Source organism: Oreochromis niloticus, linkage group LG2, assembly GCF_001858045.2.
Source record: "Oreochromis niloticus isolate F11D_XX linkage group LG2, O_niloticus_UMD_NMBU, whole genome shotgun sequence".
In the NCBI taxonomy this organism is placed as follows: domain Eukaryota; kingdom Metazoa; phylum Chordata; class Actinopteri; order Cichliformes; family Cichlidae; genus Oreochromis; species Oreochromis niloticus.
Genome location: NC_031966.2, coordinates 27538203 through 27608144, shown reverse-complemented (window position 1 = coordinate 27608144; position 69942 = coordinate 27538203). Strand labels below are relative to the sequence as shown.

The 69942-nt window shown below is 42.2% G+C and overlaps 7 protein-coding genes and 1 long non-coding RNA gene across 11 annotated transcripts; 1 reads left to right on the top strand and 7 right to left on the bottom strand.

Moving 5' to 3' along the window:
• Positions 1-6849: 6849 nt before the first annotated feature.
• Positions 6850-14564, bottom strand: LOC100690288 (proline-rich receptor-like protein kinase PERK13). The gene is made up of 2 exons (XM_013271715.3): positions 14471-14564; positions 6850-7934 (listed from the first exon to the last, which is right to left on the bottom strand). Exon 2 carries the CDS (start codon positions 7906-7908, stop codon positions 7363-7365), a length of 546 nt encoding a protein of 181 aa, XP_013127169.1. The 5' UTR covers positions 7909-7934; positions 14471-14564; the 3' UTR covers positions 6850-7362.
• Positions 14565-20411: 5847 nt separating this feature from the next.
• Positions 20412-24123, bottom strand: kctd12b (potassium channel tetramerisation domain containing 12b). Its single transcript, XM_013271714.3, has one exon. The coding sequence runs from the start codon at positions 23146-23148 to the stop codon at positions 22297-22299; it is 852 nt and encodes a 283-aa protein (XP_013127168.1). The 5' UTR covers positions 23149-24123; the 3' UTR covers positions 20412-22296.
• A 5293-nt stretch (positions 24124-29416) lies between these two features.
• znf711 (zinc finger protein 711) lies at positions 29417-35983 on the bottom strand. Its single transcript, XM_005467879.4, has 8 exons — positions 35798-35983; positions 34678-34751; positions 34483-34583; positions 33404-34240; positions 33165-33311; positions 32904-33083; positions 32455-32589; positions 29417-32268 (listed from the first exon to the last, which is right to left on the bottom strand). Exons 3-8 carry the CDS (start codon positions 34559-34561, stop codon positions 31088-31090), a joined length of 2559 nt encoding a protein of 852 aa, XP_005467936.1. The 5' UTR covers positions 34562-34583; positions 34678-34751; positions 35798-35983; the 3' UTR covers positions 29417-31087.
• A 410-nt stretch (positions 35984-36393) lies between these two features.
• zgc:66447 (SLAIN motif-containing protein-like) lies at positions 36394-46674 on the bottom strand. 2 transcript variants are annotated; one of them, XM_005467878.4, is made up of 9 exons: positions 46310-46674; positions 45306-45973; positions 42424-42560; positions 40685-40813; positions 39322-39462; positions 38862-39188; positions 38590-38733; positions 37702-37999; positions 36394-37431 (listed from the first exon to the last, which is right to left on the bottom strand). In XM_005467878.4, exons 2-9 carry the CDS (start codon positions 45962-45964, stop codon positions 37377-37379), a joined length of 1890 nt encoding a protein of 629 aa, XP_005467935.1. In that variant the 5' UTR covers positions 45965-45973; positions 46310-46674; the 3' UTR covers positions 36394-37376. The 2 variants fall into 2 exon arrangements, with proteins under 2 accessions (XP_005467935.1, XP_003445991.1); XM_003445943.5 differs by having other exon boundaries at positions 45306-45968.
• Positions 46675-51340: 4666 nt separating this feature from the next.
• LOC100699201 (uncharacterized) lies at positions 51341-54656 on the bottom strand. Its single transcript, XM_013271713.3, has 3 exons — positions 54503-54656; positions 53456-53570; positions 51341-51800 (listed from the first exon to the last, which is right to left on the bottom strand). The coding sequence occupies exons 1-3, from the start codon at positions 54641-54643 to the stop codon at positions 51760-51762; spliced, it is 297 nt and encodes a 98-aa protein (XP_013127167.2). The 5' UTR covers positions 54644-54656; the 3' UTR covers positions 51341-51759.
• Positions 54657-55071: 415 nt separating this feature from the next.
• LOC100690830 (solute carrier family 25 member 53) lies at positions 55072-58388 on the bottom strand. Of its 2 annotated transcripts, none has more exons than XM_025897297.1 (2): positions 58210-58388; positions 55072-58115 (listed from the first exon to the last, which is right to left on the bottom strand). In XM_025897297.1, exon 2 carries the CDS (start codon positions 58074-58076, stop codon positions 57198-57200), a length of 879 nt encoding a protein of 292 aa, XP_025753082.1. In that variant the 5' UTR covers positions 58077-58115; positions 58210-58388; the 3' UTR covers positions 55072-57197. The 2 variants fall into 2 exon arrangements, with proteins under 2 accessions (XP_025753082.1, XP_005467932.1); XM_005467875.4 differs by having other exon boundaries at positions 55074-58083.
• A 2781-nt stretch (positions 58389-61169) lies between these two features.
• On the bottom strand, positions 61170-65034 carry prps1b (phosphoribosyl pyrophosphate synthetase 1B). 2 transcript variants are annotated; one of them, XM_005467873.4, is made up of 7 exons: positions 64720-65034; positions 64112-64301; positions 63446-63544; positions 63101-63225; positions 62746-62919; positions 62395-62554; positions 61170-62246 (listed from the first exon to the last, which is right to left on the bottom strand). In XM_005467873.4, exons 1-7 carry the CDS (start codon positions 64839-64841, stop codon positions 62154-62156), a joined length of 963 nt encoding a protein of 320 aa, XP_005467930.1. In that variant the 5' UTR covers positions 64842-65034; the 3' UTR covers positions 61170-62153. The 2 variants fall into 2 exon arrangements, with proteins under 2 accessions (XP_005467930.1, XP_003445943.1); XM_003445895.5 differs by having other exon boundaries at positions 64118-64301; positions 64720-65033.
• A 1250-nt stretch (positions 65035-66284) lies between these two features.
• On the top strand, positions 66285-69668 carry LOC112841927 (uncharacterized). The gene is made up of 4 exons (XR_003213421.1): positions 66285-66533; positions 66668-66866; positions 69336-69415; positions 69534-69668. It is a non-coding gene; the product is annotated as an uncharacterized LOC112841927 (long non-coding RNA).
• The last annotated feature ends 274 nt before the right edge of the window (positions 69669-69942 follow it).

The following is a 69942-nucleotide window of genomic DNA, read 5'->3' as shown; positions in this document are numbered from 1 at the left end:
TTTTGCATAAGTATTCGGGTTTTTTTCTCTGATTGTATTATACAGGAAGGATAAACCATGTGATGGAGAATGTATTCATTATGCGCTCACGAAGCTGAATTATTTGTGTTGTGCTGAATAACAGATAAGACCGCAGCTCACAAGTTACATGCAGGTGAGGTTTAACGCTCTTAAAAATATCATTTCAGGTGAACTCGTGTCAAATAAGATTAAGGGCTAATTGGTGTTTAAAAGCCAGTGTTCTCTCTGAATGTCAAGAGCTTTTTATTCTCCCGCCGATACCACGGGCTATAGGAGGGTTATAAGAACAGTTAAGTGTCAATTCTATTTTTATAGCAAATTTTTATATAGACAGACAGGGACCGATATCTCAATACTGTATCAAGCGTATTGTTTTTGCAGGCATATTTCTTTCTGCATCATGAGCATCAGCAGAATGCTTGCTGTTCACAGCAACATCAATGAGACGTGCTTCCGTCTCCTACTGTCAGATGTACTGTATATTTTTAATGCTGTTTCAGAGTTATCTAAAAAAACACACACAAAAAACCCATCAAAACAAGCTGCAGCAGCAGGATGCCTCCCCAGATTTGTGCAGATACACGCAGTTCTCGTGTGCCTGCATTTCAGATTTGCGCTGAATTCCCACCATGGAGTTCACAAAGTAGAGAAATGGGACCAGTCACAGGACAGGACAAAGCAGACGGCACCGCTGCTGTAGATTAAACTCATGTCAGGCTGCATTTTCCGGCCTGCTCCTCTACACGACGACAGCAGATGGCCTGCAGGGTAACATGTCAGCAGGGCACTTATTGTTATGCGGACAAACAACTGTCAACCGTATGAAAAAGGGAGGGAATGATATGGAACGCGGTGCAGTGGTTTGTGCCAAGGAAAGCATTAATGAGCAGCAGAGCATCTTGGGACGACTGTCGGAGTGACGTTGCTGAAGCTTAATCAATTCAAATGATGTGATGTAGATGCAGACTTACATTGCTAATGCCGGCTTTTGCCATTATTAGAAGTTCTTGTAAATATATAACACTCCTGCAGGAGGCTTAGCCTGTTTGATATTCGCTGCTATATTTGGTGAGCTATAATTCACATGCAGAGCAAGGGAGGCCTTTCCAATCGTGCCTCAGTCTCTGCAAAATAGCAACAAGGCAGTGTGCCTCGCATTCAGAAGGGCCATGTCATATTTTCCACTGAGAAAAGTAGCGGGCCAAGCACTTGGCCCACACATAGGACTATCAGGCCATCTGCCACGCCATCCCACATATTCACTATTTCATGTGATGCTTGATATTCAAGTCATCTAGTGTCCCCATTTACTTCATGCCACTGCCCATATGATGTTGGGTTATCCAGAGGTTGACGGCAATCACTGAGACGGCATAAACGGGCATCAAAACCCCTCCATGTGCGCTCAACGTGTGGAGGCATGTTCACGTAAAGGATTTGAAAGCAAGCAAAGTGACCCTACTTAAAGACTACAAGTATTTCTCTGTATGTGTGTGTGTGTGTGTGTGGTGGAGGAGGGAAAAGCTTTCACACTGAATCTATGGAAATATTTTAAATCAGCGAGGAAGAGACAGAGAATTGAATAGGAGTGCACTGTATGCAGAGGCGAAAAAAAAGGGTACAGAATTAAGAGATTAAAGTAGCTGCAGGATTAGGCTCCAGGTTTTAATGATGGAAATGGAAAATCTGTGAACAGCGTCTGACACATTCTCTCTGGCCCTCTTCTCCTCTCCACTGCCTCTCTCCAGAGCATGTGTCTCCTGCTGATTGTGTAGTCCGCCTCTAGGGATGGCCAGCTTTCTCTCCATTAAAGAACATACATTTGTTTAAAGGACACTTATGTGTAAGCACATGTTTTCCCAAAGCAATGCAGCCACGCTGGTTAACAATTACTATATAGACTGGACTGCACTTCCATTTTTGTCCACACAAACACACACATTCACGTTTGCACTCACATGCATAACTCATGGACTGTAAATAACAAGATTAAGGTAATAGTCTGGTTGAAACACTTTACAATGCATGATTCACAGTAATCAGACTTCCAAAATAACCTGAACCTGTATAATCAGGTCTGCATCTGGGACGTTGCATAATCACTTAATGCCACAAAATAAAGGGAAGAAAATTGAGGTCATTGTTTATATTTATCTGGTCTTGTAGGGCACATTCATGTGATTAATGTGATCTTTGCAGCTTTCCTTGGTGTAAAGTAAAAGCTCCTATAGCCACTTGTAACCATAAAATAACCCCGCCCCCCCAAAACCAAGCATCCCCAAGCACACATGCATCAACAGACGGACTAAAAAGTCCGATCTGTTATTCAAGGGTGTGAGTCAGCTACTCTGATTCAACTCTGATTAAGTGCCTTACTAAGCTGCAGTACATGGAGTTTTGCACTCGGAGTACCGTATAATGATAAGACTTTTTTTTAATCATTCAGGATCTTTGCACTCAATGATTTCAACTCATGCCAAAGTAGCGATTGCCTCTTAGAATAACTGCATCAAAGCAGTCTGAATCGGGTCACTCCAAAACCCCGATAAAGAAAAAAAAAACTGCAGAATGTTTCAGAAATTATCCTTCAAGTGTGTTAGACAGCTTGACTGCCAGCTTCCGTTTTAGGCATAATAATTAGGCCTCACTTCTCTTATCTCCTCTAAAGCCTAATTTTATTAGCACATACTACTTGCACAAAATATTTCTATCTTAAAGTGTGAAACTCCTCTTGACTGCTGAGATGCTGAAGTATCCCCGCTCTCACTGCAACATTGTATTTCACGAGGATCACTTTCAGCTGTGCTTTAATTGTCAGGAGAGCTGACTGTACTGAAGATAACTCATGCCCAGAAGAAATGAGATGCTAATGTATTGCTGGCCATTTGAAATAAATCTGCAAGGTGCTCTTTTTATGCAAATGCAAGGCGCCCCGTGTGTCAGCAAAAAAAGGCGAGAAACAGATAAGTTAGTGGCAGCTTTCCCCACTCTGACACTCACTGTTGTTGCTCAAGGCTGCTGTGGTCTACGGGACATTACCTGAAAACAGATGATTGGTTCCTTTGAGATCGCCTCATGGATCTCTCATTTTTTCTGATTACTCATTATGGTGTATCACTAAGAGAAATCCTGAGAAATCCTGAATCCAGTGCTGTTTCATCCCATGCGCACTAGTTGTTATCCAGTGAAAACTTTAGGAAATGACTTTAAAGAAAGACTTCATGGTATTCCCCGGTCCGCTAATCATCACCGTATAGCTACAATTGCTGAGATTGATCTCACATGGTTAAATATTCTGTCTAAGAATGTTTTCTGTCAGTCCCGGTCCCACTAGACTGCTTTACCTCTTCATTTCAAAGGATAAGTATTCCCTTTGTTGGAGGGCTAAGCCTCTCGACTTCAGAGATCAAATCCTCTTGGTGCATCTGTAATAAGTCAAGGGGCCAGCTTCAGGGGGTTATACTAAAAAAAAGAAAAAGACAAAGGGTGAAAGAGAATTGGGAAGTGATCGGTTTCTTAGGAAGAGGCCCAAATGCAAATCAAGAGCTTTGTTTTTGGATGCGAGATGCCTATTTTGTCTAACATGACTCAAACACAGCAGCCTGTGCAACTTCTGCGACAGTAAATATGGAATTTCAAATCAGAGAGGCTCATCTTTTTAGTCCTCTGCATGTGATCTGACTCACGAAGCTCATGGTGACACTCCCCTGAGCCTGGGAGACTGGCCAGCACACTGTCGCCATCCAAGCCAATGTTGAAAGATTAGAAAAGTGGAGAAAAGGAGCTGATGAGGCAATACTCTCTAATGAGCTTCAATGCGGAATCTTTACTATGGATTTCTCAGCAATCAGCAGCCAGTCGGAGCTGTCCTGAGTGTTGATGTCGGTGTGAAATATGGTAGGACTGACTGGATGGCATAAATTGTTGTCATTATGTAGCTGTTAAAAGGAGCCATCTCTTTAGTGACTCTTTTGGACTGTGAAAACCTTAATCTGTTGCTAATCCTCTGCTAAGAGCCAGAGGATATCTCTAGTGCTGCTTAGCGGGTACCAGTGCCCGATAAAACTATTCTGTTTGTTTAACCATTTTTTACTTCACTCTCAACCAACATTCGAGGATGAAAGCCTTAACCGCAATATTAACCCAAGCTAAAATGCATCAGGCTGGAGACAAAGTGCTGATGGAAAGTGCTAGGATAAGGCAACATCATTAGGACTTCTAACCAGAGACAGCCACCGGGCTCATTATGGGCCTAATGGAAAAGCAACAGGTTACATCAGGTCAAATGAGGCAGGCAGAGAAATAAAATGATCAAAAAGGAAAGAATTACTCATAAAAACATCCTCAAAGGTGCATTCATTAAGTCAAAACTCTACTGTGTGTATATATACATATATACTCGAGGCTCTGTGTAATATTTATTGCTCAGTAGAAGCTTAAAATGAAAGCAAATGAAACATGGGTGTTTTTGTCAAAACAAAACAGAGGTTTGATGTTCTCTTGCATCAGTGGAAACAGGATGCTGGCGTAGACATGGAGGAAAGTTTATCAAAAAGGTTTTAAAAATTCAAAAGCACTTTGTGTGTTAAGTTGAAATGGGAGAAAAGTAATTAGGCAAGAGTCATTATGGTGAGTAACTTTTAAGAAGAAGGAGGAAGGAGGGTTTTTTTCTTTTTTGTGGCTCAACACCCCACAGCTGTAAAACTGTGCTGGGCACGAGACACATTACTTATTAACTTATTAGTGTGCATTTCAGTAACAAATAGTGTAAGTGTCGCCAATTTAAAACTCAAGCATTATATAACAATTATGAGTCCCAGTAAGCCTCTTTCACGCCAGCAGTTTTAAGGGTCGGTGTATTTAATGTTCTTAATTTAATTTAACATCAAATCTATTCCGTTGGGGGTCAAGAGACACACTGCTGCTGATGGGCTGGTATGGGAAGGAGATGTGGGAATGTGATTTGGTTTGGATTCCTCCTGGGTGTCTCACTTTTGGAGGTTTTTAAAGTATGCCCAACTGGGAGCAGTTCCTGGGGTAGTTGGCTGGGGAGAAGGTGATCAGGAATACCCTACCTATCCTGCTGCCACTGTGACACAACTTCAGATCAGCAGAAGCGATGGATTTCAGAGTGCGAAATGTTTTATTGCAGTTTCTCTGAGTGTTGCACAGTCTGATCTACTCACACTGCAGTAGAAGCACTAATGGTGTTTTCATGCTCGCCGTGCTCCCCCCAGTAATGTGTGACGCATGCATAGTTTGACATCACATCCTGTGGCACACACCAATGTATTTCTAACTCTTTGGCCAGTTGTTCACTTCTCAATTTTTGTAACCCTGCTGCTGCAACAGCTAAACTGAAGACACAAGTGTACCATCAAGCCAGTTTTTGCCACCATCTTAATGATATTCCAGTACAGAAGCTCAGAAATGTACAGATATTTTTTAGACTTCATGTCCTCTGATACCAGCACCTATGATTCAGCTGCAGCGGCTTCCTGCGCCTTAACCTCCTAGGACCTGGCGTCCACATATGTGGACATCACATTTTGGGTTATTTAGACCAAAATACTGAATTTTGCTTTACAAGGGCCTGATACCCACTTACGGGGACATTATACTGCTACTGTTCTATCAAAATTTTAAATGAATATCCTCATATGTGGTTCTTATTTTTCTTAAAAACAAAAATAAGGTAAAAAAGAAAAATCTGGTAATTCTTTGTTTTTACATTCATCAGGCCCCAGTGTGACCAAATATCAAAGAGAAATTAAAATTGCATGCTGTGGAAGAGTTCGGGTCTTAGGAGATTAATGCATAAATAGAAGCAGCTGTGTGATAATGCAGTGGCGTGCAAAAGCAACCGATACGAGGGTATACTGGTGCTTTAAGGGTGTACTCATTTTTTTATACACTGCTTCTGTTTTATTGTTAATCTGAGCTGCATGTAAATCACTTTAAGACCTCCTAAAGACCAGATTATATTTTATCATATCCTTATACATTAAACCCTAGAACTGTAGTGTGTACTTGTTTTTTTCAGCGTCTGTGATAATCAGGAGCTAGAAACTGACAAAGTAGCATACTCTAGCATGCAAAGTAGAAGCAGGCACTTTTTAGAGTCAGAATGTACACTTTAAAGTCCAGTTTAAGATTTAAGTTGCTTTTTTGTATAAATGTTAAATGCAGCATGTTACAAATGAGCTGCAGAGGTGGTGGCAGGCTGGTTTTCAAAGCAAGCCATTTACCAGTTGCCAGTTTTATTGCTAGGCTAAGCTAAGCTGAGCTAACCACCAAGCTCCATACTGCGGGAGAGTCTCCTTCTCGAGTCAGAGTGAAAGCAAGTACGCACATTTTCCAGAATGATATTACTGCTTGTTAAACGGTTGAATACTACGATGTTCAGAATTAATTCACAAAGTAAATGAAAAATAAACTCTTTCACCTCATTTTTTCTGGACTTAAATCATTTAGCACATAATGGGACTACACAAACACACACACACACACACACACACACCTGGTAATTCATTAGTGCAGCTGGATGAGCATTTTATGTGGAGCAGATAGAGGAACAGATGGTACTGTGCATTGCTTCATGTAGTCATTATTGTCATTATTATTCCACATTCTAGCTGCCTGTAATTACCCACCTTCCTTCCTGGTACACCGCTTTCTCTTTCTGATCCCCCCCACCTCCAACAGTGCAGACTGGAAGATAATGTAATCACAAAAAGAACGAAATTGCAAAGCTTCTGAATCAGAGGCAGAAAGGAGTACTGTAGAAGGGCTTTGAAGTCATACAGTTAATATTGATGAGGTGAGACGTTTTAGATGATTAGCACCAGAGATTTCACTTCTGTCTTTTATTTTTGCATCATTAAGGTCAAACGCCAAAAATTTCAAACTTTGCTTACATTTTCCAGTTGCTTGATCAGTGGACATGGTACAGGGAGAAGGGCAGAAAGCTCCAATTAATATTGTTTGACTGAGTGAAAAGAAAATGAGTCCAAATATTTTTTATATTCCCCCCCCCAAAAAAATACTTGTGTGGGAAAAACATAAGTATGACTCACAATCTGGATGTGAATGTTTTCTATGCTGGGTAAAGACATCAAATGTAGTGCATGTTTGCTAGACAAGCTCAGCTGGAGAACTATACTTTAGCAGTTCACTTCTGTTGACATGCAAAAGCTACATTAGAGGTTTTTTGCTGACACTCTTCACAAAGTCAGAATCAAAGCGATGTAAATATAAAGCCCGAGTATGGCGCTAGCAGCATGTCCTCGCCATTGTTTTAAAGTCCTTGTCAGGTTTGCTCCTTATGATGCCACAGCAAAGCTATGCGTTGTACTTCTTTAGCAAGTCCCTTTGCCAGTGCCTCTTGCGATCTGGAAAAACTTTGGGCATGCGGATCTTTTTAAAGTCCTCGATGCATTTCTTCAGATCCTCCTCCAGCATTTTCCTCTCATCCTCATCCTCATCCAGCCCAGGCGGGGGGCAGCCGTTCTCCCTGACGCTGGGACGTGGAAGCGTCTTTAGGTTGAGCGTGGTAGGACGCTGGGGGCTGTCAGCGGGAGGCGGCGATGGAGGAGAAGGAGGACTGGATGACGAAGAAGGTTTGGATGAAGGCAGAGGAAGGGGGAAGACCGGGGGTGATGGCAGTGGAAGGTCGGGTATGTCTGGCGCAGGAGGAGGAGGTGGGGGAGGTGTTAGGGGAGGAGGAAGCGGGTTTCGAAGGTCCAGTGTTGGGATGGTGCTGGTTTCAGGAAGGCTTTGGGTTCGGCCACTGCTGCTGGTTTCTGCTGTGGCTGACAGTGTAGGTGCGGCAGCGGGTTTAGAGGTCACTGCTTCAGTGGTAGTCACTGCTGGGGGGTCAGAGGTCATTGCCTTGGAAATATCTGATGAACTCCCTGCAGAAAAAAGAAAAAATATATATTTATGAGCTAAATTTATGCTGATTTCAAATCTTTTCGTGCTTATAGTGAAATAAAAATATTGCTACTGTGTCTTTACAATAGGCTACATATGTTCAGTAAATACACAGACAGATCCAGCTGATTAGCTTAGCTTAAAATCAATAGGGAGGGTATTCCAGAATACTAGTTCTTGCCTGAAAGACAGGGGGGCACTGCGACCGCCCACAGTCCTGTACTCATGGTGAGATTGCCAGTAATGTACACTATATATAAGTACTGGATTTGACTTGAGCACAGGTTAACTAGGGAGCTTTAAAAGTGCCTGTAGGTGTAATTACAATCTTTGGACTCAGTCAGGCTTTGCTGTTTTCCTCTTTCTAGTCTGTATGCTAAAATAAGCTAAGCTAATCACTCTCTGGATCCAGCATTGCATTCGATTTACAGGCTTCAGAGTTGTACTGCTTTTCTCATTTACCATTCACCGACAAGTGTTCCCATAAAAATGAAACGTATGCGAATAACAAGCACATTTACATTCAGACGTCTGCTCTGTTTGAATACATTTAGGCCACCCGGGGAGCTTTCCACAAAAATTTGATTACATTTCACCTGCTTTTCTTTCTTTCTTTTTTTTTACGCCCTCTTCTTTATCAGAGTGTGTCAGTAGTGTGCGGCTGGCACAGAAACAAATACCTGAGTCTTCAGCGTTACAGTTTTTTGTCTCCAAGAGTACAAAAGTAAACACACGCTGGCACAAGAGCATGTAGGAGCATTATGGAGGCAGTAATTAGCACAGAATGGAGCTCAGCGTGAGACATGAGGAGAGTGGAGGGCAGTTTCACTGCATTTTTCAATTTTAAATTACCTTTGGTTGCATGACTGTTTATCTGTCAAGATAAATACTGGCGCTGAACGGATGGCGTGAAACCTCCTGACCAAAAGCTTAAGAAGCTTTTTTTTTTTCACAGTATGTTGATTTTTCATCTCATCTCTGTGTGAGAACTGAGGATGCTGCTGCTGCTGTGGCACTTCTTGGAAAAACTACAGTGTGTGTACATTGTGTACCTCACGGTCTTTGAAAACCAATGTACCATTTTCAAATGCAGCTTCTATCTCTCTCCCTCTCTTTATTTATTTATTTTTAATGAAACCACTGAGCAAGCAATCAGCCTCTCCCTGCCCTTTTATTTGTGCTGCGTACATGATGGCACACACTCTCTGATTTGCTTGTGAAATCACAGAAAACACCTGCGTCTACCTTAAAGTGAATGCGCTTAAAAATGTGTCTTCACTTTTATACTAATCCCACATTTTGACCACAGATATTGCTAAATCTCACTATATTGTATGTTTGTTATGTATTCTCAAACTGTTTTGTCATGTGATCCACTTTGTTGAATCTTATGTTCTTTCTTAGGCTGGACGTTAAACAGTATGAAGCATTTGAATGAGCAAAACATTTATCCCGTCATTCACATTACATGGGAGCAAGCTAAACACTGTGCTACAATACTACTCAGCAGAAAACACAAATGTCGATATAGGGTTCTGACATGCAGTAATGCACACATAACTCAAGGGTTTTCAACCAGATTGGGTTTGATACAACCACCAGTCACGAAGAGGAAAAATGTCTTTTCCATGAAGGGTAGCTGGAGGTTGCTGGCTCTCACAGGGTGAAAATGGTCCCAAGGAGCATTTTGCACCAAAACCTTCCTTATGGTTGCTTGGAAATGGAGACCATTCATTTGCAAGTCTCAAATTGGTTGCCTCAGCTCTGCAACCTTTTTATTTTGAAGGAAAAAAGGCAAACGTGTCCTTTTCTGGTTTCTGCCACATTTTGCACAGTTTATTTACCACTCGCAAAGTAGCTGGTGCGTGTTTGTTTGCATGGACACTAAGGTCAACCATAGCAATCATTAGTGATCAAAGCATCCACAAAGTAGTTTTTACCAACTGCTTAGAAATGCGCATTTTTCTCTTGATGGTGGTTGCCAGGAGGTGAACTACCAGCCCCACATGTCTGTTTGACTGGGGTTTTAGTGACTGCCATCAACCTCCAGCAACCACTTGCCAACCTGTCGAGGAATACACATTTTCTTCTCATGAACAGTGCCGGGTGGTCATGGACAGATGTTCTTTGTGATTGGGACCTCCGTCACTTGACCCACTTGTCACCATGACTGCCTTCTTCATCTATTTGATGTTCTCTTTAGATGGATGAGATATGTGCCTCCATCTGACCCTATGTTTATCATCCTCCTGTGTCATACCAACCCTCTGCATGTCCACCTTCACTACATCCATGAACTTCCACTGAGGTCTTTTTCTTTTCCTCCTCCCTGGAAGCTCCATCTTCAGCACTTAACACCTTTGTCCAATATATTCTCTATCACTTCTTTGCACATGTCCGAACCATCTTGCCTCCGCCGCCTTGCCTCTCCAACTTTGTCTCCAAACTGCTTCAAACAGTCCCTCTGATGTACTCATTGCTAATTTAGTTCATCCCGATCACTCCCAATGAATATCTTAGCATCTTCAATTCTGCCACTTCCTGCTCCACCTCATGTTTTTTTTGTCTGTCCCACCATCTCCAAATCATACATCACAGCATGTCTCACTACCCCCTTGTAAACCTTCCCTTTCACTCTTGCTGCTATCCTTGTGTCACAAATCGCCCCAACACTAGTCTCCACCATGCCCTTCTTCTTCTTCTCCTTCACCTCTCTAGTACACTGTCTGTGGCTTTGGGTCATTGACCCAAGGTATTTAAACTCTTCCACCTTCACTAGCTCTGCTCCTTGCATACTCATATTTCCATGTGTCTCCCTCTCATTCACACACGTGTATTTTCTCTTGCTTGCATCGACTTTCATTCCTCTTCTCTCTTGTGTATACCTCGCTCCAGTGCATACCATAATTGTCACATGTCTAAAATGACAGACAAGTTAACGCCGCATGGTTAGCCATCACATGACTGCAAGATCCCAGTGTGTGTGTTGATGCAACATGGATCATATTAAATAAGAAAAAAAAGCATACTTAGACTGTTACCTTGGGAATCTGACTTTTGCTATTTCCCAGTAAAAAAAAGTCTACCAGTAATTGATGCAGAGAAAATGCAAAGGGGTGCAAAAATCCATCAGAATGCAAGAAACGAAGTGTGTGGAGCTCAAAATTTCCTGGGGGAAGACCCTGAGATCCCAATGTGTCTCCTTCCATTTACCAATGAAACCTACTCCTGTGATCACTCACATTTCCACTGGCTGTGAAGCATGCAGGTACAGTGCATGAAAATGCAAATGAACAGTTAAGCACTCTCAAACATGTTCAGTGCAACAAGCACACACGTGCTCACACACACACACATATACACACACACAGACATGCTCACAGACATACCATGACACACAAGGGCCTGCACTGTTTCCTTCAGCAGAGCTCATCATTACGCTAACCAGCCTTACATAACGGCAAAAGCTGCTTGTGTCAAACGGAGGCGGCACGGCATATTCTCCCAGCTCCTTGGCTTTCTGAATACCTGAATGTGAGTGTGTGACAGAAAGTGCTCAAGCTAGTGTGCGAGAGCAAGTCAGTGTCAGCTGTGTGTGCCTGGGCATGCATATATAAGCGTATGTGTGTGTGCATGTGTAGGTGTGCTTGCGCATGGGCAGATGCGTTTGTTTGTGTGTGTCGTTATTCTGGGCATGAAAAGGAGGACGGCTAAAGACGGAGGGAAAGAAAGGATGTAGGGGGAGGAGGGAGCGGGGTAGAAAGATGTTCTCCGCTGTGTGTGCTTGTGCATTTGGTGCATTCAGTGTCTTCATGATGAATACATGTGTTTGTGGGCTTCCTGGACGTGGGAGTATGGGGGCTTAGTAGTGTCAGAGGAGTAATCCACTGGGGGAAGGGCTCCGTGCTTTCCTCCTCCACCACTAAGCCTTATGGAGGAGAACAGCAAGAGAGTGCACTCAACCCTTTCCCTGGGCCACTTCTCCAGGGATATATGCAAAAGCTAGAGCTTTTTCGCACACATCACCCACCCCACCTCCTTTTTTGCCTTTCCCATCTGTTCAGTGTGTCACATCCCTGCGTTGCCATCATTACTGCTATTAGCAACTCTAATGTGTCACTGTTGCCAGGGTTTATCACCTCTCTCTTACAAAACGTCTCCTCCGCAGTTTGTAATGCTGTCACCTGGATCTTTCATTTTGGTCAATTCAAAGCGCACCATTTATTCCCACACGGAGACTAAATAAAGCCATGAAACAGCTTGAAGGGCCTTAAATAAAGCTGTGTTGATATTAACAGTCAATTGAAATAAAAATAAAGGATTTTCTTTGACTTGTGTACTTATAAAGAGGTTAAAAAAGGCAATGATAAAATGTCAAATGGTCACTTGAACAAATCATTCCCTATCCTCATGATAAAATGCCCAGCTTTTGAGCAGAAATAAATATGTTTACATTGTGGTGCAAAAAATTGCTTTTAGTCTGTATGGCTAATTTACCCACTTTATAACAACAGGAGAGGACGTGATCCTTTTTAATTAGTAGTAATTTTTAGTATTAGTGGCCACTTTGAGCGACAGGTAGCTGATGATACAGGTGGCTGTGTTGCTAGCTAGCTTCACTGCCACTGTTTGTTATGTTAATGCCTTTTGGACTATTTTAATTCAATAATATCAGACAAATAGCATGGCTTGCTGTGTGGTTAACAGTTCTAAGAAGTCCTTGTTCCATCTTTGGTGAGGTAAATTGTGGGATTTTTATCAGTATGTTAGTAAGAACTGATTAGCTGGTATCTGTGCCATATAGGCTCTGTTGACATTTTGCTAACCAAACATGCTAATGTTAGCTGATAATGCTCTCCGATAGCTGATTATTGCTAATTCTTTCCTTGTTGAAATGTTCACTTTTTGCTCCAAACACACCAAGGTCACCATCAAACTAAAGTCAAGGCTTTAGTATGTTCACAGACTGCTGTGTGACTTCATGTTTGCCGCTGAAATCTGGGATCTGGGGAGGCCAATAGTTCTTGTGTGCATAGCTCAGCCTTTTCTCCTAGCTTCCCTTCTTTAAGAATGGCTTCTTGACAGGCACCCTGCCACTGAGACCATTTCTGATGAAGCTTTGATCAGTTGATGGATCAACTGATGATCTCTCAGGCCCTGTGTCAGGTCTTTGCTAGAATTGTGCCCTGAAGCTGAAGCGCACAGATGTTGCCATAACAAAGCTGGGAAGTAATGGCTAGAGGGAATCATTAGCAAGCTAAACCTCAAATTTCCATGCTACTAAAAGTTCACTTACTTGAATAATTTTATAAGTTAAATATTCGAGGGACAAACGTCTGAAACTGCTAATGCTGTACATAGACAGCATGATAGATGGACTAAACTAAGCCAATGCTGGTGTGCCTCAAACGTGTTTTCTTTTCAATGGCCAGCAAGGGACTACTACTTTTTTTTATAGAAAAAAAAGTTTGAAATCATGCTGAATAAAGCGTTATGTCTGTTTTACAAATTATATAAGATAAGATCTATATACACTCTCATCTGAAGCTCTGATATCCCTGTGCTGGTGTTGTTCCTGCATCATCATAATGTTTGTCCATGTCAACATTGTTGTGATGTCATAGCGTTGCGATGTTTATATGAAACTATCCTCTAGAAGAAATAGTAAGCATTTCAAGTGTTTTCTTGATTAATTTATACAATATAATGAATATTTTATCAAGTCAGGCCAAATTTAGGTTACTTGTGTTTTTTTGCTAGTGACAATTTATAAAAGCATTAGCTAGCTTCTTGGCTAACGCTAACTGAATGCTCAGACGTCATTTGCAAGTTGCAATATTGAACCTGGAACATGTGCACTTTTCTTGGTTTCACAGTGAGAAGTGCTCTACCCTCATCAAGTTTAGTTTCATAACAACAAAATGGTGATGGAGACAATGTTCAATATGAGGCTTTTAAACAGCAGGTGATGTCTTAGTGGCTGCAGCCATCTTTTACAGTGTCTGTTAGTAGCCTACAAATGTTTACGATATGTTAGTTTGTTGAAAAAATTTTCATATTGCACTGGCTTTAAAGTCCCTAAATGCTTTGTTGTGCTTGGATGTTTCGTCAAAATATATCTGCTACTCACACAAGGTCAATTAATAAAAATTTAATTGAAATCTCCAAAACAGTAGATGAGTGTAGAACAAAGATGCGTATCAGCAGCCACTGAATTGGCTTAAACACGACCGGGTCAATCAGCCTGCGGGTACTTTTTAAAATTCACTGCGACCGCTGACAGGTGTCGTGGCCTGAGGATGGAGAGACTGGCAAACAAGAGGACATCATCATCTCCATGGAAACGCCACAATGATGTGCAGGAGCCAGAGCTGCACAAATGCATAGTAATGTCTCTCAGACTGAGAGGAGCATTTTATCCTTTGTGGAGATGTACATATGGCTGTATCCTGCTGTTTCAAAGGAAACTGCACGCTACATAGTTTTGCCAATTGCAGCATGTTCCATATCTAATTACCTCGTATTCAGCTCAGATTTCCATCTCTGCTTTGTCAAACGATCTGCATGGTGCCTAATGACAGTGCGAGCGTCGCCTCCTACAGTCGCCTCTTTCATTGTCCTTTTTATCTCTGATTGACGACAAGCAAATACATACGGGGGTGTAATCAGACATAGTAATATTCTATTCTTCACATCAACTTTACTTGCTGGGGCATAAACAGAGCTGCCTATGTCAAAATCACTGGAGTGCACTCACAAGTCTCTGAGCAATTATAAATCTGTCAATCTGCATAATGTGGAGGAAATGCCTGATGTAAACAGCTGGAGACCAGAGAGTTGCTGCTATGTAAGAAAACTTAAAAAGAGGAGTAAAGGTCAGAGGAAAGAGAGGGTGAAATAGTGGGAAAAGTTTGGAACAAATGTACAAGCACTAAATGACTAACAGATATGGTGTTTCACTGCATTTAGAAAAGACCAGAACATTTTTCTTATTTCTGCAGGCTCGCACTTATTCAGTCCGAGCGTCTGCTGATTCACCTGCCTCACGTGCCTCCTCTTTCTCTTCGCTTTCCTTTCAAAACCCTGAGCTGCTACCTGGCTCCCACAGGGCATAACCAGCCTGCTTAAGCACCCTAAAGTCCATCCTGGCACCCCTCAGCTCCTGCAGCTACTGTGCCACCTGCTTCCTCTTTCCTCCTGCCTGCTTTCAGCAAAGTCCAACCCTATCCTGGGCTGCAGCACTAAGACCAATCCTGACTGTTCAGATTACTGATAATTAGAGGGACAGATTAGAGCCCAAGTCTCCAGATGGCCAAGGTGAATCCCATTCTAACGACAGCACTCACAGACACATTTACAGCTCACTGCTGAGCTCCTTTAGACCAGCAGAGACACAGAAACCGCTCAGTCGCATGTTTTTTCCAGTTCTGTCATTAATCGATGGCATGAAAATCAAATTCAACAAATTTGAATAATTCGCTGTTGAGAGATATTTGTTTGCATAGGAACACTGGAATAGATCATTATAGATTCCTCAAAATGGATAAACTAAGCCTGATTACCAACATGCAATATAAAACTTTAAAAACACTGTAGTATAACCTTTATAATAAATCTATTTATAAAGGGTGGGGTTAATAGACTTGAATTTATTACAGAATAAGAACAAACAGGGATTCTAGCGATATCAGCAGCTCTATATTGCTTTTTACTCTCTGTTGACTTTTAAAGAGATATATCCAGCGAGCAGCACTTCACTGGGGGAAAATGCCCGAGGAGATTGGCCAGACTGCTTTGAGCTTAAGCACAGCAACAGCATAACCACTCGTCATAACTAAGGTATGCAGAAGAGCATGTCTGAATGCACAACACAGCCTTAAAGCATAGGCTCAACAAAATTGGACCACAGAAGACTGGAAAAACATTGGCTGGTTTGATGAGTCCCAGAATTTGGTGTAATCGGCATGAAAGCATGGATCCGTCCTGCCTTGTATATCAATGGTTCAGGCTGGTTCCCAAAGCTCACATCAGCTTAAAGTGGTTTCTAGTAAGGTGTGACTGTACAGGAGTACCTGCAGTGGCTACTATAGTTAAAATGGCCCATTAATACTTATTTATTAGAGTTAATATCAGCATTTAGTTAGTACCTGATTAAAAAAACACGGGACACGATAATGGCAGTTGTTACCCAACTAGGCTCTTGGTGACACATCGAAGAAACACCTGACGCCGTGGCCTCTGCAGTGAAAGGATTTGGTGGCTCTATTGTGCTGAACTAGACATTTTACTGGCGTGGTTTGCCCCCCGAGAGGAACGTGTCATTACAAATCTGTACAAAGTTTTTCTGAGCGATCATTATTGTCCTATCATTAAAAGTTTCTATCACGATGGCAGTCCTCTTTGCCAGAATGACAACTCCCCCATCTATAGGGCACATGGGTTCATTGGTTTGATGAGAATGAAAATGATATGAATTATATGCAGTCAGCAGAGCTCAAAATAATTAAACACCTAGGGGAGATTTTGTACCAAGTGTTAGCACTGTCCACCAGCGCCATCCAAACACAAAATGAGGGAATATCTTTTGATTTAGCTGCGTTGATTTTTTCCAGGGAAGTTAGAGGCCCTTGGAGAATGAATGCCAAGAAGCACTGAAGTTGACGTCAATAAGCTACTAAAACACTTTGTACACTAGTCTTTGTACACTAATTTGTCAAGTTTTACGTAAAAGAAAATCATTGCATTCTTTTAACATGCCGGTTGAGGCTAAGTGTTGCAGGGGAAGTCAAACAGACACTTAACTGTTTTCTCTGCTGGTTATTGCCACAGCTTCTGCCCTGCCTCTCCCAATCCAATCTATTACGTCTCAGTTTTGGCCTAATCGTGCCTCTTTTCTTTTAAAATTGCTCCTGCCTCGTCACATATTTATAGTCTCTGTGGGACTGTATATGCCAAGCTTTGCCACTTCAGTTCTTCCTTCTTGTTGCTTACACTTATCCTACAATTTGCTCCTGACACTTTCACTTACTATACAACTTATATCGTGCTCCTTCATTCCACTCATGCTCTTGCTCAGTGTCTGCACAGAGCCATCATTTCCGTGTTGGAGAATTGCACCGACAAAGGGAAAAACAAACTGGCAATGCAGGGAGAGAGATGAGATAACAGTACTGTAAATCAGTAGTGATCCCAGGTTGTCACTCCCCCCTCTGGTTTCCCCCCTGACGTGACCATCTCCTGTCCTAGCACAATGAAATCCCTCCTGTCCCCCACCCCCCACCCCTCCCCTGTCATTCGGGGTGAAAATGTTTTGTGACAGCTGCTCTCTGTAGGAGCTGAGAATGAGGGGAAGCCAGGCATGTGGAGGAGCTGGAGGACAGAGCGATACAAGTGAATAAGGTACACATCTGGCTCGGTGCCTGACTCACTATAAATAATCCAACACACACAACGAGACCAAGAAGCCCCAAGCCAGTGTTACTGTACTCCCTAAATGTTGGCTTGCATGGCAGCAATAGCAAACAAGGGGCGAACACACACACACACAGACATTTCGATGGAGATCACAGCGGTGCACCTCAGGCCGCTGCTCCCTGCTACACCCCCCGCCTCGGTTGGTCAGTGCTACTCCAAGGTAATTATCAGCAATGATGTTGTTCTATATGAGCATGTTCTTCTCTTTGTTTTTATTGCCATCAAGAGAGGAGGAGGGAGGTAAATGCCTTATTTGCCTGCTAATGCATTTTTAACTGTTCTCAAAGAAGGGTGAAAACAAGGCAGCCGATTAGATCTAAAACCTCACGGCCCTGAGTCAAAATCCCACCACAGGAGTTGTGTTGCACATCTTCTCGTAGCAACTTCCCTCTCCCCGCGAGCGCGCGCGTCCGTGTGAGCGTGCGCTTAGAGATGCCAACTGCACACTCAGCATGTTTGTGTGAGAGGGAGTGGACCTCAGTCGCACTGACGCACCCGAAACTGAGGCCTGTCCAACCTGTCATCCAAAAAAAAAAAAAACTCCACACAAGCATAAAGGCAACAAAACAAAACAACAAGAGCCAAATTATCCTGGCAGACAGATCCAAAAGCAGACGAGGCAGTGAGACATAAACAAGTACAGCCACATGGCTGCAGCTGAAGGCTCAGAATGAACAGGAACAGCAGCTTTCAGACATCTGATGGCGCACTGAAGTCTAAGGTGCTGATAAAATGACTCACTCTTGTCTTGTCACTCTCACACATGCAATATGTCTCTCCCTGAAAAAGAAAAAAAAGATGTAGTCTAGGAATCTTGGCTAAGTTTAGTCAGCTTAAAGGTGAAGTTCATGAATCACAAACAGATGATAAAAAATTGTGTTTCTTCCTTATGGTAAAGATCAACAACCTCCCATTTGTGCTGATTTTATGCTACAGATTGATAGTGATGGCAACTATACTGAGTGCGCTCTTGATTCTGCAGTGTATCCCTTGGGTGCAGTGTGACTGAATCTCTTTGGGGGTGCTGATGGAGCTGACAGGCCGCAGAGGAGCATCTTACAGCACAGTCCTCCCCTTCTCCAAATAACAGGAAGAGAGATCAGATGGGAACACCGAATCCTTGTCAAATAAATACCCCCACAGTCTACCAAATATCTATCTCTCCGTGCCCCATTTTCCAATCCCCATTTCCTTTGACGTGCATCTGTTCCTGTTCTCTTCTGCCTTCTTCCCCTCTTTTTCCAAATACAGGATGCAATGACCCAGCTGGCTCCGAGACAAGGATCATCCTCAGAGAGGGAAAGAGATGGGGCCAAAGCATGTTGTCATGTAGAGCAGCCTCCAGTAACAAAAGCATGGGTCAAATCACTGCCTGAAGGCACACAGAGAAGCCAGTCTTGCTCTCATTCTTGAATCCTTCAACTTTAATGACAAGTGAGTCCTCATAAATGTGAAAATCTGCACTTAAAACAACAAATGATTGATTTCAGTTGATAATTTGTTGTGGGACAAGCTGAAATTTTGCAATCTGCTGTGTTTTTTCCCCCAAAACATGAAGAAGCAAAAGGTCATGGTAAAATATCTTTATTGTGACACTCTGAATATGAATAGGCATCCCGCGGCGACACAGTGAGAACCTGCTGCCTTTGCAAGCACACGAGCAGACAATGCTACACTTTTCAACCACATGTTTCACAAGACACATTAAAAAAAAGAAAGAAAAAAAAACACCACTGAATTGCACCACGCACATTTCGTCTGGCCTGTGGACTTTGCTGCTCTGAATGTCAGCGTCTGAATGTCAACACTTCCACGCATCTCGCTGCTGCTGAATGTTGAATCTCAAGGAATTTGCGGTGGTAAAGGCGAGAGGAGGAAAGGTTAAGGAGGCCAGTGCCTGAAATTTCACACGAAGGCATGTTTCTCCATGCTTGCGCTAATGACTGACCTTGGCACTCCCGTGTTGCTGTAGTCCGCCGGAGGACAGTGACAGAGGAATGCTGCCTGTGACTGTGTTTATTTGCGCTGGAGAGACACTGCAGGCACAGTATTGTCCTGGTCTCTGAGGATTTGTCATGCATTCCAGAGCAGGGGGGGAAAAAAAATTTTTCTCTCCCTGAATTAGAGAGCAACATAAATTTTTCACAAAGTTTTGTGAAGCTCATTAGCTATGCTTTTATCTAGGCCAGAGTGAGATCAGGTTTAGAGGTCTTATACTAAGATAATTAGCATGTGATAATCGCTCGATAGAGAACTTCTGAGTCAGAGTTTATAAAATGACACGTGACTGTCTCGCCTACATAACCCTTACGTTTGGTTGTTCGAGTCTAAATTATGACACCTTTGCCCTCAATGAAAATACTTTGTAGTTATATTGTATTTTGCTGTTGTTTTTTATTGGCGACACACAAAAATGATTTCCGGTCTCTCAGAAACGGATAAACTGTTGCTGTGTCGGGTGGTTAAAAATACTACGGAGTCCTGAATTTTAGATTTGATCTTTAATATTTTGACTGCACACAGAAATTAGGTCAATTATTGGCAACAAAATAAGGGTTTTCTAATCTTCTTGGACAAGGCCTGTTATCTGTGCATGTCCTCGTTTCTATCCTGGCTCAGATTTTTTGGTCAAATGCTCCACGCAAGTCCAGGCTGAAGGGAAAAAGAGAGGGTAAAAAAAAAGAAGTGGAAAAGCAGATGGAAGGATGGAGGACATGGTGCCTGAGGGCTGAAAATTTCATACGGAGGAGAGTTTGTGTCCAAGGACATTTCCTCTGATGGGAAACGCTGAGATGAAAATTTGAACGCCATTACTTGTGATTGACTTGCATTGTCACTGAAAATTAAAATGTGAAACTGCGGTAATGGGAAGCCATGTGCTATTTTCATCATACTTTGTGCTCCCTGGTATTCAAAAAAAAAAAGGAAAAGGAAACAAGAAATAACCCCCCTCTTTGGGGTTAGGAATGGAAATACAAGCAGGATAGAAAGAAAGCATATTTTATTTGACAAATCAATTTGCGTTTGGTGGAACACTTTTAATATCAGTGTTGTCTACGCCTGCAGCGACACACTGCAGCAGGGTCTAACAGACTGACTCGAATGTCAACAACACTTCATCACACTGAAACACAATATTGCAATTTCTAGACATTTCAGAATACATTTATTATAACTGTCAGACACACTAAAAAGTCGACACCTTGTCGCACGGGTGAACTCTGCATTGCGCTGCCTGTTCCCCAAACAGTTTTAAACGAAACCTCTTATTTGTCCTTGTTTTGAGCCATTTCTGCATTTTCCTGTAATCTGATGAATCCTTTGTTGGATTTAAGTGTCCCAAGTTTATGTTAGTCTGAGGTATATGATGTGCAGACCCGTCCTGAGGCTGTATCTGGATCTTGTGCTCCTTTTTGAGCCGACTGTGAGTAACTGAAAGTTAAACGCGCTCACTATAAGCTGCCATTGCTACAGTGGTGAGAAAACACTGGGCTTTGGCTGGCTACAGCAAATCCTACCCTTTCTCGCGGGTATTCACTTACAGAAGGAGTGAGCTATAGTCAAATATGCAGCCGCTTCAGCTAATACTGAGTATTAAGAATAACATTGTTGATTACAGGACATCCAAAGATCTGCTGTGATGACTGCTGATTTCTTCTTACGCAAATAACAGGAAGTAATGTGTAAGCCCATTCTGACATGTGACCGGCTGTGGAAAATAATCATCTTTAAGATGTAATTGAACAAATAAATTTCAAAGAAGCACAATAAATGAAAAAAGAGCAGTGGACCATGAGTGATGTAACACCTTCCATCTTCTCTGCCCTATCAGTGTGGGTGATTAAAATACTGAAAGCTCCACTGCACAGTCAATACACACACCTTTTTCCCCCTCTCTCGTTCTCTGTCTATAAGATCTCTTAATATTTGAGCTTTAATAGTTTTTCAACATTTGCCACACAACCTGTTTTCTTTCTTTCTTTCTTTTTCTTTCTTTTTTTTGGAAAAGGAGACCTCTGCACAACTTCAATCTGCTTTTTCTGAAAAAATAACTTCACTGCAGTCTTTTCTTTTCCATTCACTCCAAAGCAGCAGAACAGATTAACTATGGCACGTTCCCAAACCACACGGACATGGTACTGGACACATTTAATAAAAACTAAAGGAAATTAGATTACACTTCCTTTGTGTGTGTGTGTGTGCATGTGCTGGGGTTTCTCACGTCCCTCAAGGCTGATAAGATGTCCAATTATTTGGTAATTTAGTTCAAAGGAGCAGGAGACAGTCCGATCTGCTTGAGTAAGCAGGCAAAATATAGCACTGTACATCACGGCAACTCTTTGAAGCCCTTTCCCTTATGCCCTTATGACTGGTTCACTAGTCATATAGACACACTGGTGTTTTTTTATTCAACAAAATTAGCTCTTGGATACAGTATTGTGCTTTAACCAAGGCATATGCACTATATAGAGAGTACAAAAAGGGAATAGAAGGTATCAGTCTCTGCAGGAATGGCTGTGGGGTTGCTGTGGTTCAGGGCTGGGGACTACAACTAGATGAAGCGGCGGCGGCTTAAGCAAGGGCAAAAGCTTGGCCTGAGGATGAGGGGGGGGAGGGTGAATTTGGGGTTGAAGGGGAAGGCTGCAGGTTCGATCTGCAGAGAAGGTATGAAGAGTCAGAGCAGCGGCCAGGTACTGTTCACAGGATAAAAGCTGGAGGCTGTAAAGAGAGATGGAAGGGCACAACATCTACAGTACATCTACTGGTTCAGAAGCCATCAGAGAGAGAGAAAGACAGGATGGCTGGAGACTGGAGGGGGGGGTTTCTTGGATACAGGGTGAGGGGACCGGGGAAACAAAGCCGATAGTCTCACTCACGGTAGAACACATATTCAGTGTAGCTGGTCCAGATCTTGTCGTCCGTCTGCTCGTGGGCAAAGGCGCAGGTTCCTGTGGAATTGCAGGCCACCATGTGAAAGCCTGCATCTGCCAGCTTGTCAAAAGCCTGCTCCAGGAAGGTGAACTTGAGATAGTAGCGGGATGTATAGCGCTCAGGGGGGCGGTCCGGGTCCCGGCTCTCGTTCAGCGTTTCCCCAAACACCTCTTTAGCCAGGGAGGTCTTCCCGCACACCATGATCCGTGCCACTCGGCGAAATTTGGCATCCGTGTGGCTGTCACGCCCCAAGGTGTAGGAGCCTCGGTAGCCAATAGTGATGAACCCAGAACGTTTGCCATCCATGGCACCGGGCACCAGGCTGGCACAGGCAGCAGCAGCAGCACCTAGAGAGCCGAGGTTACGGGAGGTGTCAGTCCCAGGTGAGGAGTCCTCTGTGTCACTAGGACATCCCTCATCACCAAGGGAGTTCTGTTTGCTGATTTTGGGTGCCAGAAGCTTGACGAGCTCTGGCAGGTTGAAGAACTCAGCCTCTCTCTGCAAACGGCCACGCTCTGGGAAGTGGTCTGGAAGGACCAGCTGCTGGTCGCGCATGTAGTCCAGGATGTAACGAAACAGGAAACCATCACGATCTACAAAGAAGCGCCCCTTTGTGTCCCTGGCCAGTCCTTTGGCTGACTTTTGAGTAAACATCTCCCACAGCAGAGAGTCTGGCACGCTTGTGAGTGTAGAGTAGCGGGTTATGTACACCTGCCCACCGACATTGAGCTCTATGATCTCTGGGAAGGGTATCTCCTCTGCAGATATGCCACTATCTGGCAAAGCCATGTTCCACTCCTGCCACGCTCGTCCACTTAGATGCAACTTTGAAAAACTTGTTTTAGTTAAAGTTCAAATCGGGGAGCACTGGAACTGTTTCCAAGCCTTTCACGGTCAATGGTGTGTGCTGCTTGGCTGCCAGATTTCAGGTCCTGTGCTATTGGAGCGCTGCACTATTTGTCAGCGCATAAAAATAAGAAAAAAGCTCGTATAAAAGCTTTAAGCTGCTACACTGCTTCTAATCTAACTACAGCTTTTTCATTTACTTACTAAAACATAGCGCAGTGATTCAGGAAGCGGCGACCGGAGCCGTAATGTCCATGTCCTTTACGCGCAGGTAGACGTGTAGCTTGAGCATGAAATTCTGCTTTCCGTACCAGCTCTCTGGTTAGGAAATGCACCATTTGCACAACTACTCATTACGACTTCTCTTGCTCTAATCTCGGTCGGGTGTCCTGGCGCATACAGGATCAGGTGACCCAACTTCAATAATGCGTTTTATAGTAGTCCGGGTCTAAAGGTTCTATTGTTGTTAAAATCCACGCGACGAAGACGAAGTTCCAAATGTAGTGAGAGGCTAATACAGTAAATAAAAAGATCTCATTCGTCTCCATCCCTTTACGCGCGCTGGTTAGCTGCTCAGACTCTCCGCTCCGGTGTCGTCTCGTGCCAAACTGTAACTTAACTGCATCGTAACGGTGGACACGGCGTTTATCTCTTACGGTTAACCACGCCCCACGGTGACGCGCCTCTGCCGTGATTCAGCTCAAAAACACCCAGTCTTCCAAGAACAAGCCGACAGCACCTTTCCGTGATTCTCCCAGTGGAGTCGCGGTTATGATTGTGCGATTTGACTCCAAGTTGTCCTGTAATGGTCTATTAATGGGTCGGTTTTTATCAGTGAGCTAGACCTGACTAAACAGCCATCTAAACGCCAAACTGCACCACTGTCCGAACCTAATATTTGCCAGGGTCACATTCAAACCCTCCCGCTTTCTTAGAAAATTCTTATATTGTTTGATGCCATAATTTTTGGCACCGCTCGCAGTGATCAGTGTGGTCACTTTGCGCGAGAAGGATGGGATAACAGCGACATCTAGTGAGCACTCTAAAGGAAACAGTTTCCCTAAACACCAATAACAACTTTTAAATTCTGGTTATAAAGATATAAAGAGTTGTTATTGGAGACAGTGCGCTGTAGTCTAAATACCTTTTCACTCAGAAATCTGCACATTTGAACCTCGCTGTGCACAATGATTTACAAGCACAGTTTGGCTCACTGCTGCTCTTCTGCAAGGTGGAAAGCTTCTCTGTGCTCAGCTGAGATCTGAGTTATTGTGATGCGACCATGCAGCTTGCACGGCTATGAAACTGAAACTAGAACCCACCAGCAGCCCATATCACACAGGGTTTTACTAAAGTAAGACACAGAGTGCATGGTCACAAATAGATGTGGTATTTACTGAATCATCTATTTTATTGTGTAAAGGCATGCATCTATACAATATCACAAGTGCATTTTGCACGTTTTAAAACTCCCAGGAGGATATCTTAAATATATATGTATATATATATACATATTTACTAATTGGCCAATTCATTAGGTACATATGTTTAACTTCTGAGTATTTCAGATCTACTGGGATTGTCCCACACATCCGACTCTAGTGTTTACAGATGATGGTCCAAAAATGAGATAGTATCCAGCTGTTCCCTGTGTGAGAATGCCTTGTTGAGGCCAGATGTCAGAGGGAATATCTAGACTGTTTTGAGCTGATAGAAAACCAAAAGTAGCTCCTCTGCATACAGTGCTGCAACCAACCTATGCGGAAGAGCATCTCTGAACACATACCATGTGCACCACACTGAGTGCCACCTCTGTCAGTTAAGAACAGGACATTTGAGGCTAGAGTTTGTTCATCAGAATTGGACAACGGAAGACTTGCTTGCTCTGATGAATCTCGAATTTTGCAAACTCAGATGGAAGGGTCAGAATTTGGTGTAAACAACATGAAAATATGAATCCATACTGACTTGCATCAATGTTTAAGGCTGCTGCTGGTGGTGGTGGGGTAATGGTGTGAGGGATGTTTCCCTGCACACTGCTGATGTCTATCCCTTTGTGGCCAGAGTGTACCGCTCTTCTGATGGCTGCTTCTAGCAGAATAACACACCATATTAAAAAGCCCAGATCAACCTTTCCTTTTATTGAACCAGTGAGAAAATGCTGCATTCAAATAATTGACCCTTAACTTTCTGGCATGTTGAAATTATCCCACTGCACTGACTAGACTGTTATGGGGCTTCATCATCATTAAAGTCACGTAGAAAAAAAATGTCATCTGAAATTATAATTGCACTTCCCAGCTTTTAAAAATATTTCTTTCTGAGTAATCACCAAAGTCTAAAGACGCCAGTAGGTAGCACAGACTCGTGTAGTCAACAGGCTACCTAATCTCTCGCCCTGTCTTTTCAATTTCAGCTGTGTCCACCACACAGACCCTTCACTGACAAATAAGCAGGCCAATTTTGCCTCTTTCCAAGCAATCTGGCAGTAATTTCCCCGAGGGCCTTTGGTCTCCAGCTGGCTTTCTGCGCAGCAGCCTCACGCGACAGTCTGGATTGGACGACTCCGGTTATGTGGGCCACCACAGGATCTGGAGGTAATGTGGCAGTGCTGTCTGCCAATGAAATGAGTTGATGAAGCGGTCCCGGCTCCATTTGCTGTTCATCTTCACTGAAATATGCAACAGCAATATGCTGCCTAACACCAGAGTCCTGTGGAGTCCAGACTAAATTATATCCAACATAAAACGCTCCAGTGCAGAACCACATCTAAATATTTGGAGTTATTAACTCCTACTGAACCATGCCAGTGACTGAAAATGACTCTGTTAATATAAATACAGTATTTGTGCATGAATCAAAACCTTTTCCCCTCCTTCCTTTTACTGCCCATTTCATCATTCCAATCACATCTATGCAACAGACATCTACACTGATCCTGAAAACTAGGAACAAAAATGACTACATCAAATAAATTAGTTTGACCTTCTGCAACGGTTGGATTATCTGTGTACGTCTGTCAATTCTCATAACACTGATGGCTGTCTGAGGCTGTTAGGTGTACTCTGCGTGTGTTTGATGCTCCGCTGATTTAAAATGGGCAGAGAAGTGGCTCGCACAGCCGTGGGAGAGAGAGGCAGAGGTTTAGCGTACTTAGGCAGGAAATGGGAAAATGTGCTTACTGTTGCTCAAAATGTACGAATTCAGAACAAAAAAAAAAAACAACCAACCCGGCGGACTCCTCGTGCTGAAATGGCAGACGATGTGATGCCGTGACAAAAGAACGGTTAACTCAGGGAGGATTTGTCTGCATATTGATCTCTGCATCCTCAGCAGTTTCTGCTGACAGCCGCACCTGTGAGTGATTTATGAGATATTTTGTGGATTTCACCAAAATGGTCAAGCTGTTGCATCCATTTCGCTTAGGTGTTTGTGGAGGCGGCGTAAACCCATTTGCATAGCTCATTTCCCTCACTAAGAAGCATCATATATCCTTCACGACAGGGGATATGTGTTCAACACACGTCACAGAGATTTTAGTTACATTTTTGCATATTATGTATTAATAAACTTTATTGTTCAGCTGAGCAAGTAAATCGTCTGTGGTCCTCCATAAAGCCTGAAGATGCTTTTGTTTGCTTAATAATGAGACCATTGAATAATGACTCAGGGCTGACAGCAATCACTGATAGCTACACAACACTATAATTCAATCAAAGTAGATATTTAATCAGGAAAGTCAACTCCCTTCAGCCTCCCTCGCACAACCTTCCCAAACTTTTTTTATTGAATCAGTTTGTTCCTGAGTCACTCCTTTTCCCTCTTTTGGTGGATGGTTTAGTGATTTTTTTTTTTTTAAATGAGGCGGTTTCCCCGTTCTCTCCCAAAACAAATTAAATCTTCTCAATTAAATATAAATGTCTTTGATGAATGTGGTTCAACATTCACAACTATTCATTACAGATCTTCCCCTTCCCAAATCCTCCTAATTCTGACTTTAAAAAATGTAAAAAAAAAAAAGAAAACAGAAAAGGAGAAGAGATATAATCCTCTGATATAGTTGGATCTATAAAGACATTCACAGACATATACATTCAGCAACCAGGAGAATAAGGGGTACCTGCAGAAGAATAGGTGCATCTATTCTGTTGCTTGCTGGCCAAACTGCTTCGAGCAACAGTAACTCCAATAACCACTCATTACAGCTAAGGTATGCAGAAGAGCATCTATGAATCTACAACACGTAGAACCTTGAAGCAGCTGAGTTGCAGCAGTAGAAGACAACACCAGGTGCCATTCCTGTCAGCTAAACAAAAAACAAACCTACAGATCAAATGTGCTCACCAAAATCGGACAACAGAAGATTTGAAAAAACATTCTCTTGTCTGATAGTAGGGTCAGAATTTGGCAGCATCACAACATGAAAGCATGAATCCATCGTGCTTTGCATCAAAGGTTGTGGTGTAATGGTGTGATGGATATTTTTCGCACACTTTGGGCTCTTAGTACTAGCTGAACATCATTTAAATGCCACGCCTGCCTGAGTACTCTTGCTGACCAGGTCCATCCCTTTGTGACCACAGTGTACCCATCATCTGATGGCTACTTTCAGCAGGTTAACCATGTCACAAAACTCAAATCATCTCAAACTGGTTTCTTGTACACAACAATGAGTTCAATATAGTCGAATGCCCTCCACAGTCACCAAATTAATCCAACAGAGCTCATATGACATGTGGTGGAACAGGAGATTCACATCAGTCATGGACAAATGTGCAGCAATTGATGCTATCATGCTAATATGGACCAAGGTATTGAGGAATCTATGCCAAAAAGAATTAAGGCAACTCTAAATGTAATAAGGGATTTAATTCAGTGCAAGCAATGTGTACCTAATAAAGTGGCCAGTGACTGCATGTGGTGTTTGATCTGTTTGATCCAGAGAGAAGGGGTTCTTCTTTTCATCAGTCCTGCTTTCAGGTAGATCTGCAAGCAACTTGCAAACAATATACCCTATTGGGAGCACCACAATGGGAAAAGCAACAATGTAATGAAATTAATGGTGGGTGAATTCAGTGCTGCCGTTTTGGTTTCAAGGCCTCGCTGTTGTGCACATAGGCTCACTGTTAAACCTTTTATTTCTATTATGACAAGAAAGCTTCTTTGAAAAATTAGACTATTACAGTCTGTCTAACTTTCAGGCCGTTATAATAACAGCAAATTGCTGTAATAATAAAACTGCACTAGGATCATTAGTTTTGTTTTGTTCTTTTAATTTCAGCGCACAAAACCTCTTTTGTGACCCACGCATGATGTGGATATAAGCAGACTGTTAGGCGATGAGTTCCTAAAATAAGTTAAAACGCACTTCTGTGGTTCTGTCCTGCTGGGGAAGACTATTTCAGATTCACCTCATGTTTCAGGATTGTGCAACTGTGCCGGGTAGTTTTCCCCACACTGTTGTCGCAGCCTTGCACAAAGCCAACAAGGCTATGATCGCTCTTTGAAGCACTTGAAGTATCTCAGCTTGTACTGTATGTATCAGATCTACTTGCCAAGTTAAAGAGGCTCTTGAAGCTTCAGGATCCAAACGTAGTAGTTAAAACAAAAAAACTCCAAATAAAGCAGCTTGGCCAAAGGGAGTTCGGGTTTCTCTTCAGCTACTCTGTGCTGACGCAAGTGGAAAAATATACATTCTGGGAGAGTGCAGCGCTGCTCGGCCTTCTCACACTAAATCCTACATTTAAGCGCAATTATGTGGGATGACGAGCTCGTGAAGCAGAGAAAGTTTGAATTCTCTTTAGCAATCAACCTCTAGACCGGAGTTGCTGAAGCTTACTGCCATATTTCATCATCTATCAACGCCTGATGGTTGTACAATCACTGAATCACTGAAAATGCACTCTGTAAATGAAACTGATAAAGAGACAGCTACAACTACAGATAATCATTAGGTCCTCTAAAGACATACGCTGATGCAAACTGTGGATAAATAGCGAGTTATAACTCCAATCCTTCATGTACTCCTGGCAGCAAGTTGAGTTTTAAAACCTTAATGAGAAACGAGGATCCAAGACGCAGATTAGGTGAAGCGCTGATGTGGAAAATAAGGAAAAGCCAAACTGATTTACTGGTAATACAGTAGCTGTGTGTAAATTTCCCTGTTAGCTTTTAACATTTCCTTCTTGTTAGACAGAAAGGACAAAAAGGGTAAAAAGATAATTGTTTATTTTGGTTCTTCCCCACCAGTAGTTTATCCACAATCAGACTGAAAGAAAATATAGACTAAGGTACACGAAATGCAGGGATTTTTTTTTTAATATATACCACAATTAATTTCATGGAGACAGCATATGTGCATACTTTAAAGACTAATGCCAATATGATGAGCACTGACTTGAAGGAAATAATCCCATGCTTGGGACTGGGTCGGGTTATTTGGGATTGTAGGGCTAGTGTCTGGGAAACTTGTTAGTGAGCACAAACAAAAACACAAAACCCAATCACTTATCCATAGAACAAAACAATAAGCGGTTTCACCCACCACTTTCAATGACAATTCAGTTGTGATGCAGTAATGATCGCTGCCCGCTCATTAGAGATAACACTCAAAAACAATCTTTACCTTTACCCACTCACAAAGCTCTGTACGTGTTTAATATCTCGGGATATTTCTATCTATTTTTCTATACATATCCCCAGATAATAAACTCTCATACATGTCATTAAAATACAAAAAAAAATTATTAAAGTGCTTTCTACTGACTCAAACACATAATCTCTGAGAGAATGGCATTGATACAGCATGTTTGAGAGTTAAAAATCACTTATTTTCTGATTAGCGGTGTGCATCAGTGCTTAAAGGATAAAGACTAACGGATGTAAGGCATGATTGCTATCAAATGGTTATCTGTGTCATAGGTAACATCACACGTACTTACAGTGGCATTCACACGCAACCACGTCGCGGGTTATTATATGTGAAGCCAACCATCTGTCAAGGTCATATAATAATTATAATAATAATAATACACCAGTCAGAGATGTGTACACTAAAGGGATACTCTAACATACCAACTCCACCCTTCTGCTCCATGCTAGACTCTGCTGACCAGACAGTAGCATTTCTGATTCAACTTGTAAGACGTATTTAACAGAAAATAGTCTATACTGTTTTATACACGATTCGTTTAATGGGGCTTCAAGAGTTCAGGGTTGAGAGGAAAATCCAAAATGATGTGAGTTCAACTGTTAGATTTAATGAAACATATTTTTCAAGATGCATTATGTCTCAACATCAGTGACGAACCCATTTTGAACTCGTGAATGACTGTTCGTTAAAGACCAGATGACATTAGAAAAGAAAAAAATATGTCAGGGTAAAAGCTGGTTCATGAGGTCAAGATACTAGTTGGTACTATGGAGGCAAACTTCTCATGTACTCGTTCCACATCGTCTGGAGAACTAGCATGACGTCCGCAAAACACCGCTTTTCTGTTTTACTAGACACAGTCATCATCTTGCAGCATTTCAGCTGAGTGGGTATAAAAATATAGACATTTGAAACCCTGAATATATGTTCATATGTGATTTTTTTTTTCTGCCACCGAAGACAATTTACAACTGTCCCACTCAGTGTACACACTGTCTTTTTTTTTTTTTTTCCAGATTTAACCCCCATCCTAAAACGTGTTCTTGCATTTACTCCTGGGGGCAGGAGGTTTAGACCCAAAACGACATAGAACACAGAACAGCAATTATAATGTTGTTTTCTTCATCAACTGCCTGCATCCATTATTTCTTTGTTAATACACTAAAATTACCTCTGGGTGTGTGACACAGATTTACTCGGTAAAGAGGAGTGTGTTTGTGTGCAATGACATTACATCAACATGTCTTTGTGATGCCTGGCTATGTGCTGGCTCTTCTCTGAAGGCCTCCTAAAGCCCTTGGTGCAGTAGTCGCAGCGGTGGGGGTAGTCCTTGGTGTGGATAGAGATGACGTGGCGTTTGAAGCCAGAAGCGTCCGTACTGTTATACTCACAATACTGGCACTGATATACCTTTCTACCACTGTGCGTCTTCATGTGCTTCTTCAGCTCAGCGGGCTGCCGGAAGCCTCGCCGGCAGCGCTTGCACTTAAAGGGTAGGTCCTTCGTATGCAGAGATAGAATATGGCGACTCAGGGTGAAAGTGTCGGGTGCATTGAAGTTACAATGCCGGCACTGGTGCACTTTGTTGCCTTTGTGCGTTTCCGCGTGTTTCTTCAACTCTGAGGGCCTGTGAAAGCCTTTCTCGCACACGTCACACTGATGCGGGAAGTCCTTGGTGTGAACTGAAATAATGTGCCTCTTCAGGTCACTGGAGTTGGTGCTCTTGTGCTCACAGTGCGGACACTGATGGGTCTTGTGGCCTTGCACCATCTCTATGTGGCGCTGCAATTCCCGTGCATCAGCGTAAGCCTGAGGACAGTGGCTGCACTTGAAAGGCAGATCTGCACCATGCTTGCTCTTGATATGAGTCTTTAAGTTGGACTGGTCTGCACAGCGGAACTCGCAGTGCGGGCAGTGGTAGGGTTTCTCGCCTGTGTGGGTCCGCATGTGTTTCTTCAGCTCCGATGGGTGACGGAAGCCTTTGGCGCATTCAACACACACGTGTGCAAAGTTCTTACTGTGCACAGCCAGCAGGTGACGGTTGAGCAGGCCCTGTTCTGCTGTCTCATAATCGCAGTACTTGCAGTGATGCAGTTTGGGCTCCCGATCCTTGACGATGAGCTTGTCTGAGCCCAGTGGGCTAGACTCATGGTAGCGCCGCGCGTACTCGGTATACTCTGGAGATCGCTCATTGTTGTGGCTCAGGAGCTTATGACTCTCCAAGTGGTTGTGAAAACTGACTTTCTTGTTGGTGGTAAAGTCGCAGTCTGTACACTGATACTTCTTCTTGAGCAGATGGTCCGGGTGGTTCTTCATATGGCATTTGAGGAACCCCCGCGAGCGAAACTTCTTTCCACAGATGTGGCAAGGGTAGACGGTCAAAGGCATCCCATCTGGTCCAATGATAACAGCTGGACAGAAAAGTTTGGGGAAAAAAAAAAAAAAAAGAGTATGCAATATTGCAATCAACCATTATTATTGTAAGTTTTCCTCACATGTGAATGATAAAATTATATACATTCACACTTGGTGACAACACAGATAAAAATGATCAATTTAAGGTATGTATCAGTATCAATATGACATGCGGATCCTACCAGTCTGACACTGCCGTGTGTCGCCTTTTTTCTTCTTCTTTGATTTGGTTTTGAGAGCACGGTTTGCACCCAGTCCCTCACGGATTTGCAAAAATGGTGTAGCTGCACCATTCTTCACTTGATCAATTGTATTACCTGCACAGACATTACAACACTTAACACCCCATTAACAACAGAATGGATGACCTTGCCTAATTTCTATTATGATACCTTTAAAAAAAGAATTATTTTTTAAAACAAAGTCTGACTGCTAAGTCATCTTTTAAACACATTTGCCACACAAACTGACCCCAAAACATCTTGCTGACCATCTCATCTAAACAGAAATGCAGTATAGTATCTTTCTTTTAATAATCTATTTTAGCAGTCATAGAACATGATTTTATCTCAAACTGCTAATTTAGGAAAAATTACATAACCCATCTAACTCTTTCACAAAAAGGGCATACCAATGTCTTCATCGTCATCATCATCACTGTCATCCTCATCATCATCTTCTTCCTTTGGATGGTTCTTGACTGCCATGTAGACCATTTTGTCACGGCCGACTCCCAGTCTGCCCGATGAAGCCGCCTCCAAATCAGGATGGCCGTTCTGGTAATCATCCTCTGTTATTACCTCTGTCCCACCTGTCCCAAACAAAAAACGCAATGAGACATATGACTTTTAACACAAAGATGGGTGGATGTACTGTGCTGTAGGTCATTTACCCAAATCATCATCTGCTTCAGCTTTAAAGATGTAGACTTTTATGACCTCAGAGCCATCCTCCTCTTTGGAGTCCTTGTCTTCCATTACTTCAGTGCTGATCTCAAGGGGAGTGTCTCCTATGTCCAACTTTTCTCCCACCTCATCCACTTTAAAAAACAAAAACAAATACCAATGGTTATGCAAAAAATGTCACTTTGTAAAAAAAATCTTTGCTGTGTTATGTGCCAAGATATCTTACAGGAGATCATCAGGTAATCCTCAGAGCTACTCCTTGCATCATCATCTTCATCTGTCTGTAGGGGAACAGCCTCAGTTGGCAGCTGTTCATGGATTATGGTCTCAGCATTGGCCTCGGCCACCATCAACCCTTCAGACACAAGCTGGTGGTCCAGTGTGTTGTCCTGGTGTTCAGACAGCAGCTCTGCCACAAACACCTGGTCTGGCATGTCGTCATGATGGTGGTTTGCGTCCTGAATGAGGTCTGAGGTCAGGACATGGTGGTGATGGGCATCCAGGGCTTCCTCTATCGCAACTTCAGTCCCCAGGATATTTTCAGGCATGATTACACTGTGTTCTGAAGGTACCATGTCTTCAGTGCTCATTTCATGGGCCTCCACACCTTGAGACTGCAAACTTTCCACATCCACCTCCAGCCCTTCGACGACCTCAGCTTCTAGGCCCTCTACCTCCACTTCCTCTTCAAGGCCCTCAACAACATGGGCTTCCAGACCCTCCACATCAACCTCAGTTTCCAGGCTCTCCACCACTTGCGCCTCGAGACCCTCCACTTCCACTTCTCCCTCTAGGCCCTCAACAACCTGAGCCTCTAACTCCACCACCTGTGTCTGTAACCCTTCAACAACTTCTGCCTCCAAGCCTTCTACATCTCCATGTAAGCTCTCCACTACCTCTGTCTCCAGACCTTGAACAACTTGAGTCTCCAGACCTTCCACCTCAAGTCCGTGCTCCAGGAGGATGCCCTCGTCTGTCATGACATCAGAAAGCAGCATACCCTCTGGCACTGACACCACAATGTGCTCCCCATCAATGTGAGCCAGACCCCCCATGCCTGCAACTGATGATATAAAGAGTTTTAAAAATCACAATTAATGTTCAATATTAGTTAAATATTGTGAAAGTGTGTCATTTTTTTGTTAGTATACGATAAAAAACTCCTAATGACAATGTGATGTCACTTTGAATTCATTATTTAGCTTGACACTCAGGTTTCTTACACCTTTTGGGAAATTGGTCTCTAAATATTAGCTAAATGGAAAATACAACATCTGTATTACTTTCTCTTGATAATTTGCCTACCAAAATCTTGCATGATCATAGCATGGGGCATCTTCAGCTCTTGAGTGTGCAGCTCTAACACCCCTCCTCCTTGATCCATGTCTTCACTCCGTAAAAACAGACTGAAAATTGCAGCACAGATTACATAAACCTTTACTTCATATACATTACTAAAAATGAAACCGAAAGGGAAAAAATGAAGTTAGTATTACATACCTTCACATTTGACGACAGAAAATCTTTACAATAAAACCAACAGGATATCTGATGTGCTTCCTTCCATCAAGATACTGACAAGGGAAAGAAAATACAATTAGCACATGAACTTGGGATTATAACTGAACACCAGCTGTTCTTTTTTTTTGCAGAAATGTATAAATATTTGGCTTTGGGTTCATAATAAACGCACTAGTCTCTATTGCAAAATCTACCTCCGTAAGCCTTAAATGCAGAACACAAACTTGTTTTTAAACCGTGGACAGTTGTTGTTGTTGACCACTGCCTCCCTCTACTGCTAGTCAGAGGTATTACATGCAGCTTCAACCTGAGGACAGATAGCTATATACACCTGGAGCTGGTTGAGCCTGATGGCCGGAGCGCAGCAGAGACAAAGGACTGCACCGCTCAGTTAGCAGGGGGGCGAGCTCGCAGGCAGCGGCTCTGGTAGCTTTTGGATAAGGACTCCTTCTTAGTTTCGTGGGAGGAAATGCACTGTCGTCACATGATGGTTTAAAATGAAGCAAATATGTCTACAGCGGTCTGTAGTGGTGTTGTGGCTGTTTAGTTTTCACATATTTATCCTTTTTGGATAAAGAACAAATGCAGTTCCGTTGCACTAATCGTTTCTGAAGTACTGTAGTGTTAAGTATCTACACAAAAATCACATAAGCTCCCGAGTTTATGGCCGCCACTGAAACTACCACAGTTATGCAATGGCTACCGCCCTCCACCCACCGGAGCTAACTAGCAAGGAAGCTAGGGCTGAGTCTCAAAGCGCCATTTTGTTTTAGCATAAAGGCTAATTCAAGGAGCGCGATAACCAGTCCAATACGCCGTTGCAAGCAACAGTTACACATAACGTTATAATGCATATGTAGTCACAAACGCATACAACAAACTGTGATGGCCAATGAGATAATTACTTTTGCATTTCGCTCTGTTTTGTGCAGCGACTGCCGTCCAGTCAGCTAGCTAGCCTGCTAAGCTAGGTGGTGCAGCTTGTGCCGCATTATCTTCCATGTTGTTTTTCGAAAAGGCTGAAAGAGGCCCGCTACGTCCGACTGGGCCCATGCGTCTTATTCCACGCTCATTTTTGATCGACTCAGAATAATTTTACCTGATAACGTTGTCTTCTGACTCTATCGGTGTTTCTCCCCCTTCTCGGATTTGTCTGTTATTTTTTTGGTTTATTTTTGACGGTAAGCTAAGTGCGGCCTGCAGTTTTGGATCCCCGGGCACTCTTTGCTAGGCCTCGGCCAATCAGCTTGCTTCCTGACAAGCAGAGGGAGGGCGGGGGGCAGACAATGCGTGGCCTCGTTTACCGCTGATCCCTTACTATTTGCGTCATGCATAAGAGAGCAGAGTTACATTAACGCAGTCATTCTCTTAATCGGGACATGTTTAAAGCGGGCTCAGAGGAGCAAAATTCAAACATTACCACAGCAACAAATAAAATAAATATTTATGTGCTTGTACTGTGTGCGATCAGACTTTGCCTGCGAAGATGAGGCCTGTAGGCCATTTTGACACAAGGGGTGGGTAGTAGTTGAGCACTCATTTGAGAAGTGGTTGGTCACGCACCCAGGAAATATCCGGGACATGGTAACGGTACTGCTGCTGCTATTGCTTGTGCTGCATAGTGTGACTAATTAGCCTTTCATGCAGAACAGACCACGATTTAACATGCATGGATTAAATATGACCAGAAGTGCATTTAGAGTTTCAGGGTAGACTTTATTAATCGTTTTCATAACAGCTCCTAATTATTGAGAGGCACTCTTCATGAGGGTGCATAGCTGACTAAGGCAGGAGGCCCTTTGTGCATAAACATTTGTTATTAGTGGGTTTTCCAAAGACAGACACTCAAATTGAAATGTAGATATGCAGTAAAAATGCTTTGAAAAGTCTTTAACAGTACCTTTACCAACTTAAAATTACTTTTGGAATTAAGGAATTACAGCTCTAATGCACCTTGGCACAACCCATGTTTTTTTTTCCTTCTTTATGATAATTCGTAAGGGCAGTGTGGTTTGCAGGAGTTGCGTTGCCGTGTAAGCAAACAGCAAAACACAAATACAACACAAATCTAAAGAATTTTCACTATGAATCACTCAAACATTCAGAAATCCGAAGATAATTGTAGGGAAACATGAACGTTCTCTCATATTGCAGGTATATAATGAAGAAAAGGCATTTGGGCACAGGGAAAAAAAAACAACAAAACCAAGCATGCAATACTCAGCACCTTCATCTAGAGTAAGTCACAGATAATGAACTGGCAATATCTTCATTTAAATTGTCTTCATATCAATTACATCAACAGAACAGTAATACACCCCTTAATATTCCAGCAGTTTCTCACAAATACCATAGAAAAATAAGTAAAGTTGACACAAGCATATCTTCTGGAAGCTCCGATTTGGTCCATATTAACAAGTCGAGTGTGCACATGTCTTCTTGTCTGCCTACACATCCTCTCTTTGTGTGGGTTGACAGTGTTTCATGCGAGGGAAAGAGATTAACTACAAATCCAGTGCAGCCCAGCGCTCCAGTCTGAAATAAGGCGGGTAGGGGGAACCGAGAGGTTGTATGACACAGTTGTGAACACAGTGACTGTTTTTCTTTGTATTTAGAGGTAACGGGCAGAAGTCGGGGTGATGGTTGCAGCAGTGAACATCCTTCATTGCCAGGAGACCTCAGTAGCAGCCATCTTTCCAGGACTCATCTGAGATTTTGGCCATGCCCAAAGACCTGTCAATAAAAGAGGAGATTAGCCTCAATTCACAGAAGAAACCAAGTACCTGTAGCTTAATGGGAAATACTCCTCATCATCTCACCATTCCTTAAATGTGCACTATTACACTGCACTGTTTTTAGTGAGCCTTAGCTTGCACGCAGACTGAAAGCATGAGCTGTGTGCAACCAAGAGCAGTAGAACACTGACTGCAGTTCACTTTGCAGCTGTGGGGTTTCCTGAAACTACACAGAGCTCCTTTAAGAGCGCTTTTTTGGAGCACTCACCTCCTCTGAGGCTGTGAAAGTTTACTTCTAGTGGAGGCTGTAGACGCAGCCTGACCTCGTCCTACCCCGGGCCTCCCGGTTCCAACTGAAGCCCTGCCGGGCGCGTAGCTTCCTCCATTAGCAGAACCTGGCGACTGGACCCTGCGGCTCCCTCCTGTCGAGGGTCCTTGGACAACAGGTAGGCCTCTGGAAGCCTGACGACCACCTGCCAAAGAGCCCACGGGAGTGACGGCTTTAACTGGAGTCCGCAGAGAGAGAGGAGACTGGCCACTGCTTCGCAGCCGACTGCAAACCATACCTTCGGTGAAAGAAAAAAATCTCAATCCAGACGGCTTCGTTAAGACAATTTCGGTAAATAAAAGCTATTGCAAAGCCATTTGTGGTACACAGGAGTTGTAGACAAGCTTAGGGAAACAGTACTGAATTATGTAGCTATTTTCCTTGTTGGCGGGTTTTGAAAAGAAAACTTCATGAAATGTTTCCTTTTTATGATGTAGACCCTCCCATGACTCATCAAGTGACACTGCTGACTAGCAATCTGCTGACATCACATTTGGATGGGATGTCTTAGATCGCTTGGAACCCCGGTCAAGTAGGTACTAAAAAAGTACCAGGTATCCAGTGAAAAGCTATAGATGATGGCTTGTGTGGTACTGTCAGAGTTAGACTGATAAATAGAATATATGAATTCTTAAATAAAAACAGGCTCTGTGCTACAACATTGCTTGTGATCTTTAAAGACATGTATATTGGTCAAACTCTTCCTGTGATCATGCAGAGGTGAAGAATTGTGGGATAAAAGTGACACCACAAAGAGTTATATCTAAGGAAATGTAGGACAATGTATGTTAAGGAGTGGTGGGGACCAGGTGAGGAGGGTAGGGTTACCTGTGGAGGGGGAGTGAGTCAGGGGAGACATGCGGTTGCCAGAGCTCTGGAGGTTAGCCTCCATGCTGCGGCTGTTTCTGACTGCCTCCAGGGAACGTAGGCTGGTGCGGGGAGCCAGATTAGGCATGCTGTGCCTCAACTCCTCTGGAACCACACACATACACACACACACACTTAACTACAACCAAATGTATATTGTCACAATAGAAGAATCTCCGTGGCTGTCCCTTATCTAGAGTAAAATTGTTTAAGTATAACTGGTTATAGCCTACCCTCACTCTTTGCAAATTTAAGCAGCTCTGCACTGGGGCCCTGGAGAGACCGCCTGGGTGCTTTTGTGCGTGGGGCCCTGAGTTGGCTGCTGTATTCCTGACCATGGTTAGAAGTCGAGGGAGAGAGGCACCGAGGTGAGCCTAATGGCGAAGGGGTGAAACGATGCCGTCGCTGGGGCATGGAGAAGTCATCCTCTTCATCTTCCAGGCTGTAAGTGTCAAACTCCTGGTCGCTGTACGTACCACCCCGGCGCAAGGACTGCAGGGACGCTGTGGAGCTGCGGCGCGATGCAGATGCTGAGCTAGAAGCACAATCCTGCCTCAGACCTGGAGCCGGAAATACCAGGTCAAAATGAAACAACTTAAAACAAAACCCTGTTTTTCAAATGAGAGTCGGACGTCTATAAATGCAAATAATCAGCTGGTGCCACTCAGAATGCTATAACCTTTCTACACTCACTCTCTTCCTGTAGACGAGCCATGATCTGGACGTCGGTGAGATCCTGCAGCTTATAGCCCATTGAGATGGAGTCATCTGATGTGCTGAGCTCGCTGTCTATGGAGGACTGGGAGCTCAGGGCTGAGGGCATGCTTGTGACGCCTTTAAACAAAGAATAATACCTGTTAGAGTAAGCTGAATTACACAGATATAGACAGAATATAGACAGAATACTAACAGCCAAAACCTCCTACTTCCTTATGACTCACTAATACAGCACAATATTCAAATTCTTATGCATACTGATAGTGACAACTTTAAACATGACATTAGCTGATCAGCATAAAATCAGGCTGATAAAAATGGAGATTTGTGAGGTATAACTCAACAGACCCAGGCTAATGCATGCAGCACTACCTTTCATCAAGATCACCAAGTGAATATGCAAATGATCTAAGTGAGCCCACATTTTTAGAACTAACAGTCTGACATTAGTTTGTCTCCCCACAGCTTTGTTCTACAGCACTGGTCTAGAAAGCCCAGTCTGCTGATCATGCCCTGGGAAGCTGTAGCCAAAGTTCAGCCTGACACACGCCTGATGAATGCGAGACGACATCACCCAGCAGCATTTGGTTATGTAAAAAGTCTGGCATTAGATAGAATCGCCACACATACTCCAAGCACTTTCAAGTTCATGCAAAGATTTGTTATTAAAGGAGTTTTCACAGCAATACTGACGTTGCTGGGCTGAAAAAACTGTGAGAAATGATGTGCAAAGCGACTATTACAACTGCAATCACATGTTCAAGGAACAAAATTATGCATACCATACATATTACATATGTTAACACTGTCAATCGTGCTCAGTATGTCATTGTGTGTGAGTGTGTGTCCCACCTGGGAGCACAAACAACATACACTTTACATAATTACTAACCATATTCCAAAGTACACCAGTGTTATCTGCAGGGCACACCCTAGTTTTAGCTTATTTGAGGCTCAGATCAACTTGATTTAATTTGATAAGAGAAGATAATATATTTAAGATGAGGAATTAATACCATTAAATAACCAAAGTGACTGCTGTACAAAGATGTAGTGTGGACAAATGCCCATCCAGTGTTTCTGAGAAGGCCATATTTGTCCATTTATCCATAATAACAGTTATTAAATTAAATAAACATTTACAGAAACCTTTGAGGAATGGTTTGCAGCGACGTAAAGTGTATTTAAAGTAGCTCAAACATGCAAAAATGCTAAAGCAGTCCTTAAAATTAACCAGTCAGACCGCTGTGAGACCCACATCCTTACAGTAACTGATGTTATTCCCACTGTTGTGTTGTAGGGAAAATGAGAAGCGCTGTGTGTTAATGTCATGCCATACCTGAAGTGCCACAGGTTAGTAGGGATTTGTTAGTTGATTTGTGGTACCCAGGAGAGATCAGGCCTGAGCCTGCCGAGCCTGCCGAGCCCGCCTCTGATGGACTGCTGTACATGTTCCTCCATCGAGACGCTGCGGGCAACAGGACAGGAGATATCACATATTCTCAGGGAGGAAAATACACCAGTACTTAATGTGTACACAATGTGACACTATCAAGTTACTTTTAAAATGTCCTCAGAACAAGCTCTCACAATAGTTAAAATTTCTCAATTAAATTCTTGTTTTTTTGTTTTTTCTTAAAAACTTGATTCATGCACCTCGCATGCTAAATGAGTTGTTCGGGAGTTTGAATGATCCAGGTGGTTACGTGGCCCGGTGCTGGCATTTAAAAACACGAGCTGTTCCGGGAGGAAGGTAATCCAATCCTACCCATGACTTCATGTAGTCATTCAGCCTTGGTGTGAATAGCTTTGTTGTTCAGGTTTTGCAGCGAGCGTGTAAGATGAGGGAGCTGCTCGCAGGTTTAATAATGAATGGGGTCTTTTGGATCAGATGCAAACTTCTATCCACACATAAAGGTGTAGACACATTCACAGCAAGTGTTTAGCTTTTGTTATACAGCCCTGTGCACAGCAGGGGTAAGCAGTAAGTAAAGTTGGGGTACTAAATGTGCTGAATGACATGCCTGAACCTTGGTTTAAACCTAGAATTTCTAATGCTTAATTTATTCTACCACAGTTCACAGTTGTGTCCGTTTGCTTAGGTATTTGCCTACACACAGCTCCCGTTCAGTCTACCAAAACCCCAACTGCACATTGCTCGTTGTGGATGATGGTCGAACGTCAGTTGGCTGACAAGTGAGCCAGAACAGAGAAGAGCATGATAGCGAAGTTCACCAGGAATGGGAGAAGTGTGGAGAAAAGAGTAAGAAAAGTACAGACAGTGACTGCAGTGAAATTCTTTTACTTCAGCTGTCTGCATGTTAAAACTTTGCTCTTCTCCACAGATGGCTGGCGAACTAACAACAGCATAAGCAAGTATTGCCCACAGACCGGTTGTACCACATATTATTGACACAGCACCCATCTACCAAACTGAAGGTAGATTGGCAGGCCGAAGCTGCCTACGTGCTACTGCTGCTGAACCATAATCTGAACCATACAGCAGGGATACAAATCAAAGACCATCAGATACTCATTTTATTGAATAGACAAAGCTCTTTTGCTTAAAGTATTCAACAGCGTGAAAGATTGGTAATCTAAGCATTGGCACCTGAGGGTGAATAGAGCGCTGCAGAATAAGGAAAGACCTTCTGTGGTTAGCAGAGGCTTTAGACATTTTCACGTTTTGTTATAAACATAAATATGTGAATAAATATCCCACTCCTAAATTTTCAAGCCTTAATTTGTCCCAAACAAGATGCTTGCTCACAAATGGCTAACTGAGACTACAGAAATTGTGGAGGACATTAAAAGTAATCCCACTGAACACAGTTCAGCACTAGTGATGGTAAAGTGGTTGTTGTTGTTTTTTTATAGCCTAACATTAGTGTTTTACTTTTGGTGACTGCATTCCCACAGGCTCTATTTTCTGCAGAAACTAAAGCCATGGAAAAAGGGAGAAGCTAACTTCCGGATCGGCCCTACAAAAATGCATCATCCATGCAGCACTCTTAAGAAAAAAAAACAAAAAACAAAGTAGACTTTCTTCAATTATAGTAAACTATGCTAAATGCATACTCTGGTCCAAGCGACTGATCAGAGTCCGGCAAGCCATCTCGGTCTCGGGGCTGCGATGGTCAAGGACTTGCCGACACCACTTCAGCGGAGAGTCTGGGCCTGGATCTGCTACCTGCTTTTTAGGAGACACATATAACCTGTAGAGAAGCAGCACACAAGAGAAAAACATATCACTAAATCTGGGAAATTAAGAGTAGTGAGAATAAAGAAGTCAGTCTAATCCTTCTCATATTGATCATGCTTTCATGCTGCAGTGTTTTATAGAATGTGAGAAGCAGAACAGTTAAATGGGAACAAGCTGGAGATTAGTGTGAACTGCTGCTGTGTGAGGTATGCAAGGTAAGAGTGGATGCGAAAGCCATGTAAAACAGACTTTTTTTTCTCCTCAGATTGCACATGATATGCTAACGCCCAGCCACTCAGTGTTTTCCCCAACAGAAGGACAGTATCCTGCAGCAAAGATCCCACATCAAACAACCAGGCTGTTACTGTGTGTTTGACTTCAATGATGTAATCAAAGCAAACAGTGAGTGGGAAATCATCTCAAGCAGGTACTTGTGAACATCTTTATCACAGCTTAAGCCGTAACCAACCTTAAATTTACATTTGCCTCATGTCCTTTTGGTTAAATGCAAAATTCACATCCAAAGACGCCTAAAGCACGGAGTCAAGCTCAGATTAGCAGCTGAGCACAGACGTGGATGGAACAGTTTTGTGGCTTTTAGTCCCGCTATCATTCTGCGCTACATTCTACAGCATGAAAAACACATGAGAAATATCCACTAAGGACAAAAGTGTCAGCCAAAAATGAGTTTTATGCAGCTGCAGTGTCAGACGCTTCCTCTGCGATGTGTCCAACGTTGCCTTAGTGAGAGCAAACAGCCATTTAGTCACCACAAGCTTTGAAGTGGCTGATCACATGGGCTGATGCTTTGAGTCGGATACACAAAAGGGCCCAAACTGACTGGTTCTGGACCAATCAGCTACAAATCATCTTCCCATTTGGGCAAACACAAAAGGACCCCATTTCCCACTGGAATGAGCGACAATGCAGGAAGCAATATTCAGGTCACACGTCCTGCACAGAGAGCACGGCTTCTCTGCACAGGGAGAGGAGGGGAGGGTGGTACTTAGTTGAAGCACAAACCCGCTGTTTGATGCAGAACAATGTTGTTTGCTTTTGATCCATTCACAGTGCGGTTTTGCTCACAGTGTTGCTATTGCCATTTATGCAGGACACTGGCAACAGCTGCTGTAACACAATGTTTGCACTGAGGAGTCTCTTACACTTTTAAACCAATCCTGTAATAACTGTAAATAAACCCCAAAGTGATATTATAACAAAACATATTCAGCTGTGTCATATTTATGCTTTCACAGTCGAGAGCAGCAACAGCCTTTGTCACTGCTCCACTGTGTCAGCGTGACAAGTGCAAGTTAGGAGGACTGAAGCCAAGGCCCCTGAGCTTTATGAGTCTGAACTATTTTTTTTTTAAACAAGCAAACAAACATGCCAGAAAGAAATTACCCAACTTGCATGGTGAATTTCCATAGCAGAGTTCAAATGTTGTCCCAAGAATATGGTCTTCTTTTACTAATCTTTTCACAAAGTAATGGTTCAAAACAGTAAATATAAAAGTACTGCAGTAGCTGCCTTCTGTTTTGGCCCCCTGTTCTGGTGTGATTACACAGGGTGGAAGGGGGGGCTCAAATCACATGCTGTGCAATCCCAACCAAAGTAGTTGAGCCACGTGGGCCCACTCAGCCCAGAGCAGATCAGATTATGCTGCTGTTTGGGATTACTTAATGTTTTGGCTATGATAACCCCACAAAGCACATATGGTATGGCTAATGATGTAAAACTGAAATTAAGTCATGAGTGGTCTGGCTGTTAAATCCCCAGATCCTCAGTTGCTAAAGTGCATACAATATGGTACCTGTTTAGGACAATACTGCGAGAGAGAATGAACACTCATGTCTAGACTGATCTCCTGCATAGCCCCATACTAATGTTCTTTTTAGGTAATTGCTATCAGCCAATTAAACAAAACAAGTAAAGGTCACACTGGTTCAAAACAGATCAGGCTTTTAAAAAGGCTGAATATTAATTACATTCAGTTATATCCTTTTTCTGACTGGGTTAAGTCAAATTAGTAGTCTCTTTTTTAATGAACAGGATAGTCTTTCACCTGATACAAGACCTTTTTTTATTTGTGCTTGATTCAGACAGCCAGAACTAAAAAAAGAACATCCTTTGTGTTCGACTAACCTGTCAAACAGGTAGCAGACATGTCACTCGAGTCTGAGAACTCAAGGTTAAATCTGAGACAGAAGAAACAACTCCTCACTGACTCTGCTTTCTTTTACTTTCTCCTAATTGCTCTTGAATATTTTATGCCTTCTCGAAATGCTAAGAATCTGTATACTTTCTCTCCTGCTTACAAAAAGATCATCGGAGCAGGTGTCGACTTGAGCTTTTAAATACACTTTGTTTGTGTGGGATAAGAAATAACCATGGCTTCTGCATCAGCTCAGAGTTGAGTCTAATTTTAAACCCAAATAGCCTAATGCTACACAGTCACTGCCCTGTGGGGGAGTATCACACTAAAGAATTCAGAGGTTAAAATGAAAAGGCACAAATGACTCATGTGGCTAAAGGGGCTCCTCTACCTATAGACTGGAAACTTTAAATGTGACTTCAGAGCTCAGCTTCCCCTGGAGGTAACTCTTCGGAGCTGCTGCTGTACGAACATCACTTTTTATCCCCGTCTCAGCTGCACATGTTTAGCCACACAGTTAAAGCCACAAATAGATGCCGGCTGTACCCAAACAAGTGGGATCAAAGCACAACCAGAGAAAGCATTGCCGATAATGAGACGTACCAGCTCTCCTCGTCCTCTATGTCTGCACACTCATCATCCAAATCTAGGACATCCACTTCATCCAGTGCAGTTTGGTCCACCCCTGAGTCGCTCTCTGCAAGTGTCTCTGACTCATAACTTTCCTGAGACGGGCTCTCCGGCGTCTGGCTCTGGCCCTGAGACTGTGCTGCTCCGTTGCTGCTGGTCAACTTTAGGAAGCCGCCACATGGACCCCGATCCTCCTCTTCCTCATCATCCTCTTCCTCCAGCCTGCTAGCCACAGGCAAAGGGGACATCTCCTCTCCACTGCTGCTGTCCTGAGGGGGTGAGAGCATCAAGTCCCTGCTGTCCAGCTGGCTGCTGCTGTGCTCCAACCTGAGGTGGGAGTTTGTCACCTCTTCACAAGCCAGCCTCTCGTTGATGTTGACAGCAGCTGTGAGGTTACTGTTTGCTCCTCTGTGGATGACGTTCTTGCTTCCCCTGTTGCGCAGGGTCTCATTCTGGACCTCCAACCTGCGCACAAGCTCCTGCAGCTTACGGACCTCCTCCAGCTCCACCCCTGCCAGGTCTTGACCTCCTTCTCCTGCCACCTCGCACCCCGGCTCGGAGCTCTCCGTGAGGCCAGTCGGACTACCATTGTCAGGCTGAGGCACCACGCTGGCACTGTCCGGGACCACCATGCTGCTGCTCTGATAGGAGAAACATTCAGTTAACATAAAAACTCTAAATAACTACAGCCATAAAGCTAGGAGCTGGTGGCTCCTGAGCAACACAACAGCAGTTCAATAGCGTAAAAGTGACCCAAACACAGATGTTAGCTTTCTATGACTACTTCACAAAGCTTTCAGTATTGGGAAGCACGCTAGTTCCCTGTCGCTCCTTACTTTATTTACCATTGTGTACACTACGAGCGCATCCTTGCAACTGCGGCTCCGTCACACCTTTTATATCTCTTCAAACGTTAAAATTTGAACTCCCTTGGTTACTGTTAGCCAGCTAGCAGGCTATCAACAAAACAAACGTACCGGTGACTGAGCCGTGTTGTCCCCTGCGAGCGGATGACTGAGCTTGCCCGCCACTCACAGCTCAAAATCCCCCGTGGACCAGCACGAGTGCATGAATGAAGAAGCTAATTACATCCAGGTGAAACGCTCTACTGCGTGATGATAGTGATTGTCGAGGCGGTGGAATAACCGTCCGGAGTTATCTTTCTGAGCGGCGAGCTAGTCCATGCTCTCTTGTTGCTAGTGCATCACCGCTAGCGTTTACCACATCGCTCCCGCTAACTAGCTTGATGATGGACTTTAGTTAGCTCAGTGAGGAGACCTGCAGCAGCGCTCGCTCCTCCCTCTGCTGGTTTTCCTGTTGTTTTAAGCGCCTCCCCGAGGCAGGACATGGTACTGCAACGATCTCAAATTATTATATATTGTAGCCACTGGGTGTCACTGTTTACACAATGCTGCATTCAATAACCGTACTTAAACGTCTGTTATGCAGTCTATGGGTGCCTTACAGCACGTTATACCAAGAAAGAAAGCATGAAGTGAATAATTGTCGACTCCCACTGCTGTTGTTATCGACTATTTTATCTATGTAGACAAAAATACAGTTTCAGGATAGAAACAGAAAACGGAACAATGCATGTTATAATTAAGAAAAGCATGCACAAGTACAATGTACTAGCAAAAAAATTTAAACCTTTAATTGTTTAAGTTCTACTGAAACTATATGATGTATGTAGTATACACCTCTTATCAGTCCCTTATTTTTTGCTTAATTAGTCCAATATCTTTGCATTTCGCACCATTGCACATAGAAGTTCGTTAAATTCAGAGCAATGAAAAATCAGAGGTCAATTTCTTGTATGTGTGCACATATTTGGCCCATAAAGATTCTGATTTTGGTATGAGCCTTTTTAGCTGTTAAAAAATACACTCTTATAACACCAGAAGGATCAAATGTATTTTAAATGATATCAGAAATCCTGTGTTCTGGATCTCATCTGCTGATGAGAACTTTTTAATTTATATATCTTAGATTGACTTTTCTTTATCTGCCTATACAAAACCTATGATGATGAGGAGAGTGCTAAAAAGTTGAAAAAGCATTTATTTATATGAAGGGCTGTATCAAAACAATGTAAAATATATATATATATAATTAAATTATTTAGCACTGCTGTTTACATGGCTGCTGTTTTTTTTTAACAGTAGTCTACATAAATTTGCCTTTTAGGCGACCCATTTTTTCTTTAGCCAAAGTAAACTTATAAAATGTATTAAAACAAAGTCCTGTTTGATCGTCTTGATGCATTCTCAATCATCCAGGAAAAGCCCCCAAAGCCCCCAGCATCCAACATCACCATGGAGGAGAGGAAGGCACTCACATCACTTAGTGATGACAACAACATTATCATCCTTCCGGCAGACAAGGGTAGGTGCACAGTATTGCTTAACCAGAAAGACTATCATGAGAAGATTTTGTCACTACTCAGTGATGAAAATACTTATGAGCCCCTGAAACGAGACCCAGGAAGTGGCTACAGGAAGAGGGTGATAGACTGTCTGAAGCACTTGGAACAAGACAAGGCTATTGACCGGACCTCATACCACAGGCTGTACCCAGGGGAGTCTACACCAAGTCTGTATGGTTTACCGAAAATACATAAGCAGGGTGCACCTTTAAGACCTATTGTCTGCATGATCAACTCGGTCACCTATAACATCTCCAAGTTTCTGGCTTCGATCCTCAACCCGCTGGTGGGCAGCTCTGAACACCACATCCAGAACACCCTGGATTTTGTTGAGAAGGTGAGAGATGTCATTATGGAGGCAGATGAAACCATGGTCTCGTACGACGTTACATCTCTCTTCACTTGCATCCCAGTCACAGAAGCGTTGGAGGTAGTCCGTAAGAGATTACAGGATGACACCAACCTCAGCAACAGGACCACTCTCAGCATCGACCAAGTGTGTTTGAACTGTGTCTTCATTCCACCTACTTCACATACAAGGGTCAGTTCTACAGGCAGAAATATGGGTGTGCCATGGGCTCCCCAGTTTCACCCATCGTGGCCAATTTGTACATGGAAGAAGTGGAAAAGAGGGCGTTGCTATCCTACCCTGGAACACCACCAAGCCATTGGTTCAGATATGTGGATGACACCTGGGTGAAAATCAAATCTCAGGACGTACTACATTTCACGGATCACATTAACTCGGTGGACCAACACATCAAATTCACCAGGGAGGATATGAAAAGTGGCAGGTTAGCCTTCTTAGACTGTGAGATTTCCATCAGTAATGGGGGACATCTAAAAGCTGACGTGTACCGTAAACCTACACATACAGATCAGTATCTGAGGTTTGACTCTCATCATCCACTGGAGCACAAACTGGGTGTCATCAGGACGCTACAACACAGAGCGAACACCATCCCCACTGACACAGCGGCCAGGGAGGCAGAAGAACAGCACATCAAGAAGGCCCTGAGTAAATGTGGTTATCCCAGCTGGACTTTTGTCAAAGCTGGGAAGGCACCTAAAGAAAGCTCCAGCCGATCCAGGAGAGAAGGACAACCGCTGCCCAGGCGAAAACCTGTAGTGATCCCATATGTGTCAGGAGTATCGGAACAGTTGAGACGCATTTTTTCTAAACACCGGGTCTCTGTGGCTTTTAAACCCCAAAATACGCTGCGCCAAAAACTGGTCCACCCCAAGGATCGGGTCCCCCGACACAAACAGAGTAACATAGTGTACGCTGTTAAATGCCAGGAGGATTGCCAGGATTTATACATCGGGGAAACCAAACAACCTCTAGCGAAGCGGATGGCACAACACAGAAGAGCAACCTCATCAGGCCAGGACTCTGCAGTTTATTTACACCTACAGGCCAGTGGACACTCTTTCAACGATGAGGATGTACACATCCTGGACAGGGAGGAACGCTGGTTTGAGCGCGGAGTCAAGGAGGCCATTTACATGAAAAGGGAAAGACCATCTCTGAATCGAGGAGGGGGCCTAAGGGTACATCTTTCGCCATCTTACAATGCTGTGATTGCAGCCATTCCCCAACTCTCTGTGAATGGTACTCATGGCCATTGATCAGTGGTCTTTGATCAGTGGGTTTTGGTCAGTGATTGTTGATCAATGGTCATGGGAATTTGCATAATTATGATTAAGGAACTGACCTCACAGCCCATTGTTCCTTCAGTGGGCTGGTTTCAGTCATTATGCAAATGTACTGTTTATAAGATGGGGGAAACCTGCAGTCAGCTGAGACTGAAGAAGTCACTTGGATGAGTGACGAAATGTTTCTCCCACAAAACGTTACGTCCAGATGAACAGATTCAACTTTTGGAGATCCTGTTTGATCGATCACCAATAACTTAGCCTACCACCTTAGCGTTTTATTTTTGTTTATTGCCAGTGTTGAAGTAGTATTTTTGTCGTTGCAGTGTAAACTTTTGTCTTATTTGTGTGTTTTAGCCCTTGCTGTTGTGTTGTCTGTTGTTTTTTTGTTTGTTTGTTTTTGTTTGTTTGTTTTTTCTTATATCAAAAAATGTCAATAAATATATATATATATATGAAAACAAAAAAACAAAAAAAGTAAACTTATAAAAGTAGTGGTGATACCAATTGAACAAGTATAACGAGCTTTGCCAGAGGTTATGGTCATGCACACCTTTAAAGCAGCTGATGAAAATTTAGGTGGGGCCATTAATAAGGTGTATTCTTGTGGCATTTGCGAGAAAGGATTTGTATAACTTAGAAAGAGCTATACTGTTTTGGTGGAGTCCTAAGTTTTTAGGACTCCACCAAAAGGTTAGGTTAAGTTATTATCAAAGACAAGCCCGAGCCTGACAGATCTCTGAAAAAGAAAACATTCATCATCTCTCTCAAAAGAAGCCTAATTTATTATTCATGATATTGAACCGGATTCATTACAATAGAATGGAACATGTAAATCTGAATGACCTTCAACAAGTATGTTAAAAGCATTTTGAACAAAGTTAGACAGCATAAAGTGCGTCTTTGATCTCAAGCGTTTGTGCACCACTCTATGAGCATGTCCCAGCAGGTTTGCTGTGGAAAAACACAGACTGCACTATCTTAAGCAATGCACACACACAGCAGCCTGATGGAAAACATGCCCAGTCGATGGCATGATGTGATAAATTTGTGCTTTCCAAAACATTTTAAAGGCAGAATGCAAATAATCTAATTTTAGTATTCTGACTTTACATGCATAGAGACAGTGTAAATGATGCCCTGCACATGTATGCTAAATTTCAGTATCGAAAGTAAACTTTTAAATGTGAACTAAAAATCCTTGTTGGCAATCTGCAGTGTGCTACGCCTACAGCTTGTTCACTCCCTTTTTTTCTGCAGGCTTAAACCTGTTGTATATCTAGATGAGGTATCTGGAATGAAATGTTTGCATTTGAATGTTAATAACAGAATGATTTTCCTAGTCGTAGTCACTCCAATATTGTCAAATAACAGGAGGGTGTCTAATAATATTTTTGGTACCAGGATTGGCAGTGAGTTTCTGTGTCTTTCACTGCCTTAAGCCCTCGTTTTCTTTATTATGCATGCTGGAAAAAAAAAAAATCCTAAAAATGAACCTCAGGCTTTATTGGATATTGAAAAATTGACAGCAACGTTGTGTTTAACTGTAAGTGCTGACGAGAAAGGAAAGAGTAGATGTGTTTTAATAACTGAGCACTTGTGTCCAAGTGAGCTTTTAAGCATCAGCTATAGATATATCTGTTTACACAGCCATTTAAATGATATGTAGGTTCGCTTTTAAGCATTATAAATTTTTAATTTTCAACCAATGTATCGTGCTTGTTTGTATCTTTTCTCTGATGCTTATAAATTCAAGTTTCTTTACAAAGGTTTTATTTAACTGATCCTATCATGCATTTGCTTCCCTCAACTACTTTAACTGGTGACTGTGAAAATTGTTATATAAAGTTTTTTTTTTTTATGTAGGTGCTAAATTGCTAAAATAAGTTTCATTGGTGTAATTTTTTAACAAAGTAACACAGACAACTTTTTTTTTTTTAAATGGTTTTTTTTTATTAAAAACAATATCATCTTTTATGTTCTTTTTCATAACACATCCGGAATGGCACCATTTACAGGCATACATATGGTATAGCAATGATTGATGGATTTCCAATGCTGAAATTATGGTTTTTCACCCCCCTCCCTTTTTTGCTCAAGTCTACACCCTGTATAATGTTTGTAATGCCCAGTTCAACCCTTTTTTACACTGCATTGAAAAACAATAAAATGCATCCATTGCCTTAATTTAATCACAGACAGATCTTTCCCCATAGCGTCAACCCAAACACCATTTCAAAGCAAAGACAGTGTGGCACAGAAAACTGAGGCAGAGGTGGGGATGGTTGGGCTTGGAAGACGAGCGGGTAGCGGGGGTGGACTGAAGGAGAGGAATCATGGCTCTCTTCAGTTTCCTTCCTGCATGGCTTTCTTCTCCGCTTCAATTTCTGTGAGGAAGAAGACAAGAGACATGATTTTAACATTTAACAACAATAACGAAAAACCCCCCACTAGTGTCCACCAATGAGCTTGTTAAGATAACGAGCGTGTACCGACTTAAAAGTGCAAAGAATAATTAAAGAAGCTTGGGGGGGAAAAAAAAAAAGAAAAAAAAAGAATAAAAAAAAAAGGCAATGATATGGATTTTCTGTTACACACTTGTAGTTTTCTGTCCCATTCAGCAGCCCTGATGATAACATCATTGTATCATCAGGTACAATCAGACCCACAGGAAACATACATGCCAACCCAGACTGTATAGCATTCCTCAAGACAAGACCTTTACCCGTTATCATGGTATTAAATGAATTTGGGTAAGCAAGCATCTGAATTACAGCATTATGGTAGGAGTGATAGTGTTAGTGAATTGCCTGACATTTAAATATTACCCACCATAACCTACTTGCTGTATTAAGCACAGAAGGCTATAGTGAAGCTCCCACTGAGCGGATTAACCCGACTCAAGGAATGTTTGTTTGCTAGTCAATTCACTGCAATTCTTCATGCACAAAGACACATTTTGTCTTTGTACTGCATTATGGCAGTTATCCTGCTGCTGTCCAGTTAACACCCTTTGAGTAATCCACTCATTTCTATAGATGGCGTGGTATCTGAATAGATTATCTTCAAACCCACTTTCTGTTTGTTGCAATAGGCGTGACAGAAATCAAAGGTCTGACCCAGTAACATTTTCATATCACTTTCAACTGAATGCATTGCGTCACATTAACAGCACAACATTATTACACGACTGCTCATGTACCTCTGAGCTACTCTAAACTTTCATTTGCCACAAGACTGAGCTAAAAATGGGGCAAATTCAATCTCTCCCTGCATCTCTACTTAACAGCCAGAAGTGCAAATCCACTTCTCTGGATGAAGATGATGGTCTGTGCCTAAAGTCCAATTTTTGTCCTAATGAAGCAATGAGAAACCTTGATGTCTGGATGGCAGCGTCGCATATTATGCATCTAAAAAAAGGCTTTAGAACTCAAAAAAAGGCCAGCATGCACCGACAGTGGCACCCGCTTCTGTGCCTCCCCTCTCATAGTAGCCACAGCTGTGTTCAGATTAAGAAAGATCGAGTTAGACAGCAGGGAGCTTCACAGCCTCAGGAGGGGAAGGATGGGCATTTTGACACACTTTCATTCTCCTCTTTCTGCTGCTGCATGTCACACCAGAGATGAACAGTGCTTTTTTTTTTTTCCAAAAAAGAAAAAAAAAAAAAAAAAAAAAACCAACCAAAAAAAAAACAAAACAAAAAAAAACAACATTGTGCAGTTTATGATTGGGGTTTCTGTTTATTTGCTCTAAAATTTGTATTCTTCCACTCTCAGTGGTAGATGGCAGGTTAGAGTTTCAAGAGTGGGAATATGCGTGGGTTTCTTCCTTACAGGTTGGCGCAAAGTACAAGGTCTCAGGTAGTTGGGTGTGGTCCTTCAAGCAGCTTGTTTTGCAATATTTGCAGTTACCTTATTATAAAAAAAAAAAAAGATAGGCAGGGAGGAGTTGAGCCAACCAGTGAGCCAGAGTAAAGGGGAAAGGTGAAAGAAGTAAATGAGAGGCTTGTTAGGAGCAGACTTCTTTTGTCTTAAAGACCTACCCTCCTTTGTTGGAAGGTGGTTCTTTTCTTGCGTGTTAGTCTTCTTTAGCTTTTGCTTGTTGAACTGCTCCACTTCCTGGTTGACTGGGTTGCTGTCGCTCATTTTGGATGAGTTCTACAAGACAGAAATGGGGATATTTAAGAGAAGAATGTCTATGTTTGCAAGATCTGACTGACATGCTAAGATCTTGTCTGCAGTACATGCCCATACAAGTACACAAACCAAGTTCCACCTGGCATGAGAGAAAAAAAAAAAAAGAGGAGAAAAAAAAAAAAAGGCAGCACAGAGCTGGAGTTATGTGAACCATGCAGTCACCTGAAACAAGTACCTGTACCTCTATCTCACCACGGTGAACAAACAGCTCTAACATGATGTAGTGTTACACTGGTGGCATTCAAATCCACAAATGGCTCTAAATGGTGCGTCTGTGCACTGATTTGCATTTATGTACAGTTATTAAAGAGATACGGAGAATTTTACGCCTGTACCAACTAAGCAAATAAGATCAGAAGCGACTGTGCGTGGGAACAAGTTTTATAGGTATTTATTATTTCCAGGAGGACTGAGGTGCATAAATACTGCAGTATTAGGAAATTCAGTGGCCTATCCCATTAGGGGAGCGTCTGTCTTCTTTGCGGTCCACACCTATAGACCGCACAGAATAATGGGTGCATTTTTATTTTTAACACCACCCTAGGGAAATGACCCCTTAAAGACCTGCACGACATGCTTTCTAAGAAAAGTAGCCTGATAATAAAGACTTATAGACACTGGCCAATCTGCGTGAAGAGAAATGAGGCACTGTCAGGTATCTATACACACCCTGCGCCATAACGTGAGTGACTAACACACCAGTGAGTGTACTAAAAGAACTGCACAGTCTATACCAAAACGTTGTATAACGTATTTGATCTTTTAATACATAGCACATAAATAATCACTTAAAATGAACAATTCGTTTGCATTTTTTTTCTTAGCAATTAAGAAAAAGATATTTATTAACAGGCTAATACAGCTGAAAAACAAGAGAATTTAAACAGTTTTACCTGGTGCAGGACGGCGTTGCAAGACAATCTTGAACAGGTAACTGTGTGTGTGTGTGTGTAATCCGTGCAAACCCAACGGTTTAAATACAGACAACACGCCCTTGTGCACGCCAACATGGACACCGGTCCTCTGGCTCTCATTGGCTCCCAAAGCTCAGAAGGCGAATTTTAATTGGACACTCTTGATGTCTCTCCGCCCTCTCAAACCTCCTTAAAAATGATATGACTTAGGTCAAAGTTCTTCCCATGCAGTGTTGCAATCGCATGATGAATTCTTTCACGTATCCGCACATTTGGATGAATTAAAACGGACACCTATTGTAGGTGATGTGATGGATTTCACGTTATTATCTTTTAGCACAGTACCATCTAGTGGGCTACAGGGTTATGACAAGCCAACTTAAAAATAATCATAACAAGAAAGGGAAAGAAACCAGTTAAAGTCGAATGACTGTAATTTGCTAATGCACTTGCAGGGAAAACGCCTATACTTTGCAGCAACTGTTATTTTGTTTGGCTGTAAATGGGGGAAAATATGCTGTTTTGACAGTCAAATACATGTTCTTTTACTGTTCTATGCTGTAAGCAAATTATATACCTTCAGGTGAAGCAGCTGCATGCTCTTGGGGTGTGTGTGGGGGGGGGCACCTAGTTGAACAAGAGGCAGCAACGAATTCTTTTCCTGATTCATCCAGTCGGGATGTGTTTGGACATTTCCACAAGCAAGAGCAGGAAAATTCCCCAAAGGAAGGCCCCACTTAGCCCTGCCCTAAAACCTTCTTGCTGTCAGGAAACAGTGCAGTAGTGACTGAAACTTAGCTTTATTTTCTTACAGTCTTTAATTTATAATATGCATGTGATGATTCCTGGTCACCATATATATTGTGACCATACATGGCTTAATATCATGGTTTTTTTTCAGAAGGAAATTGTTCATCTTGCAAAAAGACGGGAATCCACACATGTAAACAATACATAGATTTGTGGGGTCTTACATACATACAGTATAAAAGGAACATTTAAAAAAATAAATTAAAACAACAGGTGAGTTAAGGAGTCACAGTAGGTTGTATCCTCTTTAGCACACAAAATGCCCAGAATAAAAATGACATTTCACAGAAACAAAAAACATTCAAATAAACTTTTTAAAAAGTAAAACAACAATGATTATTACCTTCAATCATCGGCTACAGAGGAAATAACAGATTACATTAAAAAGTGTAAGACTGAATATAATTCAGTATAATGCCACAGTGTTTTACACAGAACTACAACATAACTCCCTCTGTGCACAGAAAACCTGTTTCATAACACATAATAATAATACCTCACGACCTGCAGTTTGCACACTCGTCAATGGGTGTGCGTGTTCAAGGTGTACCTGGCTGATATTAACAACTCGCTTGTTGTACATGACCTCATCACAGCACAGAAAGAGGGAGTGACCTTTTTTAAGTAGGACAAGCATAAGTCGATGTGTCAGCCATAAGCAGACTAAGCAGCTGGTTGCGGGCTCCCTCACCAGCAGGGGGCCCCCGAGAGCATTTGAAATGTCACACAATGCAGGTTAATAAATGTCTAATTTTTGTGATCTATAAGTTGTATTCATGAAAGAGAAAGCTAAATATTTTTGATACATATATTAACAAAATGACAGGTTAATGCTACTGGTTTGATCACTTTCACTGTCATAGTTGGGGCCACGTTCATGCCCACTATAAGTGTTTCAAAGTAGACCGCAGCAAATATGTAAAAAAAAGGAAAAAAAAGACTTATTTGGCTAAAAGGAAAAAAAGGAGGGGGAAGCGTTGGGATAAAGGTATGTTTATGAATTAATATAATTTTCTGCCATTCTGCACATTTTAAAAACAGTATGAACAGTCAGCTGTTTTGAATTTACAAAAGTTAACTTGTCTCCTGGGTTATTTCTTTCCACTACACTAGAAAGGCATGATTATGTATATGTATATGACAAATGATCTAACATGGACAATTCATGGATAATCGTGGCTGCGCTGAAGTGGGTGGTTGGTGGGCCCCAAATCAAATTCTGCTTTAGGCCCCCAAAAATCTTGGACTGCCCCTGCAGAACTGCATTGTGGCTGTGTGATGACATTACCGGCAGTGCACAAAGCAACCAACGTGATGAGTATTCAGATAATCCTAATTCTCAGGTAATAGAAAACAAATCTGTGTTTCTGACTCTGTATATTATGGCATCCGTTCTTTAAGCCTGGCTGGCTTACAGCATTTCTGAGTCTTAATCATGATATGCAAAATCACTTTCCTTACAAAACAATAAAAATTCAAAGCATATGTGACTAACAACTTCATCGAAGTAGAACTATTCAAACCCATCTCTTAGACCAGAAGTCTTAGCAGTGGTGCTGTCAGCTTGCTAGCACATTTTGACACACAAAATTAGCTTGTTAGTATGACTGCATTTTCTTCACTGAAGACACTCACAGCTGTAAACATCAGATAAGTGCAGGTGGAAGTAATATATTGAATGATTGTTAAAATTATGGTTTCAGAGTACCAGAATTGCTTGTACTAGTTCACTCCCACACTATAAAGGCTTATCAATACTGTTTTTTCTTGCAGTTATAAGTCAAAACGTCTCCTGTGAACAATATCAAAATTGATGAACTTTTGTGGATACTAGCATATCTAAAAATGTCTGGCGCATGTATCTTCAGCCTGATCGTTTCTCCTGCCTGTCATAAATGGCAGTGGTTAGTCCCCAAGTGATGCACGACCTCAGGATAACCATGGAACCTCCTCGATACAGTAACGCCAAACTCCGATTACGAGATTTCCAGAGCAGAGCCCAGCATGCTATGACCCCTTTAACATCCCCACCTACTTGTGCCTGCATGTTTGCCACAAGCACAGAGAGTGGGTACAGAGTCAAGCTGACTGCCATTGATATCACTGTTCCTGAGATGAAAGAGGAGGCCATTGGTGAGAGCCCCTGCTCCGCCACAGCAACACACACAGGCCCCTTCAGTCCAAAGTAGAGGGAGCTGCCGAAGGCGTTGCGGGCTGCAATGGGCAGGAAGGCTCTGTAGTAGCCTAAAGCCATCCCCTCTGCCTTTAGCCTTAGAAGGACGCTCTTCAACGAGGGTAGACGACTGTCATTCTGGCTGTTCTGCAGCACATTCTGAACGCGCTCAAAGGGCGTAAAAACCATGGCTTCTACAACACCTGCCCCAAACCCCGCCAGAGCAGGAAGGGCCTTGGCAGAGATAACATTCTGGGATGATAGGGGGAGCTGTCGGAGGAGGGTATCCTGGAGGCCAAAGAGCAGCGTGCCGTTCAGCGTCCTCATCACTAACGGTGGAGCCACACCCCTATAGAGCTTCACAGGGCCCTCTCTATAGAGCTGTGCCACTGCCTTGTGAACTGAGGTGTTGTGGATTTGTTGACGAAAAACAGTCTTATAGACAGGAAAGACGATAAGGGTGGGAAGGGTGGACAGCAAGCTGGAGGTTCCTCCATGCAAGTAGCTCTGGAAATGAACCATTAGGTTGCCAAGTGCCTCTTCTTGTTTACTCTCAGAACCGCCGGCCATTATTCTCCTTTTAAGCAGATCCAATCAGGCATGCACAGCCAGTTATAAGAGAAAAATGAATGAAAAAGCCATTTACAACACTTAGGTTAAAAAAAACTCAATTTACAGTGTGTGATCATAATTATTTACTTACTCTGTCAGCTGTCTCCACCAGAAAAACAATTTGTTATTTTCCACAGTTCATTGTAGCAATGTGGAGGCAGAACGGCCGCATATTTATTGTTTTTTCCAGTGCTGCATGAGGAGAGGGTTTTTCTGCTTGTGCCTGTAGTTACCACAGATGCTGCTCCGATAAGCGGTCCACAATAGAATTCCTTCTTCTTCTTCTTTCATTTTTAAAGGTAGCCTGCATCCAACAATGTTGCACTACTGCCATCTCCTGGGTTTTACTCTCACATTACTTCTATATCCTTAGATCCTCTTGATGAGTCCAGCATTAAAAAAAAAAGAAATATCTTTCCTCATTTCTACTCTCAACATTCTCCTATTATTACTTTTGAAATTCTACTGTCTTCCGCCCATTCTAAAGCCAATAATATTAGATATAACTCTACTGCATATATACTCAAAAAATTTGATTTTCTTTTTGCAATATTTAATTCTGGAATGACAACTGCAACACTAGTTGCTTGAGTTTTTGGATCTTTCGATCCATCTGTATACACCTGTAAATAGTCACTGCACTTGTTCTCCACTCAGTATAAAATCATTGACAAATATCTGTTGTAATTTTTCTCTTCTTAATATAAGATAAAGCTCTATCTACCTTAATGTATTTCCATGTCCACGTTGGCCTTAAAGGCCACAATACTGTCTGACTAAATTCTTTGTGATACACAAGCTCTATTATCTCTAACCACCCAAAACTGTTTTAAAAATTCTGTCCTCTTTCTCCCCAATTAATGTGACATAAATATTTTAAGGGCATCAAAAATGGCACCCTATGTCAACCCTACTAAACACCTCATAATATTAAGTAAATTTTTACAAATTGCCTTTCCAAACAACCACTTTCCTCCTAATGTTTCAGGTACCTGTATTTGACCTCTCCTTATTTTACTGACTACAATATAAAGATCAAATGACTTACTTCTTACTTGCCACTCATATAATGGAGCCAAAGAACTAGATACAAATGTTAAATCTAATACCAATTCCTCACCAAAACTATATCATTTCCTGTCTTCCCATCATTTAAACATACAAGATTTTTATCCACCAGAAATTCTTCTAACACTTTACCATTTTAGCCTGTTTTCTCACTCCCCTATAATGAATGATGTGCATTAAAATCTCCACACCATATAATATTTCCTTTCATATCCATTTCCTCCAGTTTACTTAACCTTTTTACAAGGATTGCAAAAATTAATAACCATAATTACCTTCCCTCCTATCCATACCTCAATTCCTACATACTCCAAATCCCCTCTCAATTGTTTTATATGGAATACCTTCCCTAATCAATGTAAGACACCCACCTCCATTCCCTTCTTTCCTATCATATCTAACCACAGTATACCCATACACTCTAAAATCCAAAAAAGGCTTCAACCATGTTTCCTGAATACAAATGTCAGATTTTTCTGTCTGATTGTATATAAACTTATTACACATCTTGACCATTTGACAAAAGACTCTTTGCATTCCACTTTAGGATTAATATGGTTACAGAGTAACCACCACATTATCCCCTCTTGACTGCATGACTACTTAGTCCCCCCCCTTACATCCATCCACCTGATATTCTTCTTATCTAAACTATAGCATGCTGCCTTAACAATAATCTGAATACTCTCCATCCTGGACTTCACATCTAATGTTGCATTTATTACTCCTGTGGTGAATGTCACCATCTTCCTCTATTTTCCTTTGAACCATTTCCATTACTTGTTTCTCCCCTGGGTCTGCAATGGGATTAGAGAGCAAGGCGCACTGAGCATTGATTTGCCGGTGTCTGTGACTGACCCCGCCCCATTTAGAATAATCATTGGACAAGACGAGCTACGTCACGACACAATGGATTGGTTGTATCATCTGTCAGTCAAGAACGTTTTTCCCCCACCGAGCTTCGGGAGAGTGGTGCGTTCCATGAAGAAATTGTTTCCGACAGGCTGATGTTCCACGGAGTTTTATCAATGCCAAGCTAAAATATATTAGTAATTTTAATAAAATATTGAAGTTACTAATCCAGTAACTGATAACGGATGTATAAAGAGCCTCATCTTCCTTTTCAAAACATAAATTTATCAGCAGACTCTCCACATTGCAAGAATGTATCTAGTGGGCAAACAAACCAACAGCCCTCTATATTTGTATTACATAAAAAAATGGCATCACAAAATTTTACGGTAAAATGCACGTGGTTCAAGAGTTGGGAGTTCACCTTGTAATCGGAAGGTTACCGGTTCGAGCCCCGGCTCGGACAGTCTCGGTCGTTGTGTCCTTGGGCAAGACACTTCACCCGTTGCCTACTGGTGGTGGTCAGAGGGCCCGGTGGCGCCAGTGTCCGGCAGCCTCGCCTCTGTCAGTGCGCCCCAGGGTGGCTGTGGCTACAACGTAGCTTGCCATCACCAGTGTATGAATGTGTGTGTGAATGGGTGAATGACTGGATATGTAAAGCGCTTTGGGGTCCTTAGGGACCATAAAGGCGCTATATAAATACAGGCCATTTACCATTTCCTTTAAATTAAACATTTGCAGCCCTCCCCCCCCGCCCCGCACTGCGGTGCTGAACTTTTCTCAGTTGATCTTGTGGAGCGATTTGTGAATGCCTTGCCGTGGAATCGCACATTAGTGTTTAACACGCCAGCTGTCTAGTACAACCTTCTGTGACGTCTCATTGGTCCCATGTAGCAGCTCGGGTTAATTTGCAGGTGAAATTTCAAGCAGTCTTCTCTCCTGGCTTTTGAGAGATGCATCTAAACAGCATTTTAATGAAAGACTTTTTTCCTAGTGCTGAGAATGTAACTCAAATGGACTATATACTTTTATGTGGTCTAAGATGACTGTGGACAATCTCAGCTGGATTCACGTGTCTATTTGAGAAACTTTCATGTGTCTAAGCAGAAAAAAAGACATAGAAGAGCCATGTTTAAGATCTGACGCATATTTAATTGTATTAAGAATGCATTCATCAAATAACTGGCACATTCATTCTACTGAAAAAATAAACAAAGATTTGGATTATGCACATAACTGACAACTCCTTCCTCCAGACAATGAAATAAAAGGCAGGTGAACATTTCTGAAGGAAGCTCCAGCCTGCAGAGACCCCAAGCTAAAAACCAAACAACCCAACCATGGAAGGCTCCTCACAGACCCTCGAGGACACTGGGCAAACCCCACTCAATGAGGGCACCTCAAGAGCCGAAAGAAACATCCAAAATTATTGTTTTCAGCCTGCTAAGACACAGCAAAGTGTTTGTCCAGCGGGAAACCAAACAGAAACATGAGAGGGAGAGAAATAAAATAAAGCAAGAAAATGATTTCATTTCAGACTGTTGAGGCACACTTGGTTGAGTGGAGCTTCAGTGGTACTGTAAACCATCTCAAAACACATTCACTTCAGTAATTATAATCTTTAAACAGCAGTGGATAAAACAAGCAACAAGAAAAACTACTCTCGGTCAATGTAACAAAAAGCACTGTAACAGCTTCATATAGCAGAAGCTTCTCCTGACCACTGGAGCCTTCCAGGGTTATTCATATTAGCTCTTTGACAGACTGACATTACTCCTGCAGAGGTGAGATGGTCAGGAGAAACTCTGGATCAAAAAGTTATGAACTAAGAACAAAGTTCACAGTGGATAAAACACCATTTATCCATATAAAATAAATATGCCAGCCTGAATTGGTAGCTTGCGATTGCTTTGGTGCCCGAGGCGTGACGGGACACCGCTGAAAGGGAAAGGACTTAAAGTGAGGGACCAGCGTTAGTAACAGACATGACATTTCTTTTCCCTCCAAACAATTAATTAGCTGAACATCTTTGTTAATGGTTGTGTTTGAGTTGGGGAAAATCCCTCTTCTCTTATTTGGTGTTAATAGCACAAGGTTGATGGTAGACAGCTTTTGTTACAAGGGAACGTGGCTAAACAGGTACGACACGGACTCGCCATTGTGAGTTCTGCGAATGGCCTCAGCAAGGATCATGGAGATGTCAATAACCTGAAGGAAAGAAAGAACAAGATGTCACACACTCTGTAAGACTCTGTGCAGCTTCAAACACCAGCTTCCCAAAAATACACACAGCAACCTGAGGTTTTTCAGCTCTTATGTCAATTTCTGTTCTGGAAACAGTTTTCAATTTCCTGACCTGTATTTTGGAACAATGCTTCATCTTCTCCTCTTGAGGGATTGTATTGGTGACAACCACAGCTTCAAAACAAGCATTGTTGATGCGGGAGATCGCTGGGCCAGAAAAGATGCCATGAGTTAAGATGGCATACACCTTAGTGGCTCCAGCAGAAATGAGTCTAAAAGAGAGAAAGAGCAAGATGCATTACAAGTCTCCATATCGCTGGACACAGTCTGCAAAACACATCTCTAAATGGGATTCGGTAATGATCACTTAGTTTCCACAGTAGCTCAAATACCTTTGCGTTTTGCACTGGAGCAAAGCTCAAAGCTCATTTACTTAATTTAAAAGGTAAAGAAAGTGCTTTACTTGTCAGCAGCATGGCAGATTGTGCCACATGTGTCAGCCATATCATCCACAAGAATGGCGACCCGATCGGTCACGTCTCCGACAAGAACCATGCGGTCCACCTCGTTCGCCTTTTTCCTCTCCTTGTGAATAAGAGCAAAGTCCACGTTCAACCTGTCTGCTATTGATGTGACCCTGCGAAAGGAAAAGCAAGCATTGCACCAGTTAAAGCTCTGTGTTTAAACTACTTTTGCATGTCAAATTAAACTCCTGTTGAGATAGGTAAAGCCAACAGAATGTTAATCTAAATTAAACTCTAGAGAAGATATGGAAAGGTTAAGCTATGGTTAAAGGTAGAACTCCTGTGAGAGCATACCTCTTGGCTCCTCCTGCATCAGGTGAGACAATGATGCAGTTTTTCCACTCAGGGATGTTCTCTTTAATCCATTTCAGAACAGCTGGCTCTGCATACAAGTTATCAACGGGTATATCAAAGAATCCCTGCAAATAATAAGAGATATAGACACACCAGTTAACCATATGGGCTTTCACCTTCCTTTATAGTACTCAAGTAAACAACGAGATTCATAATGCAAATTCTCACAAATCAGCCACACGGGGGTTTAAAATACAAACCAAAATGGTGATTTTGCAGGGCTGACAAATTGGAGGGTGGTGTATGAAAAACAAGTCTGTTTGCATGTACTGTTGTGTTGCTCACCTGGATCTGTGAAGCATGCAAGTCCATTGTGATTATATGGTCAGCGCCTGATACCGACAACATGTTGGCCACCAGCTTGGCAGAGATAGGGGCACGGCTCTGTAATGAAAATAGATCTCGTTAGTCACATGGAATAAGCAAACTGGCAAGCAGTGCTCAGTTCTAAAAATAACACTTAAGAGAGCTTAGCAGTTCAGTAAAATTATAGCAGTCAAATGCTGCAGGTTACCCTGTCATAGTGACACTATATATTAGTACTGACAATATAAAAGGTACATGGGTTGATTTAGCTACAAAAGGCATTCATTAAAATAGCCAAAACAGTTGAGAATGATGGGTTTGGCCCTGCTACAGAGCAAACTCACATTGCAATATTATATTAACATTTTTTATTTAGTAGATTAACATGTAAAAACATTTGATTCGTGCAGTATGATTAAAATGCCAAAAAGGGAATAAATAAAAATCCAAACAGCTGCATGGGGAGGTATGGAAATGCAATTAAAGTTAACTTAGCAAACAATACAGAGGAGGGAACAAAAAAAAAAGAAAAGAAAAGGGAAAAGCAAATATGCCCTGTTGGCTGATGGGCATGGCTGCAGGCTTCTTGTCATGGTGCTGGATGGCAAATGGCATGACAGAAGTAAGTAGACAGATATCCCTCACCCCCACCTTGTCCTTCTTGTCCTGCCGGGCGTACGGAAAGCAGGGGATGACAGCGGTGACCCTGGAGGCGGAGGCAATCTTGCAGGCGTTTATCATGATCAGCAGCTCCATCAAATTGTCATTGATCTCTCCACAACCACTCTGCACAATGTAGACATCCTCCCCACGCACGCTCTCCCCTATCTCCACGCTGCCAGAGGTGACAAAAACAAACAATTAGGGCTTAGGAGCTAACACATCAAGGCAGGTAGGAGATGGATGAGGGAGAGTAAACAGTGGCTCGTGTTTGCCTTTGTGATCTGATCTGGACAAGCGTTAAACTGAGGGTAAAAAAAGAAGCATGCAGTTAGGAAATGACAGTCTCAACACGGTACATGATGCCACTTTAAACCTATTTTGAGGCGGCTTTGGTGCTGAGAATTAGCTGGTTAGCATTAGTTCTGTGGAACGCATGGACTACAAGTTCCTGACAACAGTGCGCGGCAATTTCACCGTGACACCACGTTTCCCATTAATACATGTCGCTAGGCTACGATATTTGCCTACCAGACACACCTCTAAAAACTAAGCCTTTTTAAAGTAGCTACAAAACAAAGCAAACAACTCACCATGTTTCCTGGTTGCTAAATTTCTTTGTTACAACCTTTCCCAGCTCGAGACCCAGGCGGTCTGCTATTTTCTGAGACAGGTCCGGGTGTGAGCTACCGCTAAATATTTTGATATTCGGCATTTTTCTGTGGTCCAGGGCGTCGTCCAGTCCAAGCGGGCTGCAGCAGCGAGCGGTTGTCGGGTCAGAGCGATGGGAGAGTCCAAGACAACAACTGGGAATTGATCAACAGTTGAAGAGCTACTCTTAGCGAGCTTAAGTGTGTTCCCTACCTATCCACCATTATGTCCCACACATCCCGCGTGCAGCTTCCTCTGAAGGTGGCGCGCACGCTTTTGCTGACGTCGACACCGTAATTACGTCTTCCGGCCTTGACACAGTCACGTGAGCGAGCGGGGTCTAGAAAGCTCGGAAGTTTAGACGCGTCAATAAGAAACATGTAATAATTAGTTCACACACGACTATTTGAACAGATGTGTTTTGATTTTTTCAATTCTTTTTTGCGAGTTGTACATTTTATTGTATGATATAAAAAAATGCCTGTAAATGACATGAGTAAATCTCCTCTTTTTAGATGTTACCACAGCAGACCATCTGCCTCCATTGCGCCCCATCCCTACTATCCACCAAGCCTCTGCATGTCCTTCTTTATTACATCTATGAAGCTCCTCTGTGGTCTTTCTCTTTTCCTCCTGCCTTGCAGCTCCATATCCATCCATTATACCTCCTCTGCATATGTCCAAACCATCTCATTTTTACCTCTCTAACTTTGTCTACAAACTGCTCAACCTCCGCTGTCACATTCTCATTTTTAAGCTTGTCCATCCTACTCACTGCCAAAAAAAAAATTAAAAAAATCTTAGCATCTTCATAGTTTCTGTAGATCTAGAAAGACACAGTGCAACTCCAAGATGAACCAAATAACAATTAACAGTTTGTAATGTAGCAGATGTGCATCTATTTTTTTTATTTTGCTTCCGATTTTCCTCCCTAAGGGCAGAAAATTTATGTTTAACCAAATCAAGGAAAAAGGCACATGAATTTACTCAGGGTGTAGTAGATTTTTTTTATTTTCTTTTGGAGGTGGGGGGTACATGCAAACATGCAGTATCACTTGCAACCCCCTTTACTACTTTACCAATTACTCAAAACTCCTAACCTAAATCAGACAGCAGACTGGTGACTTTGACATTTTAAAGTGCACATCTAATAATGGAACAAACATCACTGGATATTAGACACCGATTTTAAAACAAGTATAGAGACCTCAGTCATGCCTCAGTCAAACTTGTTGATTCTGCAGAACTGAGTGGTTTTGTTGAGGTTTTGTTTCTTGAGGTTTTGTTTGGTTTCTCTTTTTCTTTCAATTTTACAACATGGAGATGTCAGGCTAGTTCTGTCTCAGGTTTCCACCTGAAGGCAGAGTTTCGCAATGTGGGTCAACACCTCCTCACCTGTTGGTAGTTGATTCAACAGGCTTCAAGTGTAAGAAGGACAGGCCACAGTTCCCTAACCGACTGTTCCCATTAAACTGGTGACTCTAGGGCACTATCAGTCTTGTTTGATCTCATCCTTTTATTCTTCTGCCCTTCTTAGCTGCTCATTTGAGAGCCCCATTTGGAGCATGCTGGCTTGAGAATCAACTTTCTTGCAATCTGGTAACAACTCAAGCTGTTTTGTGTCTCTTCCTCACTGCTACCTGGACCTCTGGATGTCTGCGACCCAGACTCAACCTGCCTGCCCGCTCTCCACCTGCTCTCCAAGGAAACCCACCTGCACCTACTTCCTCCATATTCTGCCACTCCACAGCCTCAAGTTAGATTTGATCTGCTTCAGTTTAGAACCTGCAATATTTACCGTGTCACTCTCTCTCATCTGGCAAACCTCCTGTGTTGCAAAGTATTTGCAAAACATTGACTCAATCAAGTATTTCTACTATATTTCCGTAGGGTTAGGCTTCCAGTATCTGCGGGGAGGAAGACAACAACCACATATGTACAGGTTAACAAAAAACCGTGCTCTCTGTCAGCAGTACCACCACATGGAGGAGAAAAACAATCTAACAATGAATGAAGAGTTAGGGTTAAGTACTGTTGATAACTAGAGGTTAGAAGCTCTCCCTCGGCCACGCCTACTCCTGAAAAAGAGGTCAGTGCAATACACACACACACACCTTTACACACACACATGCATGCAACTGATAGAACATAGAGGTAGAGTAAATAGAGGGAGGCAGTGACAGTGTTATTGCTTAGATCTTAAGACATTTCGTTTCCTAGACCTATTTGTCTTTCCACTTGTACATTTTATTGCTTCTTTTCTGCCTTAAACTAAACCCAACCACAAAGCAAATACTAAAAAAAAGAATAACAGCCTGGTACTAATAGGAAAACCGAAGTAGGTTTGCTCATAACCATTCTTCCTGTTTATATGGTCAGGGATTCTTTCACTTTAATGCAACTTTAAAGTGAATGATTGGGGTGGGCAATATGCAGAAATAAGGAGTAATTAATTTTGTGTCAGATCTATAATAAAGCCTTGGTCTGATTTAACATTTCTTATTCTTGAGCTAGTTTCCACCATTTTTCTTCCTTTCATTATGTTCCTTTTTATCCAGGTTTCACATCCACCAATTGGTGGTGGTGCCTTCCTCCAGAATAGAAAGGCATCACTTGAAGAAAGCCTATTAAAGGACAATGCTAGAGTGTCTCTCTGATTCTTAAGTGTCAATAAAAATTCTCCAGTCTAGTTCAAAGCATACCACAACCTCCTTAAATTGGCACCACTCTCACACTGTTTTCATCTGCTGTAACATGAAAGTCTTGTGATCTTATACAAGAACACGAATCATTGTGTAACCAGGCCAGGTATTTGAGGCCATGCCTGCCTTACATGGTCCTGAGGGTCTGGGATTTTTACCCATGATAGGCAAACCATTCGTCCATACTTGACCATACTTTTAAAAGCCATGGCTCTAAACTGTTGGTTGTCTCACCTTGACACGTGAGTTTTTTATGCCACCCTAAATCATTGAATCACTCTTTTACATTCAGCCCTGGAAATAGAAAAGTAAACATTAAATATATATAAATATAAAGTGCCAAGATCTTTCTTTTTTTTGATTGCATTTTATTGCGCTTGCTATCCTGGCTGGATTAGATAAGTTTATTTAGAAGAGATGCACATTTTGCAGCATTTTCAGATTAGTATCTCTGAGAAATAACTTGGTTGACCAAATGTAGTTTAAGGAGCTGTTTTGCCAACGCTACACTGTAATTTTTAATATTTTTCATCCACCTAGAGATTTTGACAGTCAACCATGTCACACAGTGCTCAAACCCTTTAATTTAGCTGCGATAAAAAAGAAAAAATCAGTTTCTAGTTTTGTCCTGATTTTTCCTAGCACATTAAAAGCTGTAGTCCAAACAGGACAGCTGCTACAAACATGTTTATTTGTAGAATATGTTGTACTACAAGAGATTAAACAGAAAATAAAATAAAGTGAACTCAAGCTTGAACATGTGCAGCAGCGCTGATGGGGAACATTTTCTGCTGAATCATTACTTTTGGTGCTGTTACAAACTGTGTTGTAGTGTTGGCATCATGGACAGGCTTTGGGGGTTCAGGCCCACTCAATAAAGTAATTATGCCCACTCAGCTGAATTCTGCTGATACACTTGAACTATAAGTTACACTAATTTATACAATTTTGTAATGAAAAACATAAACACCCATATCTCCAAAAAGTGTAATGTAGTGTGAGCTTAGTTTAATTATTTGGTTCACTGTAGTTTAGTGCTTTAGTGGGAAGTACTTCATGTGTCTTTGAAGCTAAAATGAGGTCGTTCATCAGCTTGTGCAGCTAGTTTTAAAGCATGGTCCTACTGGAAATATGCAAAAACAAATGAAAATGCGTTGAGGATTTTGCGTGCTCACGGTAAACTGCTCAGTGGTGAGTTCACTGATTCACTTCTACATCCAGTGAGAATGTTTCTGCTGTCTCCTGTTTGTGCAATCCAAGACAGACGTTTGTGCGCTGTTCTAACTGTGGCTACATTTCTCTATGTGTGTACTATGTGTGTTCATGATTTTAATTATTCACCGAATGCCCCTCTGTCCAACTGATATGATCGGCTCCCAACCCTGATGTGTAGTGAGGTGTTTTCATTGTGTATTTTTGCTTTTTGTAAATGAACGGTTCTATAATCCTCACTCTAAGATAATCGTGTGTAGAAAGTTGAAGATATTCATGTGCAGCATATATATATATATATATAAAAGGATAAAACATAGCACAAAATCATGAAAAGATATGTCTCAATATGGTCCAGTTTGATGCCACCCCAAACTTCCAGGTTGTGAAAATAGCTATTTCTTCTATGTTCCTCATTCCATGTGGAAGGGGGGGAAAAGTGATGCAGTGTGCAGCAGGACTTGCGTCTTTGTGACAGCACATACCATTTAGAATCATTAGAGGGTCAAAAGATATTGATTGTATTGTATTGCAGAGTAGTCTGTGACTAATGCATGGCTTGTTAATCTTCAAGCTCGAAGTGGAACAAAATTGCACAATTTTGCACTGTCATCAAAACTAATAACTTTTTGTTCTGTTGGCAGAGGTCTTAGCACATGACTGGCTGTTCCTTCTTTCTGTTTGACAAAACTGCTGACCTGAAGAAAAATACAAACAGGAAAAGGTACTAGTTTTCCACTATATTCATTTTCAAAGATATGTTGTCATAGTAGGAATAAGCAGATATTAATAGTAAAGTAATTTGACAGTGAGAGTGATCGCAGAAGTAATTCTTTTCTTAGGAATGTTCAAAATGGTCTTGATAAGAGATGGTCAAACTTTGCCAAGCAAAGATGCTTCGCTGCTTGATTTTGTCTACTACCTCAGGCTACCCTGGACCATCCTTTATGAGAGAATATCATCACACAATATGTGGCAGGATATGTAAAAAAATTAATAAAATAATGTTAATTAGGATTCTTGCTGGTTAAAAAAGCAACCTTGTGGGATTTTTGTGTGAATTTGAATCCAGTTTCTGTACTGTAATAATATTTTTGCTGTCTGATTGAAAGTCGGTACAGGTGGAATTAACAATGGCTCAGTCCGTTAAGCATCCGAGTAAATAGTGTTTGAGAAAATCAGAACCTCACACAAAGGGGACTGTAGTCATGCTCTGAACAGTTGTGAACAGTTCTATTGTGAGTACAACAG

Coding starts and splice junctions, on each gene's coding strand:
- LOC100690288 (XM_013271715.3), bottom strand. CDS start 7,908: ATGACCTCTGACCCCCCAGCAGTGACTACCACTGAAGCAGTGACCTCT.
- kctd12b (XM_013271714.3), bottom strand. CDS start 23,148: ATGGCTTTGCCAGATAGTGGCATATCTGCAGAGGAGATACCCTTCCCA.
- znf711 (XM_005467879.4), bottom strand. CDS start 34,561: ATGGATCAAGGAGGAGGGGTGTTAGAGCTGCACACTCAAGAGCTGAAG. Junction 34,241..34,482: donor TATGATCATGCAAGATTTTG/GTAGGCAAATTA, acceptor TTATATCATCAG/TTGCAGGCATGGGGGGTCTG. Junction 32,269..32,454: donor CACACGGCAGTGTCAGACTG/GTAGGATCCGCA, acceptor TTTTCTGTCCAG/CTGTTATCATTGGACCAGAT.
- zgc:66447 (XM_005467878.4), bottom strand. CDS start 45,964: ATGGTGGTCCCGGACAGTGCCAGCGTGGTGCCTCAGCCTGACAATGGT. Junction 42,561..45,305: donor ATAGAGGACGAGGAGAGCTG/GTACGTCTCATT, acceptor GCTTCTCTACAG/GTTATATGTGTCTCCTAAAA. Junction 39,189..39,321: donor GGCTCGTCTACAGGAAGAGA/GTGAGTGTAGAA, acceptor TTCCGGCTCCAG/GTCTGAGGCAGGATTGTGCT.
- LOC100699201 (XM_013271713.3), bottom strand. CDS start 54,643: ATGAGAGCCAGAGGACCGGTGTCCATGTTGGCGTGCACAAGGGCGTGT. Junction 53,571..54,502: donor GCAACGCCGTCCTGCACCAG/GTAAAACTGTTT, acceptor TCTGTCTTGTAG/AACTCATCCAAAATGAGCGA. Junction 51,801..53,455: donor CCACCTTCCAACAAAGGAGG/GTAGGTCTTTAA, acceptor TCTTCCTCACAG/AAATTGAAGCGGAGAAGAAA.
- LOC100690830 (XM_025897297.1), bottom strand. CDS start 58,076: ATGGCCGGCGGTTCTGAGAGTAAACAAGAAGAGGCACTTGGCAACCTA.
- prps1b (XM_005467873.4), bottom strand. CDS start 64,841: ATGCCGAATATCAAAATATTTAGCGGTAGCTCACACCCGGACCTGTCT. Junction 63,545..64,111: donor ACAAGAAGGACAAGGTGGGG/GTGAGGGATATC, acceptor TTTTCATTACAG/AGCCGTGCCCCTATCTCTGC. Junction 62,555..62,745: donor ATCTGCCATGCTGCTGACAA/GTAAAGCACTTT, acceptor TCTCTCTTTTAG/ACTCATTTCTGCTGGAGCCA.